Here is a 71,094-nt window from a genome sequence, read left to right on the forward strand (position 1 = left end):
GCCACGGCAAGAGGTTCTTCACCAGACAGGGGGAGACGACTCCAGCGTTGAGCAGGACACTGCGCAGGGGTCACAAGCGAGGGACACAGTTACCCAGGAAGGCCACAGGCCGGGCCTCCAAAATTCACTTGCGCTGATGCAGACACTATTCTTCAGCTCCCGACGGCTTCCCGGGCATGCCGGGAGGGTCCCAGCGGCCATTTCCCTGGGCACAGCCCTGCAGGAGTTGGCCAGATGCATCCCTGGGGCTCTTACCTGGTCAGGAGACGCACCCCCTCAGGGTGAGCCACAGGGACTTCCAGGCGAGCCCACACTCCCCAAATCTCGAGCAGCTGCGTCCATTTCTGCGCCATGCATTTGCCCAGCACCAACTTTATAGCTGAAAGGAAAATCCTGGCAAAAGAAACAAAGTGCAAAATAAACAAACCCAATCAAACAAAACAAGTCCAAAGAGCACCACCGCCAGAAACCCCAAGAACTCTCAAATCGCAGCAGGTTCGGGGAAGACTGATCTGCAGCAGAGCTAAATACCCCTGGAATGATGCTTCACAGCCTTCCAGACTGCAGCTAACGACACTGGCATTTTCTTCATGCCCCAGACCCACCGAAGCAGAAGAAAACCCACGCCTCTAGACTGACTCCACGCTAGGTGTCAACCAAGGCCAACACCTCATACCTCTTCCCACCAGCCTTTGGCCAAGAATGACACCAGTGCCCGCAAGAGTCACTGCTCCAGCGGGGGTCCGTTGAGGGAGTGCAATGCTATTGTGCACACAAGGGTATGCAGGAGGCAAGAGGACGGCCATCCGCAGTATGAGCTGCGTAAGACCTTCCTGCCTGGGAGCTGGAGTTGCTCCACGAAGGAACAGAAGTAAAACCAACCGCGACGACCGCTTTCCACATCTAGGAAGTGGGGCAGGCGAAGCCCTCCCTCAGCCCCACAAAGGCACATGCCTTGGCACGGGGAACTGAAGCCAGCCCCTCCATCTGCCCCTTCGGCTCTTTACCTGCACGGCTTCTCCACATGCAGTTGTTTCCAGCTGGTCATGAGCAAAAGCTGCCTCTCCCCACCCAGCATTTCACTGGCCCACCTGAGCAGGCTGGGAAGGAGGTGGGGAAGCAGTCGCCTGAGCTCCTCCGTGCTCCTCAGGGCAAACACCACCTCGGAGATGGCACGGGTGATCTGCAGAGAAACATGACCAAGAACCACCTGTTCAGGGAAGGCCTTTTCCCACCAGCCTGGTTCCCCCGCCTGCCCAGGGTGGGGGGTCACTGTCCGCACTTGTCACTTCTGCGACAGCCTTGTGGCTCAGGAGTACCAAACTGCCCTGGCTCCCCACACTCCTTGAGGCCGGCCCAGCACAGCGCCCTGCGAATCTCCACGGGCACCCGCAAAGGGCACCTGACTCCCTTGCGCCCAAGCGTGAGTTAGCAAGCAGATGCCGAGCTGCAGAAAGGTGTCTGCCGTTGAACGTACCGTCAGAGTCTCCAGAGCAGTCTGACAGCTGTGCTGCTCACAAGGGGAGGAGTCCGTCCCCAGGCGGTCGTTTCCTGCTCTGTTTAATTTCTCCACTAAGCACCTCAGGATCTGAATCCCAAGGATGCTTCTCCCCAGGCTCCTCCACAGCTCCACCGTGTCACTGCAAGGGAAGAGACGTTCACCCCTGAGCCCGTATCCTTGCGGTCCTGCGGTGCCCTCAAACCTCCTCACCTGCAGTGAGGCTTACAATGCCCCACTCACAGCAGAGACACAAGCACGCAGTCTTGCAACACTCCAGACTGCTTGGGCAGAAAAAAAAGACCTGCTTCTCAACCGGACCCCCCCAGGGCAAGGAAGCTGCAGGGTCCCTGTTTGACTACAGTGGGGAGGTGGGTAGTGCCCGTACCTGTCCATGAGCAGACTCTTCTGGAGGAGACTGCTGATTACAGGCTCCTGGCGAAAGCGGGTGAGGAGAAACACTGCACGGAGCAGGAAGGGCCTGTGGGTGCTCTGCTGCATGTAGCTGTAAAGGGTGTTCAGGATTTTTGGCACCTGAATGGAAGAAGAGGAGAAAGAAGGGCTCCTTTACCCCCTCCTGTGGGGCCCAGGCAGAGTCATTCGGCACATGAGCGATGCCTGCTGCCTCGACACAGAGTCCAGATCCAGCTCGAAACCTCACGCCTTCCACCCTGCCTGACCCTGGCTCACATCTGGAGCCCAGTGTGCTCTTGGCAATCGTGCACCTGCATGCACACACGCACACGCATGCACACGCTCACATGCACAGCCTCGGTCGCTGCATGTGCCCAGGCCCAACCCCATGAGCGGCTGCGTGCCCTGTGTGCACACAGAGGACACGGACCCATTTCACGCTCAGCGCTTGGCTAACTCTCCCCATGTGTCCGTAGCGATGCAAGACCACGACCAAACACGCTCTTTGAGACCCCGCAGATGCCTTGCAGGGCCTCTGCAAGCGCACGTGTCTCCTTCCAGAGGAACCCCGTTCTCCAGGGACGCTTTTCCTTGCCTCTACCCTCCTGAGACTGAGTTAGTCTGCACTGCTTGAGCCACTGGTGGCCCTAGAGCCCAAGCGGAGCGCAGCAGAGCGTGAGCGGAGGAGAACAGGAGCCTTGAAAGGGCAGGCACAGCACGAGGCCAGAGGCTCCCAGGCTACAGATGGGCAGCAACTAGTGGCTAAAGGAAGGGCACCTCACAGGCTGGGTAACACCACAGTCGGGGAAAGCAGTGAGAGCAATGAACAACTATGCAACCTGTGGAAAACCTAGCGTGCCCAGCAAAGCTCAGAGTAGATGGAATTGGGGACCAGTGAAGAAAGAGAAGGGTGAGGTGGGTCCCAGGGCAGGGAGGACTGACAGTGACCCCAGAGGAAGGGGAGGAATGGCAAGGCTGGTGCCTCCCAGTGCCTCACTCATGGGAAGGACCCGGACCAATGGCAGCCTTTGGACAAGAAGTGCCCATAGCCTTGTCACCAGCCGGAGCAGGCGCCAGCAGCGGGTGCTAATGCACGACTCGGACCATCAGGAGCCCCTTGGCTCGGCACACAGGCGGCATTTCTTGAGCCCATGCCAACTGCACAGGGTGCAGTGCAACAGCCAACAGGAGAAAAGACGAAGTCTAATGGAAAAAAAGCTCTCCTTTACCTCCTGGACTATCTCCTCTCTGCATTCCACCAGGAAGATGAACACCCACTTTCTCACTGCTCTTGCACGTGGGGGCATGACATGCAGCAAGCTGTCCAGGATGGCAGTCAGAAAGTCCACAGCCTGTGCTGCAGGGATGCACCTGCAAACAGCCTGGAGAGAAGTCAGGAACAGGAGAGCCCGCATCACAGCTCTGCCCCAGCGATTCGGAAAGGAAAGGCAACTTGACGGGACTGTTAGTTCAGCAGTCATGGAGGGGCCAGTCTCTTGGCCCTCCTGCTGTGCCTACAGTGCTGTTTACATCTGGTGCAGCTAACCGATTTGGAAGTGTCTACCCCCTTGTTGTTTGCTTATATACCAAATTGGTATTCTGACAAGAGCACTCACGCACGCACACGTGTGTGCAAACGCACACATCACGGTGTCTGCTCCAGCGTGCCTTAAAGGACGGTCTTGCCTCAGAGCCTCCTGCTACTTGCTAACAACAGCTGTCCTGGACAGCCCGCTCTGGAGACAGAGACTCTGGAGGGGAGCAGGGAGACGTGCAGGAGCCCAGGAGCTGGGCCCCCACCCCACTGTTTCGGGGCCAGTTACCTTTGTTATTTGGGTACAGGTCTCCGCAAAAGTCTCGGTGTCCGGGCTGTTCAGCTCCTCACAAAGGCACCGGATCTCATCTGCCTGCGGCACCTTCATGCTCTTGGCTGGAACAAACAGCAGGAGAGAAGAGGAGTCACGTCTACAGAAAGCCAACCTCTGGCCCCAGATACCAATAAAGGAGAACGCCCGTGGTGGCAGGGAAGGCCACAGGGAAAGCCAGGGCCCTCCTGAACTTGGGGCAGCGGGATTTCCTGAGCCTGATAAATGGCTGACAAACCCCGGGCTGGAAAGAGCCCTCTTCCTCCTTAAACCTTTTGCTGGGGCTTCAGGGTTTCAGCAGCCTCTGCTCCTAGCAGCTGCGTCCCCTATTCCCACACAGGCCGCCATCGTCTCTGGGAGGCAGGAAACCTCCCTGTGACTTCCTCAGCACAGGCAGACCCTGCTGCCTGAAGAGGAAAGGGTGCAAACTCAACCCTTTGCAGCACGCTCTGGGCCTGCAGCTCAGATCCCTCCTCCCTGCCCAGTTTGCTCTGGGCAGCAAATTGGCTTCCTCTCTTGTGCTCCCCAGGAGATTTCTTCCCTGCCAGGGATGACTTTGGAGACTGCCTGGGTAGCTGCCTGTCTCTCCAGGCTGAAGGCAGGGAGCGAGGGGGAAGGCACCCTCTGAAACGTCGGGGACCTCATCCGAGCGAGTTGTCTGACCACCCTCTGTCTCTCCTGCCTGGACCGTGGAGAGGGACAGACGTGGAGGGGGACAGTCCCCAGCATTGGTGACGACGTCCTGCTCTCAGACAGCAGTGAGGGATGGCCCTGACCACCCAACCTCACGCATGCCCCGGGGAGGTGGGACTCGGCAACACTCTCTCAGGGATCCTTCCTGAGATGGGCAGGGGGGCAGAGGGCTAACAGGGTGGGGGCACAAAACCAGCCCAGCACGTTGCCTCCCCCTTCCCTCCACGGGACCCCGGTGGCGCCAGGCCAGGAAGGGAGGGAGGGAGGATCGGGCTGAGCAAGGCTGGGAAGCGCCTGCTCTCCTCACCTTGCATTTGGAGAAGGTAGCCAAGGCAGACCCATGCCCTCTGGTGGCACGTGTCCAGGCAGTCGCTGGTCAGAGACCCCAGCAGTCCCACCAGGGAGCCGAACTGCTTGTAGGGACATCCTCTCTGCAGGGGACAGCAGCAGGAAAAAGGTTGCAGGCAGTCCCAGCGCCCGCTCGCCTCTACTGCCCAGCCTGCTCCCTGGGCAGCGACCAGGCAGAAGGGCTGCCCCATAATCCCAGGGCCCCCGAAAGCCAGCACCCAGCTGGGCAGGGCTCCTTTCCAGGGCCACGAATGGTGGGAATGGGGCACCAGGGCACGCGGAGGGTCCCTACTCACCGTGAGCTCACATCGCTCCTTGCAAGCGCCCAGCACGTGGGTGCAAACCCGCAGGGCTCTCTCCCGCTCCCATTCTTTGGCTGAGGTGAGCCAGCCCTTCAGGACCTGGGGCAGGGGGCATCTCTCTCGCAACAGGAATCTTTCTCTCCCCGAGATCCCTCTCCCTCTCCCTTCTTCTCTGGCCCCTTCCTGGCGCATCCCCCGCCCCACCAAGCACCGGCCCTGCAGCCTTCACCGCCTCGCGCTATGCAGCCGCCTCTGCCCTGTGTCAGGTCTTGCTTCCCTGCTGGCGTCTCCCTGCTCCGGCCTTCCCCCCAGGGCTGCTCTCGCCCAGCTCAGGGCTGGCTCTTGGCTTTCCCTCCACCAGGGCCCACTTCGCTGCCTGTCCTGAGGCTGCAGTGGCCAGGCACTCCTGACCCCCAGCCCCGGCCAGATGCACAGCCCCAGAGCAAGGAGCCAAAGCCCCATTTGTCTGGAGGAAAGGTATCCACCTCCTATCACCCACTAAGGTCTCGATTCTCTGCCCTGGCAACGCTTTCCCTGTTGCCCCGTGGCTACTCACGTGGAACACTTTGCAAAAGCAGGCAGAGGTCGCCTCAGCCTCCAGAAGGGTTTCTATGAGGTGGCCCAGATCTTCCATGCCTCTCCTGTGCAGAAGCTAAAAGCAGCAAAGGAGAGCTGAGGCTATGCATCATGGGGGCTGCCAGGGCGTGCTGAGGTGGGATCCTGACCCAGAGGTGGGCAGGCACTGGCCGGTGGGTACCTCCATGTTCACAGCTGCCCTCACACTCTTCCTTCCCTTTTTCATCTGCTCCTCGGAAGGATGGGACAAAACACTCTGGCAGCACACTGCCAGCAGGTTGCCATTTTCCTTCCCGCTCAGAGGCGGCCTCAGCTTGCTGGCCAGAGGAAGAAGGGAGACAAAACAGAAAGGGGATTTACGAGCCCTCTCCAGGGTGGTTTAAACCACAACTGAGTCCCTCCTAATCGAGGGCCCCAAATCCAACCCCCCCAGCCCATGCCAGCGAGCACTGCCTTCAGCTCCAGCAATTCCTACCTCCTCCCAGGCAGCAGGCAACCCCCCCACCCCCCCAGGTTAAGGAACCCCTGGGGCTCCCTTCTTCTGGGAGACACCTGGAATGGGGAACACCCTCCCACTCCACAGCCCCAGCAGCTCCTGGCCCCATGCTCAAGCTGGGCTGGGGCACACTGGGAGTGCCCAGAGCCTGGGGAACAGACCTCACCTCAACTCCTCCAGGGCCTGAAACACTCCATACACCAGGGAGTCCCAGGGCTCCCTCTTTATCCAGTCCTGCAAGTCCCAGAGACAAGTGCAGAGTTGGCAGCGGGCAGGGACACGGGACAGCCCTCCCGCCGCCCCGGGGACAGGCTCTGCTGCCAGGCTTGGGCAGACGCTGCCCCATCTCCCCCACGGAACCCCAAAGGCACAAAGGCACTGCAGGAGGGACCCTGCTCCTCAGCCACAGCCACCCAGTACCAGCACCCAAGGGCCCCACCAGCTGCGGACACAGCTCCAGGAGCTCGCGTGAAGCCGAGAGGCCATCATGCCTCTGGGGAAACCAGGCTGACGGCACAGCCCAAAACTCCCCCGTGTGACGGCTCCAGCTACGGACACTCACCAGCAGGGTCCGCATCGCCTCCTGCTTTAAGGAGAGCTCAAAGCTGCCGCAGTCGCCCACAGCCTGGATGGCACAACTGACCTCGGTGATGCTCTGCACCAGGGCGAGCTTGAGCTGCAAGTCCTGAGGCCAAAGAGAGCAAAGCACCCCTTGAACTCTTTGAAGGGCTGAGAGGTGGAAGAGGAGCACGGGCAGGGAGAAGCCACAGAGGGCTTGCATCTGGACACTGAGGACAAACCCCTCCTTGGGAGGTCTTTAGGAAGAGACCGCCCATCTCGGTACACCCCAGCCCCGAGGGGCCGGAGCTGGGGCACCCGGGCATCCCCACCCTACGCGCCCTGTGCTCCTACCCTCTCTTTATCTCTGGAGAGCCTCAGGATGTTGCCCATGATTTCTTTATCCACACAGGTGAGCAGCTGCTCCTTGGGGGCATGCAGCGCAATGCCGCTGTAGGTGCGCATGAGAGCAGCACGAATGGTCCGGGTTCGCTCCATCTTCTGCCGCCGCTGTACCTGTGTCGACAGAGATGCCCTGAGACATCAGCCCCGGGACTCCTGCGGCGGGCTCCTGCGGCAGGCCCTGCCCCGCACCCTCGCCAGCTCTTTGTTTCCCCCAGCACCTCCCAGCAGCTCCCCGAGCTGCGAGTGCTGGAGCTGGGAGTTGTTCCCACCCCGCAGCTTGAGTTCTCTCTCTCGGAGAGGGAGGAGGTGCAGCCAGCATCACACACGCTGCTGGCTGTTATACCACTGACTCGAGAGGCCGGGGAGCTGTCTGGAACCTTTCTGCGGACAGGTACCCGACATAGCCTGTCACGGTCCTGCTCAGAGCCGTGCAGCCTGTGCGGGTCAGTGGCGCAGATGAGCCCGGTCTGCTCACCTCCCCAGGCCAGGCTGCACTGCTCTCTCTGCAGGGCCCTGCCCTGCCCAGAAAGGCTTCCCCACAGCCCCCAGGTGGGGAGCAGAGCCAATGAGACCTCACCAGGCTCCTGCTCCCAGCCCTCAGCTTTGAGGAAGGGGCAGAGTGTCACACTGTGCCCACCCCCTTGTCACCAGCTCCTGCTGAAGTTAAGTCAGGGCAATGTGGCTGCGAGCGAGCAAGCAAGCAAGCAACTGCTGCAGCTGCCCCAGCTGGGTGGCTCTGATCCACCAGGTGCCAAACCCCATCCTCTCCAGAGACCCCTCAGGGGCCCCAAGGCCAGGATGTCCCCTCTGAAACACAGGTCTCGGGTAGCTCTTCCAAGAAGGTTAATCTCAAGGCAGCTGCCACAGGGTGGCTGCTGCAGGTGTAGAAGTGGAAAGAAGGCCAAAAAAGGAAAGCCAACCAGCAAGCCCCTCGTTCCTTTACCTCCCAGCCCGTGGAAGCCTGGCGGGACCAGTCTCTGGTGAAAGCGGCAGAGAACATAGTCACCGTGCCCAAGACCAGGTGGAAGTGGCTCTCGGCAGCGTGGGACACAACAGAAATCATTCCCTGCAACCACGGAGAAACGGGGAGTCGGTTCCAGTCCAGGCATTCAGCCGTGGCCAGCGACCGTGGCCGGGCAGGACGTTGCAGCAAGCCGGAAACAGCAGCAACGGGGAAAGGAAGGAGGTCTGGAGCTGGGCCAGGAGCAGCCCTCCCTCTCCCCCAGGAAAATCCAGGGGCTGCTCAGGACAGGAGCATCACCTCACCTTGGCCTCAGACAGCTCCACAGGGTTTGTCTCCTGGAGGAACCTCAGCACCTGCCCTTGGACGTGTCTGAGGTCCTGACAAGCTGCCAGCACCGTCCCAAGAGCCTTGTACAGGAAAAGCTGAAAGAGAAGAAGCCGAGCCCGAGATGCAGTCATGGCCCGACCCGTCAGGAGAGGGCTGGCCCCAGATGGACCCCACCACCTCCGGGAGCAGGCAGAGCCGGCCACGATGCCAGGCTGTGGCCAGCCGCTGGGGCAGCCCAGGGGAAACGCCTTTTGGGGACGAGGGAAAGGAAAGCAGTGAAATCTGCCTGCGTGGGCAGAGCACCAGCGCCAGCTCCAGCCCCAGTGCCGGGCAGGACACACACCTCCTCCCAGGAGCCGGCAGCAGAGCTGCCCAGCCGCTGGCTCAGCTCCTGGCTCAGGCCTACGGTCCAGGCCTTGTCCTCCACGGGCTCCAGCGACGCTCGCAGAAACTGGTGTGAACGGGAAAGGAAGCGAGTGTTCCCCAGACCTTGGCCAGGGCCCTTTCCACGCTCACGTGTCCCGGGATGCTGCGGGGGAGAGCTGCCGGGAACGGCAGTCTCCTCCCTCACCCCACCCAAGCCTCTTTTCACCAGCTTCCCTCTTCTCCTAACGCCTCATGTGAGACCCCCCGGCAGGCCGGACTTAGAGGAGGAGGCAGCGCTAAGGCGCGTGCCACAGCGTTAGAGGGCATTAGCCATCAGCCGTGGCACGTGTGCAGGCAGCAGCTCCTCTTGAGTGGGCAGGCACCTACTGCCGGGGGAGGCGCAGGGTGCTCAGGAGGTGCCCCCACCTCCTGGTGCCTACACAAGCAGCCCCGAGCTTCCTCCCACAACTTTGCTGCCTCTTCTCACCCCTCGATTTGTGACACCCCCCGCAAGGATGCTATACCTTAAGCACACGGCGCTCCCACTCTGCAGAGGCCAGGGAGCTCTCAGTTCTGCCTAGGAAGCAAGAGGAAGCAAAAGCTCTCGCAGCTATTTAAGCTCACACCAAAGACGAGTCTGGCGCTCTCCTCTGCAGTCCGACCTCCCAAAAGTCCCAGGCCATCAGGCTAGAGAGGGCCTACGCGAAAGCCCTTGCGAGGCCAAAGACACAGGAGGGATCCCAGGGGCGGTCGTCAGAGGCATTGACTCAATCTGGGGAAGGACGCACTGGCCGCAGCAGATTCCCACTGAGCGACTGCAGCTCCCACAACAACTCCAACCACCCAGTCCCAACACACATTTTCTCCCGAACCACCCATTGCCTTTTGCCCATTTCCAGCCCTTCTCCCAGGCTACTGCCGAGGACAGCTGCTGCAAACCTCGCCTGGCCTGGGGACTTGGTCCTCCAAAGCCGAGGGCTGCACCCCCTCCAGGAGCACCAGTCACGTCCCTCTCCCAGACACCATCCTTGGGTGATGCCAACACCTGCCCTCCGAGGGGACATCAACGGCCCCCTCCATCCCCTGGGCCGAACTGATGCCAGGGGACAGCTGCCCCCAGCCTCAGCACCGGCTCCCTGGAAGGGGAAAGGCAGCAGAGCAAGTGCTGGGGAACTGGGGACAATTGCCCTCCGTCGCGCCAGGCAGCTGCGTTTTCCTGCCCCCCTCCCTCCCCTCCAGCCTCTCCCTCCCCACCTGCACTTTACCTTCCAGGTACTGCAGCAGGAGGGGGATCTCGGTCGCCCACGCCGCCCCCAAGCCTCTGTGGATCCTGCCGTGGAGGGCCTGCAGCAGCTGCAAGGCAGCGACTGCGCGTTCGCGGCTCGGGTAAGGAGCTGCCGCCACCACCTAGAGGAGGGCAGGAGAGAAGGGTCGCTCCTGCCGCCAGAGCCACAGCTTCTCCCAGGAGGGAGCTTGGGAGGGAGCTCGGTGCCGCTTGGCTGGCAGCAGGCAGCCGACGGCTTCACCCAGGGTGCTGCCAGCCCTGAGAACGGAGTGGGATCCCTGATGGGCTCGGGCATGCTGCCTCCTCCTTGGGGGCTCCCGGCGCTGGCCTCAACAGCATCTCTACCCCGGGATCTCCCACCACCCCTGGCCAGAAAAGCTCTTTCCCCAGGGCCCCGCTACTCACCAGCAGTCGAGCCAGCAGGGCCTGGGGAGCCGGCAGCCGGGCTGTGGGGAGGCAGAAAGGCTGGGTGAGCCGACGAGCCTCACGCCTCCGATAGCCCCACACAGGGCTGAGGGCTGAGAGCAGCTGCGCTGCAATAGCGCTGGCTGGGGGGCTCCCCAGGGCTGCCCAGCAGGAGATGAAGGCAGCTCCAGCACGGCCAGGAGCGAGCCCCGGCTCACCAGGAGAGCGCTGCGAGCAGGAGAGCCAGGCCTCTGCGCCGGGCAAGGGGCCACGCAGGGCAGAGCCCCTCGTGCCCAGCAGCAGAGCCTGTCTCTGCCCTTTGCTTTTCCTGGGCTCCTGCTCAGGGCTGGTGGGGCGCAGGGAGACGCGGGCTGGCCTGACCCCTGGCCAAACCCAGCAGCAGCACTCGCTGGGGCTCCTACCTTGCTCCTGGGAGTCCATGGCATCCGGCTCCTCCTCCTCCTCCTCGCACCCCGCTCTCTCCCGTCTCTCAACCAGGGCTCGGAGGCAGCGGGAGAGCGGGATCAGCATGCCGCTGTACTGGGCTGGCACCACGTACTGCAGCAGCCTCGGCCACAGGAGCTGCAGAGAAGAACCGGGCAATTCGCCACACTGGCATTTCCGCTCAGCGCGAAGACGAAAAGGACGGTCTGCATTTCACTGAGCCTGGTGCGCTTCAGCGCAGGAGGGGACAGGTTCAGGGCATGGGGGAGCACACGGAAAAATGTCCTGAAGGCAAGAAGCGGCCACAGCAGCAGGACAGAGGGCAACTTACTTTGGTCATCCCTCTCAGAGTGACGTCCAGTGAGCCCACGATGTCCAGGCACAGGGCTCGAATTGCTCCATCCTCTGGGTTTTCCCAGGCAAAAAGGCCTCCTGCCACCTGTAAGACAGAGTTGGCAAACCCCCAATTACCTTCAGCTCCCAACTGATGAGGCTCAGGCACCCCTCACCAGTGCTCTTCTTGCTCCTGTGCCTGCCCCCCTCCCGATGGCCAGACGGACCCAGCTCGAGGACCGGGTCCCAGACCCTGGGAAGGACTGGGAAGCCTGGGAGCAGACAGTGCCGCTGCTTGCCGACTCGGTCCCCTGGGGCCCAAATGCTGCTGTCGTGCCACCAAAGCAGAGGTGAGGAACGTGCCCTTCAGCAAGGCTGTGCTCAGTGCCAGCCCTGGAGGCAGCACACCCAGCCCGACAGATGTGGAGGAGCACCCAGAAGCCCTTTCCTTTGCCCTGCTCCCAAAGCAGAGCCTCCCCGAGCCTCAGAGTGACGCACATGGATCTCCCAGCTAGAGGGAAGGTGCGGCCAGAGGGAATGTCCTCGGCGAGTCAGCGGGAGGCTCGGCCATCCCCAGCTTTCACCTCCTGGGCACCCAGCTGAATGCTGGGAAACGCTCACCACAGGGACTGCCAAACGGCCCGTCCCCTTGCCAGAAGGGATGTGGGCCCCCAGACTGTTACTGGGTGGGCAGGGTGTGCTTTGGAGGGCCAGAGCACGAGAACACCACAGAAAGCTCCTCTAGCCAGGCCCACCTGTCCGCACTGGCTGTGTTTTGCTCACCGTCCATCAGCATTTAAGGACGGAAGATGTCCTGCCCCTACAAGACGCTCCCTTTGCAAGGCGGCTTTGCCGAAGGCGCCCGTGGGCACAGCTCGGCACCACAGTGCTGGGTGGCATGCCGAGGTGTAAACCCACATCATCCACTGACATCTCCACCAACATCGGCACAGACACCCACGAGGAACGGCCATTCGGAAGCGGCTCTGACGGCAGTGCCAGCGCCGATGGCTCTGCAGCATGGAGCTCTCCAAGGCCAAGGCCGCCGGCAGGAGCCCTCAGCACGGTCCAGGCACTGGTCAAAACAACCAGCCCTGGGTGTCCTGCTCTGCCCTTACCAGTGTGCCCGAGGTCCGGCTGAACTCGCTGAAGATGTGCCCCACCACATCCCATGGCCAGCAGCTCTGGGATCCGGAGCTGAGCAGCTCCCTGCTGAACTCCAGAACTGCCCTCCGCACCTGCCAGGGGAGAGTGTGGTTATGACCCTCCTGTTCAAAACCCAAAGAGTTTGCGCCTTTGTGGCTCGCAGAGAGGTGGCAAGGCCACGGCAGAAGCTTTCGCTCCTGGCGTCAGGGCTGGGCTTCAGCACCAGGCTGGACGGGCATTTGCCCCGCAGAGCCCAGAGACCTCCCCGCTCTGCCCTGCCAGCTCTCCCCAGGGAGGAGCCATCAGCCACCACCTGGGCAACGCGCCAGCACTTCCCCAGGCCCTCTGGCTCTGTCCCAAGGGAAAGGGTTTCTCTGCCTCCCCTGGTGGCACCCTCTCTTCCCAAACCAGTTCACCTGGGCACTGGGGTCACTGCACAAGGAGCGCATGGCCTCCACCAGCTGGGGCAGCTTCTCTCTCACCGCAGGTGCTGGAAGAGATACGGAGAGGTGTGCATTGAGGCAGAGCCCCAGTGGCAGAAGGGATCCCCTGAAGCTTCCAATGGGACAGAAGAGCGGGGCCTGACTGGCTTCACGGGAAGCAGCGGCGTAGTCGGAGCAACCCCACTTCCAGAGGCTATTTTACAGGGACCGAAGGCTATGGCAACAGAGAGAACAAGAGAAACAGCACGGGTACGAGCAGCTCCTGTGCAAAGCAGCCCACCTGCCCGCCCACCAGCCTGCCTGTGTTACACGCCCGTGGAGCGCCGTCCCTGGTGTGCCGGCATTTCTAACTGCCGGGGGAGAGCCCTGCTGCGGGGCGTCAGCTCGGCTGGGGGACCCGCTCTTCGCAGCTCCCTTTGGGTGCAGGTGCACCACTTTCGGCCCGTTCCTGCTGTCAGCCCAGCAGCCCCAACCCCTGCCTTGCGTCCCTGGTCTGTGGCACTGACCGTCAGCGCGGGCCAGCGCTCCCAGCAGGCCCAGGGCTGCCACGCGACCGGCCTCACTCCCACCGCTCAGCTGGGAGTGCAGAAACATGCCTGTCTCCTCGGGGCGCATTCGTGCTGCGGGGAAGAAATCGCATTCTGCATCAGCAGGCAGCTGTCCCCAACAGCCAAGGACAGGGAGAGAGCTGCCACGGCACGGCGGGCCATCGCCCAGTCTCCTCTCCTTACCCTGCAGCATGATGCAGCGGGACAGCACTGCCTTCTGGGCCGGGCCAGCCTCCTCGGTCACATCAGGGAGCTGTGGGAGCAAGATCCATTTTAGAGAAAGCGGCATCAGTGCTGAGAGGGACCGAAAAGTAATGGCGCTCTCCGTTCTCCTCTCCCTGGGCACTCTGGGCATGGGACCCACAGCCGAAACCCAGCCCACCCCACGGTGGCCCCGGGCACACACAGAGGTTTGCGGCAGCCCAGGCTGCCCAGGAGCTGAGGCTGAGCAGCGCTGAAAGGCTGCCCTCAGGGTGCTGGCGCTCCAGAGTCCTCCTGCGACTTGGCCGAGAGGGAAATGGCTGTGGGAACCGGGCTGCCGCTCAGGCCCGTTCCAAACAGCCAGGATCAGGCCTCCTGCAGCCTTAAGATGGCACCTGGATCGAAGTCCTGGCATGCTCCAGGCCTGCAGGAAGGTCCCAGTGGAGGAACGCCCTGCTCTGCCCTGCCAGCCGGCGGGTCCTTCCCTTCCGTGGCAATCATGGGTGCAGGCCCCAGGCTTGCGGCAGGGCGCAGGGCTCCCCTTACCTGGCGGCGCACAGCGGTGCTGATGGCAAGAGCCGTGCCCTGCGGCATTGGGGTCTGAACTCCCTCCAGGATCTCCAGGACATAGCTGAGGCTCTACAAGAGAACGGGGGGGAAGAGGAGGCTCAAGCCACCTAAAGGCACTTGGGAATGGAGAAACCCAGCACGTCTGGGATAAGGGGAGCCCCTAACATCAGCTCCCAGGGAAAAGCCTGACGAGCAGAGCAGCATCAAGAGGGTCTCTTTCCTCGGAACGGAGCCCGGGCTTGACAACTCAGTTTCCCACTCATCAGACCTCGCCAGTCGCCGCATGGGACTGGACATGGCCCTGGGCATTCGGGCAAAGCTCTTCCTGCACACAGAGCCCCAGGGAGCTGGCAGTGCCTCCCTTCCTGAGCAGATGAGCCCCAGGGACTCTTGCCTCCCTCCCGCCCTGCCCCGGGTTTCTCCTTTTCTGCCCAAAGAGCCCAAGAAACCTCAGGCCTCCTCTGCTCTTCCTGTTCCTTCTCTAAGGGCTTCCCAGCTCCTCCTGGCACCCCACAGCTCCCCAGTGCCTCTTAGCACTCGCGCAGACCCACCCCAGCAGCCACGCCAGGCCCTGCGCAACATCTCACCTCGGTGAGCCGGGAGTTGTCTCGGACCTCCTGGTATTGCTGCAGGAGCCAGAGGAGCTGCTCCCAGGTCTGCTCTCGGTGCTGCTCCTCATGCAGAAGGACCCCCAGCATGGCAGCCACTGCCCCGAGGACAGCCTGCTTGTCCTGAAGAGGGAAGGGAGAGGCTCCGCTTGGAGGGCTGAAGGTCTGCCTAGTGCTCAGCATCCCCTGAACACCGGTCTGCCCTTCCCACTGGGAGGGGTTTCCCTTTCCCTTCTGCCCTGCAGAAGAAGGGCTTGCTCCAGAGGAGAGAGAGCACTTCCCCACCCTGCTACCCCAGCCCTCCCTGCAGAAAGGCCCCAAGGCTCGGCTGCTTCCCGTCGGGAAGCCCCCTTCCCCTCGGCCCTCTGCTCGCACCCCACTGGGCACAGACGGACCCAGCGCCATGGACATCCCTGCTGCAGCCCCGGGCGTGGAAAGCAGCACTTCTCACCTCTTCCTCCTTGCAGTCCAGCCAATTTGCCACCACATAGCGGAAGACCGGGTAAATGGCTTCACAGAACTGTGCTACCCCCTTGCGAGGGAAGGGGCATTGCTCCCAGCTGCAGAGGTATGTACTGACTCCTTTCGACCATTGCTCCAGGACTGCACCAGGACAAAGGAAAAGGGAGCATGTGAGAGTCTGCAGCAGGGACGGTACCTTGCGTTCACGCCCAAGCCTGCTTTAAGGACGGTCCCAGGCTCAGCAGGGCTTCCCTGGATCTGGATCTGGATCCAAGGGCAATCTGTGCTCTTGAGGTGCCTGGGTTCAAACACCCCACCGTTTCTCTCCTCCTCACACCCATCGCACCTTCTCCTCCTCAACGGCCCCTTCCCCTCCAGCATTTCCAACTGCACACCCTTCCCTTCCCTTTTCCCTTCCCTTCCCTTTTCCCTTCCCTTTTCCCTTCCCTTCCCTCATACTCGCCCTTTCAGAGTAGGGAGTTTAATCCCAGAGGGAAGCGGGGGAACAGAAACCGTGGGAAGGGACCCAGGAGTTTCTCCGTGCAGCGCTGCCGCGTCCCGCCCACAGAAACCTCCTGGCCTTCCCCCGCTCCTCCTACACACTCGCTGCAGTTTGGGATTGCCCCGGGCTCACACCCACCACGCTCCCTCTGAGATCACATGGAGGCATCGAAGGCCGCCCCTGCCCCTAAGACCCCAGCCAAGGAGCCGACACTCACCACTGCAGATGGCATGCAGGACCTCGCCGCTCCCCACCTGGGTCAGCACGGTGCGCAGGGCGAGCAGCGTCATTCCCACAAAGGGGATGCACCGCAGGGCTGCAGAGGAGGCAGGGACAGAGGGACCGAGAGGGTCGGTGAGAGACACGGGAGACTGGGGTCCATCCCTGCCAGGGCTGGGGCTGCTGGGCCACGCAGGACGTGCCGGAGGGTGTGGGACGGGCTGCCTTCCCCGGGGGGAAGCCCTTTGGGGAAACGGGGAGGACGGTGGGGGGCCAAGACCCCGCGGGTTTGTCTCCAACAGGTTCCCACCCTTTGGGAACTGGGATCGGGCTGATAAGGCAGAGCTGCCAACTGGCCCTGGCGCGGAGCAAGGAGGCACGGCAACTCCGTAGCCCCCCAGTTCAACACAGGGCGTTTAGGGAGGGGGAGGATCCCTTCTCCTTGTTATCACAGATCTCTACCCAAGGCCCAGGGTGCCATACCATAGCTGCGGGCCATTTTGCCCAAGGTGAGGAGCACAATCTCATCAGGGACCTTCCTCATGGCCTTCAGGTGGCTCTGGAGCTCGGACATGACAAAGTGGAAGTGGGAGCGGGCCAGAGCTACCAGGACGTCACTAGCGGCCATCTTCACGTCACCTGTCACACCCTGCAAAAGCGTCACAGGTTAAACACTCCGGAGAAAAAGGCTGAGGCACTAGGGCAGGCTGAATGACCCCATCTCCTCTGCAAGACCCCTCGGGACAGCTGTGCTCGGGGCCGAGCGGCTGCTGCCTCTTGTACCCTGGGATAGGCGAGCAGTTCCCTGGCGAGATGAGGGAGGCTTTGCCCCAGAACAGCCCTGTGCTGCTGCCCCCTCTCCCTCTCCATGCAGATGCCAGGATCAAACTGCCACAGACTCAAGACCCCCCTGGGACCTCTCCGTGGGGCTGGTGGGTTGCCACGGCCCTTCCTCAAAGCAGGACAAACAGTGTTGAGCTTGAACCCAGCTGTCGCTCAGTTAGAAACAGCCCCGAGTCCGCTTCTCTGCACAGTTCCCTGCCTCCCTGTGGAGTGACTGCTAGAAGCGACTTATCAGTATGTTCCCCGCACCCCCTTGAGGGAAGGCAAAACCTCCAGGGTGGAATGCAGTGGACACGCAAGGAATTGGTTCCCTAATAATTCTCTGTGCAATGTAACCTGCAACCTTAGATGTTAGCAACACCAAGGCAGTTTGGTGTGCTGACCCTAAGAGAAGTAACATGGAGGGTGGAGTGGAGCGGAGACGCCACGGCCAGTCTCTGTGATGTTATCGCAGGGATAGGGAACTGGAACGATAGGAAGGGTAGGTCCCTGCATTGAATCCACGGAAGCAAGGAGGTAAAATCATGGGGGTTCTGTCGATCTACTGCCCTACTTCTGATTTATCTCCTAAGTGCCCTGTCCTGGGGTACTGACACGCAACATCACGTCCTCTGGGTGAACTTTGCTCATTAGAATACCAAAACACACCTCCATCCCAAAAGCTACCCGCCTCCAAAGTGCAACCACCCCTCACTGAGCCTGCGCTCTGAATTTTTTTCTAGCATGTCCTTTTAAAAGCAAAGCGAGAGAACTTAATACCAATCAAAGTAAAGGCATGCATGACTGGAGTCACTCGAGCTCCACCTAAATAGGAAAATAGTGTAAAAAGGCCCAAAGAAAGGGTGACTATTAGGGAAGATACCGTCGTGGACAAGTTGGGAGGACATCACTGCCTTCTGGGGTCAGTCGACAGGCTGAACCTCTCTTCCCCCCAGAGGGACACCTCTTGGGTGAGATTCGAACACTCGGCTGTACCGAGTGCTTTCCCGGGAAACTTAGAATTCTTTAGAGCTCTTTTCCTTCCATAATTTAATGCGCTTGTAGTCGACTGTATTATTATTTGCACGTGCCTTGCAGACAGTGTATTTATCATCGGCAATCCAAAAGAACCTGTACTCCTGTTGCTTTAATAAACTGTACTATTCATTAAAATCTAGCCGTGATAGTTCATTGAACGCAACCAAGCTCCTTAAGTCTGGCTGTGATAGTTCATTGAACGCCACTAAACTGAAAGTACAGTGCGCTATTTGTGCATCCGTAATCGTGTTAGTTCAACATATTGAACGCGACCGGACTTACAGTGCTGAATTGGGCATCACCCAGAATCTAAGCCTAGCCGCCCCCAGCCCCTCGGACATCTAAAGACAAGCTGGAACGCAAGGGGGGTTATTTTCTGCCCAAAGTCTTTACCCTTTAACACAACACTCCCCTCTCCAAATTCCCTGTCACGACGAGTCCCCAGAGCCTCTCCCTTAGGACCTCTGCTGGGTCTGAACAACCGAGGAACATCTCTGCGCCACTCTGTATTTCCCCCAAAACCAGGGGCAGAGGCAGGCTGCTTGGGTGGCCTTGAAAGAGAACAAGCTCACCTGGGCTGCTCGCATGTCACTCAACGCCTCTGCTATCAGGCGGTTCACAACGCCACTCGTCAAACAGCCGTCGTCTCCCCACAAGACGCTCTCCAGCTCCCGGTACGTCTCCACTCGGTCACCCTGGGGATGGACCACAAAGGGGAGTGATGGGACTTGCTTTGCCCTTGTTCCCAGGGAGCCACGACAGAGACCTGCTGCCCCCCAAATCATCTGCGTGACACGGGCACGAGGGACGAGTTGCAGGCATCGGTCAGGACAGCCACGGGGAACAGCAGGATCTTCCGCGGTGCCTCTGACACGAGCAGAGAGTCAGACAGGGAGATCGACTCCACCGGGGCAAAAGGCCACATGGGAGCCTGGGCGGTCACTCCTGAAAACGGGGGATGGCGGAGGTCAGGGGGAAAGTGCCGGACAAGGAAGGGTGTGACTGTTCACTCAACTCCTGCCTAGATTTTGGCTAACCCAGCTCCTGCTAAGGCCTGGTGTATGCTGGGAGCAGCACCATTAGGTCAAAGCGAGAGCACCGCGTAGGCAGGACGCGTGGCCAGAGAGAGCTAAAGGGCCATGATGCAGCCATTACCAGCTGCGGATGGCTGTCTCCGGCAGCCATTACCTTTTGTCTGGCAGTTTCCTCAGAATCCACTAACGTAAGGAAATGGTATAGACCCAGCCTCCAAGCTGGAGGGTATAAAACATCAGCTTACTCAAAAAGCTTTTGAAGCAGATCCAACAGCAGCTGAACTGCTGAGGCTTTCATGCTTCCCGGTGCGACACAGGGGACGCCCACACCGTGATGGAGGAGGAAGGGTGAGCGCTCTCTCGGTTGGCTCATAGGTTCATAGCAAAAAAATTCTTTTTTTTGCTCATAGGTGCACGATATTAAGAGTTACAGATTATAAGTTATGAAACCTTATGACTTGACTGGTGAAGGAGTGAATTCAGGTGATAGACGAGTCTGGGAGAAGGGAATTGAGCCCCTGTCATGTTTTTTCATTGTATTTCTTACTGAGCTCATGAAATAAAGTTGAAATCACAGCGTATGTTGTCCTGTACATTTGAGAGATCCAAATGGACCGTGGCAAAGGGGAAGGCATGGGAACGAGACCATGCCCCGAGGAGGGGAAGCCGTGAGCACCCTGCGCCTTGGGGCCCAGTGTTGCTCCTCGCACGGGCAGGAGCCCCAGCACTGGGAGCTCCCGGGGAAAGGAGTGGGGAGCAATGGCATTAGTCCAGCTTGAGCAGCAGGATCGGCGCCTGGGGACAAAGCGCCTGCAGGAGGGCAGAGGTGCTGTCAGGTGAGACGCCCCTCTGCCACGGCACCCGGGGAAGCCAGGGGCATGGAGGGGAGCCCTCAACCCCCACCTCACCTCATGGTCTTGCAGTCGCTTTAGCAGAGAAGTCCCGACGGCCACAAAGGTAGTGACGGCCGCAGGGACAGTCCCCGTCACACCGCCTCTGTCCTCAGAACGCGCAGGTCTGGACTGGGAACGCACGCATGAGCAGAGAGCTGCAAGAAAAGAAAGAAATGGCTTTGCTGGCTGCAGGGCTTCGCGCCAGGGAGGGGTGAGGATCTTCCCAGACTGCCCCAGCACTACCAGCCTGTGCTGGGCTGTACTGGCAAGAGGGAAGTCAGTGGGATGAGGGGAGGGAGTCTTCCCCTCACCGCGGCAGTGGGAAGACCACCCTGGGGGACTGGGCCCATCCTGGGCTCCTCAGTGACAGAACGGCAGCGATGCGCTGGAGTGAGTCCAGCACAGGGGCCCTGAGCTGGCCAGGGGACGGACACGGGCTCCGCAAGGAGAGGCCGGCAGGGCTGGGGCTGGGCAGCCCTGACAAGAGCCGGCCAGCCCAAGTCACCTCTGAGCGGTCCCCAGCTGCCTCACGGAGGGCAGGGAGAGGATGGATCCAGGACCCTCTGGGACGTGCCTGGCAGCAGGATGAGAGGTGATGGGACGCAGCCCCCAGCACCCGGCTGGGACAGACACTGCCTCCAGCACGTATCAGACCCCAGCCTCCCACCAGCCCCTCACCTCTGAGCGCTCTCATCCTCCGCATGGGCAGCAGGATCCCACGGATCGACACGCTGCTCCTCCAGGCAAAAGCCATGAGCAACTGGGGCAGCACCAGCCCCAGGAGGAAGATGTAGAGCCCAACCACTGTGACCTCACAGAGGGCTCCGGTGACATGGGGACATGTGCTGGGGACGCAGCAGCACCCTGGGGACCCCCCAGGCCCAGAAATGCAGGATTTTCCATCCCTTGAATTTGCTCATGGTCCTCAAACAGTTTTAGCAAAGACTTGCTCCAGACAGCCCTTCCCAGCTCTGTCCCTGGGAAGACTGGGACTTCTTTTCTCTCTCAGAAGAGAAGACTTTTCCTTCGGCAGGGGACTGATACGGGTGGGGTGTCCCAGGCCCTTGTGCCTGAAGGCAGGAGTCTGGAGAAGAACAAGCAGCAGTGGATGGGGATCAAGTCAGGTGAAAGGCAGAACATTAAAGCAATTAAGTTTACTAAGAGTAAAGAAATGAGTCTTAGGACCATCAAGAAGAAGGAGAAATGTTTGTAGAGCACGCAGATGGAGTAGTGCTCACAGAAAAAAAGTACTATTTGCGAATAAAACAGGATAAGAGAAGGAGAAAAGTACACAAGCAAAGGGGTCTGGAACCAAGTAAGTTGCAGAGAACCAGCTTCTTGGGCTTTATACACTTGTGTTAGACCTACCTCTTCCTGCCACATCTTATTAAAGAGAATATATTTATTTTGCTTTTCCGTTCAGCATTTGTTGTTGATTTTCTTTTCTTGTTACAGACAAACCATTGTATATTTTGCTAATGAAATATATTTCAAGTTGTATAGTTGAATCCCAGCCTATTAATCAACAATGTAGAAAGCTATCTTTTGACTGCCAAATAGAGCACAAACTGCTTGAAGTGTTTTATTTTAATGCTCTATAAGTAGTGGCTAATACTTCAGCTATATAAAATGAGCTATTGATATTTCAGTGCATTCCTATTTGGAGTGCAGAAAGCTTCGGATTTTTTCATTTGTATGTAATTAGGCTCTAAATTTTAATTATTTGCTCTACAAAGAAGGTAGAGAGTAGAGATACAAACATAAACTTTCTCCTGTATCCTTGTCATTTAATTACCATCATTTCACAGTCTAAAATACAAAGCTTTTCTCAACCACCTAATGAATGAGGTTCTTGTGTAATTGAATGCAGGGATATGACTGAAGAGCAGTAACTTCTGTGTCATTTAAAAATATTAGTGGAAAACAAAGTATGTGAGCTTTACGGAATAGGCAACACTAGTGAGCAGTATATTTAGAATATCTTTCCTCTCAGGACCAGGAAAAACAAAAAAAATGTTTTTACTCAGTAGATATGACATATGCTTATATCTGTAACACTTACTTGTTCACCCTACTGAATAAAGCTGTAAAAGTGCTTTTCTAGGTTTTCAAAGTTTTTGAAGTGCTTAATTCCAGCACCGGTAGAAGAGAGTAAAAAAGATTCCATCCTTCTTTGTGCACTATGATTTTGATTGATCACTTGCCAGTAAATTAACACTATACAAACCAGTGGACAGTAAAGGAATTGCATACATGGCGTTGAATGTACACTTTGAAAATGGTATTTTTCTTCTCCCCAACATTCTGAATGCTAATATATAGAAAATAAAATCTTAGCCTAAAGCTCCAGCCTCAGGCTGTGTCTTCAGAGACAATGATTACAATCTCTCTGTAAACTGAAAAATTTCAAATACAATTTTGAAGAAGAACAGAGAGACAGGAGAAGCTCAGTTTAAAGCTTCAAAGAATTTCTTGTTCAGTTAACTTACTTTTAACATATTTATTACTTTGGGGAGGAATTCATCTGCTGGATTTCAAATTTTCAAGCAGGATTTCCTACCTTTCTACATGATTTCCATTTTTTTCTCTCTACTAAGGGATTAAAACAAACCACTGCGGGGGTTTTTCCAATGGATTTTAGACTTAACTTTATTGCAAACAAATGTTACCAGTTATCCTCTCTATCCAGCTGGTTGGTTTTCTTCTTCTAGATTCCTAATATGCAGTCTCACAAACAAAAAAACCAAGATCCTTACTTGCTCCGCCCTAACTCTTACTATATGCTGCTGGTGCATCTGAATGAAAATATTTCACTGTATGAAAAACATATTTTTGACAAGCCAACAGCAATTTTTAAAAAAATTATAAATTCTCAGAATAGTAATTTATCCCACAGTTTGGATTTAAAAAATTGAAAAAGATCTCATCTGATGAGGTATTCATTTTAAGCTCACAACTCATGTATCAAATCAGTTTTCATAAATCTGAAAAAAAAAAAAATCATCTCTTTGCTGAAAAAAAAATGATAGACTTCAGCTAAAAGAGTTTTTCAGAAAGTCATGTGTGTCTGTAAAGAGATGCTTACAATAAAAGTGCCTCTTAGCTACAGTGGTCTTGTGTACTTAAGCACATCTACTTTGATTTGCAGCCAATATCCTGATATCAAACCAACTGTCCTTCTATGTTTTTCTTCTACTAAACTGTTGTTTGTTTTTTTTGATGACTGTAAGTAGTAGTGCACGTGACAGAGCTGATAAGGAATCCAAATTTCTGCCAGCCTGTGTCTACATCCTGTTTAAATAACCCCCTGTTAACTCCTATGGAAGCTGACGCAGCTGCAAGGAAGATACTATATAGTTCATTATGCCTTAAAAGACCTCGTCTGACTTGATCAGCTCATCCTAGTAGTACTTCTGGTAGTACTTCTGAAAAATAGCTTTATGGATAAGGACTTCAAAGTCAAGTTCTCAGGAACGTTTTTATTTCAGGAACCTTAACGAAGCATCACAGCTACAGCAGTTTGCATGTTTCTGTTCTATCATTTCATTTTCCCATACTTGATGACTGACCACTTGAACAACCACAGTGCATTTAAAATTCATAAATGTATGTTAACATAATACTAGGGATGAAGTTCTTTTGCATGACATTGAGGGCAGAAGACAGGAGCAGAAAAGGGCTTCACAGTTACAAGAAGAACAAGATTTGGATTAGAAGCAACTCAAGCAGCCTGTTAACTCTTGAAGCACAATTTTTGTGAATTTCCCTTGTCATCACTTCAGAAACACTCTCTAAATTATGAGCACGTGCATGGTTTTGCATTCCCACTTTCTATTACCCATTGATATCAGAAGCTGAATTAAGTCTGACACTTTAACACTAATGGAAGGGATTACCCCATTGCATTTTGTCTAATCTTAATTTTCTTCTGTTTAACTTCAGAGTTAGCTATTCATTTTGCTTTGGTATTATTGTTTCTGGTTTTTGTTGTCTTGTTTACCACTTCCTTTAACTTTGAATTCCCCCTAGGGGTTGATTAGCAATGTGCAATTTAATGGGGAAAATGACTACTTCCTTGCCTTGCAAGATTTAGAAATGGCAATTATAAAAAGTTCCCATTCCAGCTTTTGCTCTGAAACCAAGTCTTTGAAACAAAACTCATACTGCCTATCTTCAGCAATATTGTTTTGTGAGCTCTTCAGCAAGCCATTTCTTATAAAATTCACAGTAAGGACGACAGTTTTTGCTTTGTGTCCATACAGGGACACAAATTTGCTTTTCAACTCTCAAAAATTCCACATCTTTACAGATTTTAGACTAATTTCAGGCTGCCTGACTGCCACAGTTTGTGTGCTGCCTGATTTGTTACGTTTGCTGCCAAATCCCCTGTTCAACTACGCTTATACGTCCCAGTAGCATTCTTCATGAGGACACATTGCAGGAGACGAGAAACTTTATTCCTTGCATTACCTCAATTACACATGTCCATCCTTAGGTTCTTTACAATCATATAGTATCTGCAGATATACTGATGATCTGCGTACTGGTATATGCAATGTACATTGTTTCTTTTTATAGCATTAATGATACTCAGCTTATCAGATGGAGAACATTTTCCTACTATGATGACATTTTTTAGTGCATCATAATACTTGTGTGTATCTTCCCACTCTCTTCTAAATATCTCTATGTTTTTTGTTTGAATTTCCTGGTATTTTCACATTTCCTTGAGCTTGTTTGCAGTCATGGTTTGAGACTCTCGAGTTTTAAAAAAACATGAGATCTTGTAATATCTTTCAGGCTCTTGAACAGGAGCCGGATCTCAGGGAGCAGGAATGGATGGACTCTCCAAGGAGATGTGGAAGGTTCATCTGCAATAGTTTGGGAACTCCAATAGGACCCAAAGGGATACTGTAAGGATAGTAAGGATTCTAACATTGTATGTTCACTCTCGAGATCTCCATATGACCTAAATGGACCTAAATTTCAAAACAACTTCTACTATATGAAAATGTTAATACGAGAATGCTCTCAGGGAAGGATCTCCAGTCAGTGAATGTACTGTTGAGATAAAGAACACCATCTGGACTAAAGAGCAACCTGTGAGAGATACTAGGCCACTAGATAGTCTCAACTAACTAAACGGACAAGAGTAATGTCCTGTATGTATCACACAGCTACCACACTCAAAAAGCCCCACAGATAGACTGTATCACTTCCAGATAAATCCCTGATGCTTTTGAGATTGACACTGGTCTAGAGAAGGAAAAGAGTAAATAAAATGGGCTAGGGACTAATCTCTGGTTCGCAGGTTGGCAACACAGCAGTTTCTACTCACTTGCCAGAATTTTTTTTGTCCTCAAAATAGTGCAGTAACATCTAAAGTGCCTATTGGGAACAGATCCTAGCATATGCTGTTGACTCAAGCCACTCCTGAGAACTGTCTGGGAGATTACTAGGTTGGAGCAGATCAAAACTATGCCAGAGTATGCTAGCAATAAAAACGCATGGATGACTTCTCAGCAGTGCTCGAGCCCTTGCCATTCACTGTTTCCCTCACTTGTAAATACACAAGCTAGGTGACCAAGACTAATGCACTGAAGTTGTCTTACTGAAAACAGCAGTACCAAAACTGTCACTGCTTTTCTAACATACAGCATGATTTCTGTATGCCTGCTATGATGCATGTGCTTATACAAGACTCAGCAGGACTCAGTTGCAGTATCGAAGTCAGACTGAGGAGTCTTTAGAAAAGTATTTCTTGGCACAAATTTCACCTCTTTTTGTATAAGCACTAGCTGGGGTCCCGATTTTCACATGTCAAGACAAGTGCTACTTTTCATATGAAGATTTAAGTCATACAGCCTTATGCAGATCTGGCAAGAAACTATAAATGTAAAGACACAAGAACTGATGAAGCTGAGGTTGACAGGGAACATCCTAGCTAGAATATTATCCAGGGAACTGCTGAAGCTGCCGATCTCTGTCATCTTTTCAAAGTCACATGTAGCACAAAAGAGGGCCTTCTTCAGAAATTAATGGCTCCATAGATAAAACAATGGATTAGATCAGTTTCTCAGGAACTCTTTAAGTTCTCTGTCCTCTGCTCTGATAGGTGTTGATTCAAGATCTCTCTGTACTCAGAAGCTCTACAGTTGGATATCCTGGCAGGAGCAGTGGGGGACAGCAGCCAGGCAGACCAACACCTACTCCTTGTTCTCTCCGTTAAGTCAATAAACCTGAAGGAGCATAAAAGTGACTCCTCTGAGAGCAAAACCAGAATGGGATGAAGGGGCCTGAGATTTTTAGAACTGGTCTCCCATATATCAGAACGATGTAGCAGGAAACACTTTCTTTTGATCCCAATTCACAGTTCCTTCATAGCCAGAAGAAATTTCATTACAGGAATTTTCAAACCACTAAACTGGCAAAAAGGCATACAAGCCTTTTTATTCCTTCTTCTCCTTTTATACTTGTTCCATAAAACCATTTCCCACTCTCCAGCTCACGATCTCTCTAAGCAGGAAAGTCCTATCTGCCACACACTTGTCATAACCTAGGTAGGATATGACAAAGTTTCAAATACATCAGTATTTATAAAATTAGAAATGTCAAACTGCAGAAAAGAAAAATAAAAAGGAAAAAAAGGGTGGTGGGGTAAAAATCAGTTTCTACCTTGACTGTTAGGCTCTTAAGCTGCCAGTATTTAACATTAATGTTTCTACTTCAGGCTCATGATTGCTACAGTTCTGCCATTTGTGGATATCAGTGTGAGATTATCTGCCTTTCACCAGCTCAGGCAATCCACTTCTTGATGGATATGATTTTATTTTACCTTTTAATGTTTAAAATGGTGAGAATCCAGCCCTCCAAGCTATCATTACGCTTCTCTTGATTTAAATACAAGAAGTTAGCTCCACTGGTACATTCATCCACAGGAACGTTAGCACTTCCAACTTCATAGACAACCATAAATTATTTCTGTCAACAGCAAATTACTAAACATAGTACAACACTCTATGAAAGACAAAAAGAATGCACACAATCAGCATTTCCCTTTATGACTATGAAAAGCTCTAACAGCAGATAAGCCTGAACTAAACATCAATCAAATCTGGACCCCAAACAGGGTACGGCTTATGATATGTCACACATCTGGACTCGACTATCGAAAGCAATCATGCACTTAGGAAATTTGAGGCTGTTATGCAGAGGTTTAACTAGAGTCTTGGCAACTCAATTTGGGACATGAAAGGTATTTGCACTACAGTACCAGGTGCAGTAAAGGAAACTGGTCTTGCAGTTCGATTCCAACACCGCGTCCGCAAACAAAACAAGGCAGCTACGTGTGAGGAACATGGATGGAAATCTCACCTGCCATCCTGAAGTTACGCTGTGGCATTTCGTCACTTCTTGTCACTTTCCTCGGGCTTGGTAAAGCCTTTGCAGAGTCTGAAGCAAAGGCCCATAGCTTCTTCCCGTTTGTAACAGTGGATGCCTGGGTTTCGGCAGGTTGGTTTGCTGTGGGGCACCACTTGTACCCTCGATTTGCCTTCACACATGCGTCCTTGTACTAAAAAAGGAAAATTGCCAGTCATGACGTTATACTATCCACAGGGCAATAGAGTGCACTGCTTGTAAGAGCATTTAATACAGCAAATAATCCTTAAATATCTTGATTTTTTTGACAGTTTAGTCACGTGCTTAGAGTCTGACCGCCAACACAATCTAACAAGAAGAACTATTAAGATAAGTAGAGATGCATTTAAAAAAGTGGGGGTTCTCTTTCCTCTCCTGAGGGTTTATCACCCAGAGCAGGCTGAAGTTCTGATCCTGCAAACTGCTCCCCAGTGCTTGAATGCTCACTCTGGGAAACAAATTCTTTGGCAGGTCCAATCTTTGTTTACTTTCTAGTTTGAATGAAATGAAAGCAGACGTTTAGCAATAAATGCAGCATGATGCTCCTTACCTCATACTCCTTTTCCTCTAATAGATCTGTACCTTAGACTAGTTGAGGATATTCTTTCCCAAAGCAGGCACTGAAAACCACTTAACCGTTTAACTGTGAAACACGTTACCACATCAGGTGTGTGCCGTTGGTGGAGCGGAGACTCCCCGGCCACCCAGCGCTGTTTTGCCTGCTTGTTACTTGCTACAATAAACCTTGATTGGATTATCCCCGGGCTGGCGTACAAATTTTCATCATAACTTATAACAATTTGGTGCCGTGACTCGGATAAGGTTAACTTGGTTTGGAATCTAAACTCTGGGGAGGCGCCCCATCCTTGGATGGCCCCGGAGTGGACGATATCCTTTCCAAGACCCTTACCTCCGAACTCTAAATTTGGCAAGCAGGCAAAAGAACACTGCAGTACCCCATAATTTTCGTGCACGAGGATCCGGACGAAGACTCCAGGTTAAGTGAGTATTGAAAGCGTTTCCCGTTCAGTCGGGGTGGGTTTCCCAAAGTGTGCATAAACGAGACGCTCCCGAGAGGAGCGAAGTGAGTGCGGACCCTCTTGTAGTGCGGTTCTCATTTCCCACGAGGGCATGAGCCACGAACGAGGGGCACGTGTGTGTGTGTGAGAGAGAGGCACTTCGGAAGATGGGGCAGAAGAAAAGCAAGCCTTCTGACTCCATGGTGGGTTCCCCGGGGTGTAGGTCGCCTGGGAAGAGGGATGACTCCATAGGGAATCCTAAGGTCAGTCTCCCTATGATACCGCCAGATAGTCCTTTAGGGTAATGATTGCCCATTGGGATGACTGGCTGCCCAGACAGGGCAAAAGCAGAGAGAAAATGATATATTAATGCATACAGGGGTGGGGTGGTAAACAAATTAGAGGAGATCAGGTATTTCGGCCTGTTTTGGGGACGTTTGACGATTGGATATGTCAAGCCTTAAACATATATGTAAATTCTAAGGAACCCTTGAGTTTAGAAGAGAGTGAATATGCTCATTTATGGATAAAATTAGATACCCAAATCCATGTATTTGCTCTAAGTGAAAAGAACCATAAAAAAAAAACAAAAAAAACCTAAAAACCCCGAAGAACTTCCCACACCTCCTCCCCCTTATGTTCCCCCTACACTCGCACCTGACCCAACCCCCCCCTTCCTCCTCTTCCCCGACAGCCCCAGCCCCAGACTTAGACCCTCCGAGTTCCCCTGAGGAGAACAGGGGAATAACGAGGAGTCAGACCAGAAAGAAAAGCAGTTAGAAGAAAGATTATACCCCTTGAGAGAAATAGCTATAGGGGGTCCACAGCCTGGCATGGGATTTGTGTCAGTACCTTTGAATTCTGGAGATGTAAGGGAATTCAAGAAGGAGACGGGGAACCTTTTAGAAGGCCCCTTGGGAGTATCCGAAAGGTTGGACCAGTTTTTGGGTCCTAATATATATATACCTGGGAAGAGTTACAGGCAATTTTAAGTATACTATTCACAACAGAGGAAAGGGAAATGATTCGAAGAGCAGGAATGAGAGTTTGGGATCAGCAGCACCAACACGGTCCAGGCGCAGATATTAAATGGCCACTACAGCGGCCAAACTGGGATAACCAAAATGCAGATAAAAGAACTCATATGGCAGATCTGCGCATTATAATTGTTCAAGGCATTAAGGAATCTGTTCCTCGAGGACAGAATATTAATAAAGCATTTAGTGAACACCAGAAGAAAGATGAGACCCCCACTAAATGCTTAAAGAAGATTAGGGGGGTCAGGGGATCTATTTGCTGGGGACCCCTAAGAAAACAGAGCCCTTGATAAAATTAAAATTACGTCCCCAGCATCAAGAAGTAGAGTTCCTTGTGGACTCTGGGGCAGAGAGATCTAGTGTCCAGTTAGTGCCCCGAAGATGCACACTGTCCTCGGAGAAATTACAAGTAATAGGAGCAAAAAGGGAACCGTTTCAGGTACCACTAATAAAGGGAGTAAAAATAGAAGCTCCATCTCGACTTGGAATAGGATCCTTTTTGTTGGTACCTGAAGCAGAATCTAATTTACTGGGAAGAGATTTAATGATTGAATTGGAAATTAATTTGGAAATAAAAACCAAAGAAATAGCAGTAAAATTGTGTGTCTTGACAACGGAGGATGAAGCTAAAATTAACCCCGAAGTGTGGTACACTCCAGAGTCAGTAGGACGATTAAACATTGCTCCATTTGAAGTCACTATTAAGAACACGGAAATTCCAATTAGAGTCAAACAATATCCCATGGCACAAGAAGGTAGACATGGATTACAGCCTGTAATCGAAAGGTTGTTACAGCAGGGATTATTAGAACCTTGCATGTCACCACACAATACCCCCATTCTGCCCATAGAGAAGTCAGATGGCTCCTATCGCTTAGTTCAAGATTTAAGGGAAGTAAACAAAAGAACTGTTACCAGGTTTCCAGTCGTAGCTAATCCGTATACGTTGTTGAGCCAACTTTCCCCGGAATTGAAGTGGTACAGTGTTATAGACTTGAAAGATGCCTTCTGGGCTTGCCCCTTGAAGGAGGAATGTAGAAATTATTTTGCCTTTGAATGGGAAGATCCAGAAACCCACCGGAAACAACAATTAAGGTGGACTGTACTTCCACAAGGATTTACAGAATCACCAAATTTGTTTGGGCAAGCTCTGGAGCAAGTACTAGAAACTTTTGAATCAACCTCAGAGGTAACTTTAGTGCAGTATGTAGATGATCTGTTGTTAGCTGGGGAAGATCAAGAGACTGTTAGAAATGAGAGCATTAGATTATTGAACTTTTTAAGCCTGAAGGGGTTCAAGGTTTCAAAGTCTAAATTACACTTTACTGAAGAGGAAGTAAAATACTTAGGACACTGGCTGAGTAAGGGAACTAAGAAATTAGATCCTGAACGAGTGAATGGTATCTTATCCCTCCAGGCACCAACAAGCAAGAGACAGATAAGGCAGTTGTTAGGACTTTTAGGGTACTGTAGACAAGGGATTGAAAATTACAGCAACAAAGTGAAGTTTTTGTATCAGAAATTAGTAGGAGTAAGATTAATAAAACGGACTCAGAAGGATGAACAGAGTCTAGAAAGCCTCAAAGCTGACCTTGTAAATGCTCCGGTATTAAGTTTACCCGATACTAAACGACCGTTTTATTTGTTTGTGAATGCAGAAGGAGGAACAGCCTTTGGGGCATTAACCCAAGAATGGGCTGGAAGAAAGAAACCTGTAGGTTATTTTTCCAAATTATTAGATCCAGTTAGTAGGGGATGGCCTACTTGCCTACAAGCTATAGTAGAAGAAACATTTGACTAAATTAATCATTGAAACTAAAATGAACCGGATAAAATGTTTACCATTAGCACTATTAAATGTAAGGACGCAACCCAGAGCAAACACTGGGATCTCTCCTTTTGAAATGTTATAGGGGATGCCCTATGACCTAGAAATGCCGATTGAACACCCAAAGATAGAAGAAAAATTCTTACAGGAGTATATCATTAAACTCATGAAGAGACGGCAAGAACTAATAAAGAAGGGACTGATAGTGCAGAGGCCACCATTAGATATTGCAATACACAAAATTATGCCTGGAGATAAGGTATTGATCAAAACTTGGAAAGAATCATCTCTAACTCCCTGTTGGGAGGGACCGTTTCTTGTTCTGCTTACTACAGATCCTGCAGTCCGGACTGCCAAAAGAGCATGGACTCGTGCAAGCAGAATCAAAAGACCAATGCAGAATTCTCACTGGGAGGCGACCAGAGACCCTGACAGCTTGAAAATTAAGTTCCGAAGAAAAGCGGATGAGTGAGACTATCTTTTGTAAAGATCCTCACTGTATATGTTATCCCTTTGTATGTTACAGGTGTAAACTCTGTAGAGAAAAGTGGTGGACACATGGCTCCTATGGGTATTCCCCTCTAGTGGTATTTGCCACAAATGTTATTATTACAAACGGGAATTAACTGAGCAAGCATTACGTGTGGGAGTATCAACCGGGAAAATTACAAAGGACTCCAAAGAGTGGTGGGATATTTTTGCTAAAGGCATAAACCCTGAGAGGTGTTGTCTTTACGCCAACGAGCCGTGTTCAACGAAGGCTGAAATACTGCCAATATCTTGCAGATGAACAGTGGTCAGAGTGGGGTGGGGAGCTTGGAAAGTGAAGGATAAAAACTGGGACGCATATAAGTCAAAGCGAATCAAATATAAAGGAGGTTCCCCTGAAGAATACGACTGCTGCCGAGAAGATGGTACACCTCACTGCTCTAAGCAACAGAGTAGGCAGAGAAGAAGGCAGAGACGTACTGCTGTTCGGATTAAAGTTGATGAACCACCTCCAGAGAAGGCTCACGGAGCCTCTTGACTTATTACTCCCAAACAAAACGTCCTCAGAGCTTCCCCGAAGTCTCCCATCTCTCACCAGGGGTAAAGACAAAAACCAAAATGATTATCAACAACCTCGGAATACCTGTCGCAAGGGTAAGGGTACACCACTTTTCTTGAACTTAAGATTAAGCATTTGGATGATAAGACTGTTACTAATGCTGATAGGGATAACCCAGGGTAAAGGGAACCCCCACCAACCTTATAAATGGACGCTCTATAGGTGGGAGGATCAAATGATATTACAGCAAGTAATTGCTACCGGGGCCCCAAGTTTTAATCAATCTTTATGTCAACTCGTACCCAGAGACCCATGTCTACATAACTTAGGCTTTTAGTTTTGTCCTAGTTCTCATAATGTTAATATTAACCTTTGCACCTTGTATATTGAATAGAATTACTGGATTGATAAAAAATCAATTAGAAGCTGTACACCTAATGTTGATAAGAAGACACTATAAGCACCTAGAAGAAGACGAAATTGTTAAAGAAACTCCCCTTCTCTCCCTAGCTCGAGAAGCTCTTGCCCAGTTTGAGGAACAAAATAAGAAAAACAAAAAGGGGGAATTGTAATAAACTTTGCATAACCAATTTGTTCATCAAACCTGTTGATTGTTAAAATATATTGATCTCTACAACTTAGTAACTAAGCTGCTTTTAACCGTAATAACCACAGTAACAAGTGCAGAAACTAGATATTGAGCTAAGTAAGCAGGATGAGCCAGTCTTGATTACCTTATCATATAGCTCCTCAAGAGCAGTTTTCTGAGAAAATAAGGAACTGGTCCCAGAAACCGGCCAAGGCCGATTCCGTGGCTTGGATAGATAAACTTGAGGGAGTGTCCCCTTGGAACTAATCGTAATACCTCTCGGAACTAATTGTAATACCTCTTGGAATTAATTTTAATGCAAAGCGGGAATAGGTCATGCATATGTATAGGCGTACCTGCAACTCCCATACATATGTAACACTTAACTGTTTAACTGTCAAACACGTGACCACATCAGGTGTGTGCCGTTGGTGGAGCGGAGACTCCCCGGCCACCCAGCGCTGTTTTGCCTGCTTGTTGCTTGCTACAATAAGCCTGGATTGGTTTATCCCCGGGCTGGCATACAAATTTTCGTCGTAACTTATAACAAAGACGCAGCGTGCCTTGTGGCAGGATCACCATCGCAAGTGTATCGCTTGCATTCATCTCCATCTTAATCTGCCGGCTGGCACTTGCTCCCTCCAGGCTGTAGCCGGGATAAAAGCGATGCAGTTTACAAGAAGCACAGCACCGTGTGAGCCCGCTGTGTATTTATAAAAACGGCTACAAATACTAAAGCTCTGCAGGGACCGCTGACCCACACAGAGGCTGTGTTTTCTGAAGAGGGAGTCTGTGTGAAACCCACAAACCCAGGACTGCGACCCCCCTCACCCTGCCCCTTCTCTCCTTCCCTCAGCCGGGCCCGGCTCCCACACCCCCACGCCCGCCCAAGGGCCTCGCTCGCCTCACGGGCAGCCCCAGCCCTCACCTCAGCCGGGCCGCAGCTGGAGCAGAGACTGCAGAGACCAACATGGCCGCCCGGCAGCCCCGTGCCCCAGGACTACAGCTCCCAGCATGCCCCGGGAACCACCAGGGCCCCCGGCAGCCCCGTGCCCCAGGACTACAGCTCCCAGCATGCCCCGGGGCGCTCCTTCCTGCTGCCTGACCCTGCAGGGACACCGTCCCCGGCCCGGCCCCGGCCCCCGCAGGCCTCATGGCCGCCTGCCTGGGGGAGGACGAGGGCGAGGGCGAGGGCGAGGATGAGGACAAGGAGGAGGGGAAGGACAAAGGGGCAGGACGATGAAGCCCCGTGGGGCAGGAACCTGTGAGTCAGGTTCCCTTCTGCACTCAGCATGAAAGGCCTTGTGAGATATTGTCCTGACACAAAGAACCCCAAACATTCATGAAATGCAAATCAGACCCATACCCCCAATCCCACATGTAATGAGGTAAGAGAGATTTTACAATAGCCAATATATTTTCAGCCTGTATCTCAAGATAAGATGATAGCTTTTTCACAGACTTTGAGCAATACAAAAACCAGGACTAAAACACCCTACCAAACACCACAAGATCCAAGATAGAAATCACAATTTTTGCTGGGTAACATCAGCACCACCTTTTTTCTTTCCTTCTTGAAAGACTTCCATTCCTCTACCGATTTTATTATTTTCCCGTGAAACAAAAGTGTTCTAGATGCTTGTCTTATAAAAAGGCTTTAGTGAATAACTCTAGTTTTAAAGATTACAACCAAATGATCTTTTTCTTCTTTCCTGCTGAGATTCCTGACTTTTGTAAGACTCTGGATTTCACCTCTACTGCAGGAGAACAATAAAAAACTTCTTGCTTACGAATTTTTAAAATGTGAAATGCAAGTACAAGATGAATAGAATTTTGAACACACACTATTACACTATGAGCGATTACCCACAAAAAGTAGGGAACACATACAAATGCTTAGGCGTTTAAGATGATTGCTACCCCTGTCTCACAAAGCCGTTTTTTTCCTGCTGCTTTATTCCACATTCCCTTGGTTGTAAGTTAGTTCGGTGCATCCTTCTTTTCACTGTAGCTGTTTTCTTCCTTCAGAAATGAAGGGAAAAAACCTATGTATGTTCTTTCTGTTTATCCATCGGTAACATACCTATAGCTCCTCTGCTAATTTTTTTTAAACTTTTTTTGCCTTGAATTCACTTAAAGTGTATATTCCATATAAACCCCATTTTCCCTTTATAAACTATAAATAACTGCTATATCAAATCTTGTTGACTGGGTATATGGATTTCTGATATTTTGGTTTATGAAACAAAAGCAGCCACCTGAAAACTTCACAGTGTTTCATGTCTAATTGCCTGAGTTATTTAACTGTCACCTCACTTCACTTGCTTCAGGAATGATACGTGAGGATGTACTTACTGATTAAAATGACAATTAAGGTAGGTTACCATCACATATCTGTACGAAACTTTGAACATGCTGTGTTTCTCAGCTTTTACAAATGCTGCTATATTTACATGCAACATAGCTGAAATTTGACCATGAAAAATGTATCCCTCACACATAACAATACAAAGTGTTGAGTGAGGCACATTAAAACAAAGATGTGTTCACCTAATTCTAACGTCTTTATAGTTTAAAAATCACCTACTAAAAAGCTATGAATGTTTTGCCTGTGAATACAAGAATTAGCTGCTTTTTTTTCCTCCAAAGAAAGCAACAGGCCTGCCTGCCAGTTTCCCGGCAATTGCAGTTGGTATTTGAACAAGCTTTCTCCTTCTGAATACAAAAGAACAATTAACTTGAAATCTAGAAGTGAGACTAGAGTAAGGGGGTATATACCCACTACAATCTATTGCAAAGCCATCTGCAAGGTTCCACATGAGATGATTGTTTTGTACAGAACAAAAAATAAATAAACAAAAAAGCACACGCAGCATTCACTTCACCTCCAGACTTCTAAGTGAAAAGATGTATGTAACCTGGGATGCAGTGAACTATCTAAGGGAAATCGGGCCTGATAATCAACCTCTTTCATGTTTGTCTTACAAAAGCAAGGCTTATCTTTCTATTTGTTTGACAGACCCCAATTAGAATGAGTCCCGATTTTAACATGAGTTCTGCACAACAAAACTCCAGGTAGTTGGGTGTTTGTATTGCAATTCTCACTCCAGATCAGCCCTCTTCTATTTATTGAGGAGCAGGTGCTGAGAGAGAAAGCAAAATGTATTGCCTTGTTTGGAACAACAACATCATCCTTAACAATGATGTACCTTCATGAGTAAATTGACTCATGTGGGTAACTTCTAACTTGGCTGCATAATTATGCAAGCAACTTCATGGGATTAGTGGCATAAGTAAGTGCTCACTAGAGTAACAAAAAGGGCTTCATACATTAACATTGTTTTTCTTTCCCTTCAATGTAAGGCTCCTGTAACTTGTAATGCAACACAACAGCAAGCAAACATCAAGAAAAAAAACCAAAACAAACAGAAAACCCCAAATATGGGCTAACTTAACAGAGCATGCAGGCAGTAAAACTTCTTACTCAGAATCATCCTGGCAAGACGGCCATTCTGTAGGATGAGCTAGCATGAACTGTCCAAAGAGTAACCGCAGTGTGCACTGTTGCTATCCTAGCAGGAACTCTGCTGCACACAGTGAATTTTTCCTGCTGGAAAATGTCAGTTGTATCCCAAAACATGGTGTTTTCGTTTTGTTTTTTTCCTTCATGGATGTGTAAGTACTTTACCAAAAAAACCTGTACTCAGTAGTTTATCGTATTTAGTTCACATCCCACATTTCTCATGTCGTTAGAGCTTATGGGACTGTTATTTACTCACAAAAGCCTACTGAAGTGATGTTAACCTGTACACTGTAGTGCATTGCTTCTACTTCTGAAGACAAAGTCCAAATAAAAGGCAGGAATGCCCTTCATTGCAGAGGAAAAAATACAGCTGCCACAGTGATTCCTTCTGTTGCTCCTGATGCTGTATATATTAACATCAACATCTGCTGACATTGGCAAAGAGCAACATGGAACTAGACTTACCATCAAGAAATCATGTTTTTGTGTGATAAATAGGCAGCAGCAGCTGTTTTTACAGCTGGGAGATTTCATCTAACTGCGGGACCAGACACAGTCACTTCTTGGACATTCCAGATTGTCTTGAACAGTGCTAGAATGAACAGAGAACAGAAAGAAATGCTGAAATTGCAACTTTTCTTATGGTAAATTGCAGTATTATTGGCATTCTTCTGAGTCTTCTTCCACGTGCTGCCCAATTCTTTTTTTGTGTGCTGTACTATGAGAATGTCTTCAAGGCACCTTGATAAAGGACATGCTCAGGACTACACTTCTCTCAGATTCTGTGCTTGACTGCTTCCTCTGTGTTCCCGACCAGTTAAGTTCTCAAGGTTATACCCCAGCTTCATCCCACTGGCCCAGAATAGGAGAACCACAAATTACAGTAACTTTTCTGGGTATGACGGGAACAGGCAGCCCCACGCTCACCGTGCAGCTCATCTCCACACATTTTCTTGACACGCTTTTCTGACTGCAGCACCATGAGCGCTTGGAAAGCCTCTCCTGCTTGTTTTGCCTGCCAACAAACCACTTCAAAGACTTCAGCCCTCTGTTGTCTGCTCACATGCTACCCCACGGGATGGCCACGTGCTTGTACCTGTAATGCACTCACAGAAGAGGATCGAGAGGGCTGTGAAAGTGGTACCAGCTGCAGGTGAAATGACTTACGTAAGGGATTTTTCTATTTGGAGAAGATCATAAAACAATAATATTTTGGGCTACCAATAAAAAGACAGTTTTGTGATAAAATAGGAAGTTTTAGGCTCCCTTCCTCCCTCCAAACAGTGAGCAGCAGCCTCTAGACAGGAGCATGGAATAGTCCTGACCAGAGTCAGCATTGCATCACATGGACCTGGTCTAAAATAGCTCTAACAAAATCCCAGCCTCAGAGGAGAAAGCAGCAGCAGCAGCAAAGATAAATCCTGTGATTATAACCAGAGTGAGGTTGTAAAGTCAGTATCTCTCTTCAGGAAAGTGACCATTAAGACTATGGCTTCAGTTTCTGTCCTGGGGCCTTTTCAAGCTGGTTAGGTCATTGTTTTAGAAGTTTGAGGTTTATTCAGGAAGAGATCAATTCACGAATGGATCATATATTTTAGCTGATCAAGAGAATAAGTGGCACATGGCTATGTCTGTTAGTGTGTGAGCCCATGTCCGTAGAAGCCCCGTCGACAGCTTCACCAAGATTACCTTCTCACAAGGCCATTCTTCAATGACCTTCAGACGGTTCAAAATACACAGCCTATCTTAATGCCACTATCCAGGAGAGGATGTTTGTCCCAGCTAGTGTTGCATGGTCTGAGAGCTGTCTTTCTCAGGGACGAATCGTCTAGGGTGAAAGTGGTTTTCGTCTTAATGAGGGCAGAGCAAAAGTGTGATGCTGCACAGACTCTCCCTCTCGTGGGGAGGGAGGTCCATATTGGTGTCTGGGTCCAGACCATGACATTCCCTTTCTCTTGCAGTGTGAAGTGTTGAGGCACACAGAGCAATGCAGAAAGCACAAAACACCAAGTTACCGTTACCAAGTTGGAAACTGTATCTGCACCCTATCAGCATGGTCATCTTCTTTCTCACTGTCCCATGCCAAGAGAGAGCCTCCCCAATTTGACCACTGCTTTGGCTAGAGAAAACCCACACAATTCTAATCCTCATCGCAGTGGCACAGGGAGATGTGCATGAAGGGCGGGAATGGGAAGGGTGCTACATAGACAAGCAAGGGGAATCCAGGGATAGCCACACACTTGTGACTAAGACACAGTGGCTTAGGGAAATGCACAGTTCTGGGGCATGAAGGTCCTAGCAAGAAAGACTGCAGAAGTCCCAAGCCCTTCCCCTCTGCTCTGTCGAGCCCTGGGCTCCCCAGTGCCAGGCAGAGACGGCCACATTGGAAAGAACTCTCCCCCCAGTGCCCCTCCCACTTTCCGTTGGGCTTAGAATGTTGGTCGTTGGGCTCAGAATGTTGGTCGTTGGGCTTAGAATGTTGGTCGCTGGGCTCGGAATGTTGGTCAGTTGGAGCCCACGGCCGCCAGAGACAGCAGCACGGAGCTGTGCTGGCACGCAGGAGCGCTGGGAGGAGGCAGGATCTGACCGAGCGGCACCGAACCGGCACCGGCACCTCGCCTCCCATCCCCGCTGTCGCCGACTGGCCCGCGTCCTCGGTCCACGGCGAGGGTCCTCCTCTCCCGGGCAGGATGGGCCAGGCCAACTGCTGCTGCGGCTCCAGGTGAGCTCTCCCTGTGCCTCGGGGGCACGGCCGGGACCCGCGGTGGCAGCGGCCTTTCTCATGCCCGCCGCTCTCTGCTCTGCAGGGAGGCTCTCGCCGACGCCGAGGCGGTGCTGAGCGCAGACGTGCGGCTGACCCGGGGCCGCAAGAGGAGCGAGAGACGCCTTCTCCTCCTCCAGGAGGAACTGGTGATCGCCAAGTTGCAGTAAGACCCTCAGAGCCCAGCTGCCTTTCCCCCAGCCCTGGCCCTGGCCCCAGCCCCGGGACACCCCGGCCCCAGCCCCAGGCCCCGGCCCCTTGGTGCTGGATGCGCCCATCGATGTCTGTCCCAAGGGCAGGTGGGGGACAGGGCTCGGCCCGGGGGGACCCCGAGGAGGACACCCCCAGCTCACCGCCTGCCTCTCCTCTCTGCTCTCTGCAGACGCGGCACCAGCCTGCGCCCACAGCTCCGCCTGGCCCTGGACCAGCTGTGGGTGCTGAGCAGCAGAAAGGAGGCAGCAGGGGAGGAAAAAGAGGAGGAGGAAGGCGGCGACGAGGACATCCTCATCCTCGTCTGGCCCACCGGCTCATGCGTTGTCGCCTTTGGGTGAGTCGTGGTGCCACATCCCGTGGCTGGGTGGGAGAGGTTCCCAACCGTGCCCAGAAGAGAAGGGCAAAAGTCCTGCTCTGGCAGGACACAGGGACCCAGGGCTTGGGCAGAGTCCCTGTCCTGCCCCACGGGGCTTCTTCGTCCTGCCCCTCTGTCCTTCCCCACGGCGCAGGGCTACACACAAACACGCCTCTGCCCACGGGCTTTGAAGCAGCGGGGCCTGACGCTGGTTCTCCTCTCTTTCTGCAGCTCCCAGGCGCTGAAGGAGCTGTGGGTGGGCACGCTGCTGGGGTAAGCCAAAGGGGGATGCTCCAGGCGCAGCCTGATGGGAGAACACAGCTCCCCAGCTGGGGAGAGGTGCCCTCGCAGCTGCCAGGAGCTCTCGGGGAGAGCTGCCTGACAGGAGAGAAGGGGCAGCTCGGGGCTCAGCCAGCTCTCTCCCTGTCCCTTCCCGGTCCACAGGACACCAGAAGGAGCAAAGCAAGCCCGGGTGACCCATCTCCCCTCCCTCAAACCCCTGGAGAAGCAGCTGAGCCGCCGCCACGCCGTGAGTGTCTCCCCAATCTGGGCTCTGTCCCCGAGCCCTGGTCCTCCAGCCGAGCAAGCGGCAGAGGCATCGCTGCTCACCTTCCTCCGCTCCTTCTCTCTTGCCCAGTGGAGGACATTCAGCGCCGGGAGCCTGGAGAGGCTGATCGAGGGCCAGGCAGAGGTGAGAACGGCTGCCTTTCGCCCACCTCTGGCTGTGCCGGCATGTGCGGCAAGTGGGGAGAGGTTGTGGGGAGGGTCTCATGGTGCCACTCGGGGAGTGGAGAGGGTTGGGGAGCCACCAGGAATGCCAGCACATCCTCACTGGTGGCACTGGGGGGAATCCTGCCATGCAGGGCAGAGAGCCCCACAGGGCACAGGGTCCCAGCTCTGCTGCGCTCAGGCTGCTGGTGCCGGGCGGCAGCTCGCCGGCGGCCCTTTCTGCTGCGGGGATGCTCTCTAAGCGCAATCTCATTTTTGCAGGATCATCCCAAGCAAGGGCCACCGACAGCCCCATCTGGGAACAAGGGAGGCGGACTTTGCCGCTCACCAGGTGAGTTTTGGAAAGGAAGGCAACCTCCTGCAAATGGTTGAGCTGTGCTCACTTGTCCCTTGAGTGTCGCCATGCAGGTGCGGCACCCCAAGGCAGGACATCACCTGGACGAGCACAGACACCCGCTGGGCAGCGGCCGCTGGACGTGGTTCTGCGGGGACACGGAGCCTCTGCTGCTGCCCACGGCTTGGAGGAGGGCAGGGCGAGGGCTGGGACAGGCTGTCCCGGTGGCACGCCGGCTCTCAGGAGCCTGCGAGATGGAGCCGCTGAGCTGGAGCCGCGGTTCCAGCTGCTGGCTCCCTGCTCGTCCTCACTGCTCAGCACCGCGCTGCAGGCAGGGCAGGCTCCGGGAGCAGCGGCCTGGCAGTCTCCATTGACGGGATCTTGCTCTGTTTTCCTTTGCAGCAGGAGGAAACAGCAGGAGGAGCAGGAGGAGGATGGGGCTGCCCTGGCCCTTTGCTCTGCGGAGGACCCCGGCCGCTGCCCAGGCGCCAGGGCAGGCGGGCTCCGGCTGTGGCAGGGCGCTTTTTGGACAGCCCCTGGCAGCCCTCTGCGGGGAGGACGGCTCCCTGCCCCGGCCCATCCAGGTAAGCCAGCCTGGGCAGGGGGTCCCCAGCCCTCCCTCCCGCTGCTCCAGAGGGGACGTGGCTGTCCCCAGGAGCTCTGGGGATGGGGGATTGGGCTCTTCACCCCCAGACCATGCTTTGGGGGGCAAGGAGCAGGATGTGGGGCAGCGCTTTGGTCACTGCTGTTGGAAGGCAGCTTCTCAGCCAAGCAACTGTCCGCCTGCCCCTCCTGCAGGAGCTGCTGGCTGTCCTGCACCGGGAAGGACCATCGACGGAAGGGATATTCCGAAGAGCTGCCAGCGGAACGGAATTTCGGGAGCTGCGAGAGGCCATGGACCACGGCGCCGACGTCGACCTGGGCAGCCAGCCTGCGCTGCTGCTGGCCGTCATCTTGAAGGTGAGCGCTTCTGACCTGCAGCTGGAAGAGCTCCTGGCTGGCCTGGAGTGTTCAGAGGCTCACCTGGAGCCCCTGGCATTGCAGGACTTCCTCCGAAGCATCCCCGCCAAGCTCCTCGTGACAGACCTCTACGAGGACTGGATGGCAGCGATGCAGAAGAGCGGCAAGGAGGAGAAGATTGAAGAGCTGAAAGCGTAAGTGTGGGCAGCAGCCTGCCTGTTGAGGAGGGACTGGTAGAGGCCTGGGACTTGCCTGGAAAGGGACGGTCTCCTTAAAAAGCTGTGTCTTCTGACAGCTTGCTTTTGCTGCGGTGGGCTTAGATTTCGGGGGAAAGGGCATGGACAGGGAGCCTTCCCTGGCCTGGGCTTGGGGGAAATCAGGATCTAGGAAGGAACGCCGTGCTTCCTTCCTGAGGCACAGGAGCACTGACCACTGGCTGAGAGCACCTGGAAATCTGTGCAACTCACCCACTGGCTCCCACCTGCCTTGGGCAAGCTTCGGGGATGGCTGTGGGCAACATCTGCTCTATTAACGTTGAGTTCCTGTTCCCTCAGGGTGGCCGAGAAGTTGCCTGGAGCCAACCTCCTCCTCCTCAAGCAGCTGCTGGCCCTCCTCCAGCACATCGGCCACAACGCCTCCACCAGCAGAATGACCGCCAGCAACCTGGCCATCTGCCTTGGGCCAAACCTCCTGAGTCCACCTAATGAGGACCTGCTCCCGCTCCAGGCCATGCTGGCGGTGACTGAGAAGGTACGCTGGATCGAGCAGCCGGCTGCAGCCTTGCCGGCCCATCAGAATTTGGCTGCTCAGAGGTCCCTGGTTTCCTCCTCTCCCCAACAAATGCTGGTGGGGTGGCTGCCTGCAAGAGCAGCCCCACAGCAACAGCCGTCTGCGCAGAGGCAAGGGTCAGCAGTGGGAAAGGCTGTGTGATACGTTTTTAGGCACCTGGGTTGAGACCAAGGCTTTGATGTGTGCAGGTGAACGTGCTGCTGCTGTTTATGATTGAAAACTTCAGTGACATCTTTGGGGAGGAGATGGATGGCCGCTCCTGTCCGTCAGCCAGGGAGTCACCAGCACCCACGGACGGAGCCACAGGTATGAGGAGGAACTGAGGGCTGTCACATGGTGGGGACTTGTGTTCCTGTTCCCTACTGTGCTCCTGGTGGACACCTGTGCAAATGGAGGGAGCTGCGAGCACTCAAGACTTGACAGCAGTGCTTTCCTATTGTTAGGCTTCCCACGTGACCAGAGTGATGGTATTCATACAGTAAACATCACTGCTGACGTTCAGCATCTGCCCTTCTACGTGCACTTGCATCAGGGAGATGCTTTGCGAATGCTGCTCCTACCTCAGCATCATTTCTAGCAGGGCTGGGCATTGAGTTCTGTCTTTTAAGCCCTGCTTCTCCCATCACCTCTGTTTGGACACTGTCTATCGGGGCAGGAACACTTTGCTCTGCAAGATGAGCTGAAGCTCTGAGTTCAGAAACCTGCTGACAGAGATGTCCTTTTGCAAATCGTTTCCATTCAATGGAGGAGACGTGACAGAAAACAGGGCATCAGAGGGCCAAGAAGACAGCTGGTGTAAGGCTTTGGCTGGGTTTTGCTTTACCTGTTGTCCACTTCCAAGAAGTTACATTGCTGCACGTGCTTTTGCTTTCCAGAGCTGCCTTTGGAAGACCAAAGTGGCCCTGCAGGTGAAGCAGACGCAGAGGACCAGTCAAAAGCCTTCCTGGACACACCACCGTCTCTGCTTGTCCTCCCCAAAGAAGCAGGTGTAGATATGGCAGTGGAATCGGAAACAGGAGAGGTATGTCAGGTCGACAAACGCTGTGACGTTTCTCATGTATGAGAGTAGTTTCTGACAGGTCCAAGTAGCTGCTGTGCCTCTTCCAGGCATTAGATCCCTTGGGGGGTGGTGGGCGTTTTTTTCACTCTAGAACGATACATAAGAAAAACCAGAAAGGTTGTTTCAAATCTGCATTAGGCATGTACTTAATCAAACTAAATACCTACTAGAAGACAAATACAAAAAGGCAGATTTCAAAAGAAAAGGCTCCCACCTCAGAAGTTGGTATTGCTGCCAAATGAATAGCAGCAGAACTACGTCTCGGGAGGGCAGAAGAAACCCCAGCAGAAAGAAATTGGCAAGCCTTTTCTTGCTCTCCTTTCCCAGCATTTCTCTGAGCTCTATCCTACCCTCAGAGGCCCCTCAGTCTGTGGTGCCCCAACCTGCAAGGAGCAGCCCGTCAGCTCCTTCTGCACATCAGGATGCCAGGGCTCGAATGTGCGGTGGCTGCTGCAGCCCCTGTGAGCCCCGAGCGGGATTGCAGGCTCCCAGCTGAATGGCCCTCACAAATTAACTGTGTCATACACCCGTGTGAAAACTGTGTTTGTAAGCAAGCTTTGAAGAAAGGACGCCATTCTTGCTACAGTCTAAAATACTCTGAAAGGGACAGCAAGGTCGTCAGTCTGCAGCTCTGAAAATTAAGGCTAAGTGCCGTGCAGGTTTGCCATCGCACTTTGTGAGACAATCCTGTTTGTTAGAATTTGCTCAGCTGAGCAGCCATGGGTGTAGTTGTCAACTTCAGAGGAGTTTGGCTAAGATCCTACTTCATCAGAGCTTCATGAAGTCTATTTTGGGACAGGGGACTGTGCAAAATGTGGATAATGCAAACCAACCAAAGGGATCTTATTTTAAGAGCTAAGTTAGCAATTTGGAAAAAAGTACCTTACTACTCCAGGCGTCTTGCTACCTGTTAAGTTCAACATTTCTGGTTCAGGTGCCTGTACCTTTGCCTGCAATAACCCCAGAGAGCACAGCAGAATTCCTGGTATGTCCAGAAGAACTGAAAAGTGTTTCAGAGGAAGAAAGGTAAAATGAGCTTTCTTTGGTTAAAGTAAGAACTGACTCCAGTGGATCGTGGCTTTACCTATCTAATCGCACTGTGGAATATAAAGGCTTGCAGGGTCTTCCAAGGAAAATGAAAACCGAAGAAACAGAAAGAGAAAACAGGCCTGTGGAGAGGAGAGTGAAAGCATACCAGAAGAGAAAAGGAGGAGGAGAGAAAAAGAGCTTTTGGTTATCAACAACTGAAAAAATCCAGGAAGGTCAAGAATCCTAGGTGTTTGTTTGACCCTTCTGTCCATCTTTCAAAACTCTGAAGACTGGTCTAAGTATATGAACTATTTCTATGATACACAAAGATGGCCCCAGAAAGGAAGCATGCACCTGCCTTCTGGAAAAAAAGTATGTCAGGAGGAGAATGCCGTTCCCAATTTTGCAGTTTTTGTTTTGTATTTATTGAAGTTCTGTTTGCTCAAGGGTAAGCGCACACCCTGGCAAGGTCATGAAAGTCCCAATTCTGAGCTATTTAACCTGCTACCTAAATAAAGACGCAAATGAAGTCTCACTTTTTTGTCTGTGTCAGTTGGCAATCCTCACACTGCCTTGTATTATCTGAATCCCAAATACACAGCAAGGATTTGTTCCAAGTCACTTTAGACTCTAAGATATTGGCACTTTTTTAAAAGGCCAAATTTCACCTGAGGTAAGTTAGAAGGGAAAAAAAATTCAAAAAAGAGAAGACAAATACATCTGGTCACTATACAGAAGGGCTCTAGTCTGGTGCCTTCACATTTTTTTCCATGCACAGCCCACTAGATAGCAAAGCCGTCTGGGATGTCTTAGGTGCAAACTGGTAAAACCAGACAGCTCAGCATGGTGTTTTGCAGAAAGAGTGACTGAAGTCCTGGAAGCAACACAATACCAGGCAGCTATGTTGCTCTGCCCAAGGGAGCGTGTTTTGCCTGCAAACTTGGGTTGCTTGGAAGGGACAAGGAGGGATGATGCTGTGCAGAGTTTGGAAATAACTATATCGTAGCTATCCAGGGGCTCCCTGTCGAGCCCTGTTGCGTAGCAAAGGGGCTCTGTAAACCTCTGTAAACTTACAGGTCTCTAAACAGGCTATTACCCACGTTGGTAAGGCGCCAAAGCAATCTCATAGTCAATGCCAGTGCTAGTTCTCTCCTCTGGGCTATAAACAATTCCTTCACAACTGTATTTCCTGAAGAAAGGGGAGCAAAATCATGCCTATTCTTGCCTTTATGGTTTTGTCAGTGCTTTCTGACTCTATCATTGTAGGTGCTGATATTCTGTTACTGATTGGATTTCCTGGCTGAGCCACTGGGCCTCCTGGGATCCTGCAGTTGATGTCCACAACAAAATTATATTTTTTATTCTTATGACTGTGTCTGCCGTATGATATTCTGGAATAGGTAGATTTTGTTTTGTGATGAATCCTAGTGGAGGAGTTTGGGATCATCCATCGTCCCAGAATCCCTCCTGGCAGGCATCAGGGATGTGTTCAGAGGCTTTATGAGTAAAACTAAAGCACTGAATCACAGAGAATAGTTGAGGTTGGAAGGCACCTCTGGAGCTCACCTAGTCCAAACCCCCTGCTCAAGCAGGACCACCTAGAGCTGCTTGCCCAGGACCATGTCCAGATGTTTTCTGAATATCTCCAGGGAGGGAGACTCCACAACCTCTCTGGGCACCCTGTAAAAAAAAGTGTTTCCTAATGGTCAGAGGGAACCTCCTGTGTTTCAGTTTGTGCATCTTGCCCCATCACTGGGCACCAACAGAAAGAGTTTGGCTCTGTCTTCTTTACACCCTCCTTTCAGGTATTTACACACATGGATAAGCTCCACCCTGAGCCTTCTCTTCTCCGGGCTAAACAGTCCCAGCCCTCTCAGCCTTTCTTCACACGAGAGATGCTCCAGTCTCTTCATCATCTCAGTGGCCCTTAGGAGGTGATCCTTTCATACTAAGAAGCTTTCTCGGCCTCCTCTACCCTCCAGGGCTTTCACCCTTTAAATCCTCAAAATATTTGAATATTCAAAAGAGGCTTTTAAATCGCCTGGAAATTATCTCTAACTAAAGGAGAGTGTCAACAACAAATCAAAAAGCTAGACAAGCAGATGACTCAAATGGGTACAAAATGTTCTCTCTGGTCTATCTTTTTACTGCATTAAGAACAAACTTGCAAATTTAAACCCCTCATGACTGAGGCAATATTCCTGTTTCAGATTTTTTTTTACTCAAAGCATTTACAAATTCCTCAAGGATATTACATGTAAGTCTAGAAAGGTAGGCATCATGCTACTATTTCACTACTTGATGGTAATAAATATAAGACATCATATTTTCCAGGGATGTAAGCTTATTTGTATTAGTAAGAAAAGGGAGAAATTCAATGTATTTTCTCCCTGGTACCTCCACTAACATTCCTGCATCTTTCCAAATAACTCCATACCAGTATGCTATATAGGAGAATCACTGATGGGGACTTTGTCATGTCAAGGTACAGGGGTTGGTTTTTTTCTGCTGACTGTATCTCAGCACCCTCAGGAGACAAAGGACTGCATCACGTAAGCCTGAACCAAACACGATACTGAAACATCTATCTTGTGACTCAAATGGGAACACAGTGGCATATTTTGACTATTCTTAATTTACAAGAGGGTATCATTTTTACACACTAAAGATATCAAAGAGAGAATACAGAATGCAATAACAGGAAAGAAATAACAGGAAGAAACTAATAATGATAGTAATAATAATAACAATAATAGGATTGGAATATACAAAACAAGTGATGCACAATGCCATCGCTCACCACTTGCTGACTGATGCCCAGTTAGTTCCTGAGCTGTGATCCACCCCCAGCCAATTCCCCCCAGTTTATATACTGGGCATGACGTCACGTGGTAGGGAATACCCCCTCGGCCAGTTGGGGTCAGCAGTCCCAGCTGTGTCCCCTCCCAACTTCTTGTCCCCCTCCAGCCTTCTTGCTGGCTGGCCAGGAGAAAGAGAAAAATCTTTGACTCAGTCTAAACACTACTTAGCAACAACTAACAACATAAGTGTGTTATCAACATTATTCTCATACTAAATCCAAAACGTAACACTATACACCGGGGGGTATACGCTGGGGGGGTGCCCTGGGCTTTCCGGGGGGGGAAGTGGCAGAGTGTCGGGTTCTGAGTGGTGAGCAGTTGCACTGTGCGTCACTCCTCTTGTATATTTTTTTATCAGTACTGTTGTTGTTGTTGTAACTTTTCTTTTTGTGTTGTCCCAGTAAATTGTCCTTATCTCAACCCACAAGGTTCCATTTTGGGGGGGCCACCACCCCAGCCCACTCCCCATTTGTATACTGGGCATGATATCACATAGTATGGAATAGCTCCTTGGTTAGTTCAGGTTAGCTGTCCTGGCTGTGCCCCATCCAGGTTCCTGTGAAAATTAACTCTATCCCAGCTGAACCCAGGACAAAGATCATATGCGCCTGTATTTTTTTATGATTCAGCACTCCTCAGAGCTGAAATTAATCTCCTACTGCACAGCATTAAACCACCCAAAACAGCAGAAGGTGCGGTATTGCACGTCAGAATACTGCTAAAACTACGATTCAGAGGATGGCCTTAAGCAAGTCTGACTTGGAGAGATTCTACGTACTCCAACATGCTACTGTGATAAAATTTAACACATATGAATACTTTGGGGTTTGTTTGGGTTTGCGGTTGTTTTGTTTTGTTTTAAATAAAAACAACAAGCAGCATCATGTTGGCAAAATCAACTCCTCATGGACTGTTCTGGATGGTTTGCTATTTATGCTGCATCAGTCCTTTGCCTTAACTCACATGTTATTATTCACATACTAAGACTACAGTGCAATAAAACATGCGAAAAATACTATGAACAACTTTAAAATAATTTCAAGCTACAGCTAAAAGAATCTGCAGGAGATGATGACAATTACCCAAACCCCTCCAAATATTATGGGACAATAGAGAAAATACATTTCTTCTGGGAAACTAACATAACATGCAAGGAAGAAATACAGCAACAAATATGGATAATATAAATACTTTAAAAGAAAAGCTATTAACCCTCCCCTGTAATTATTACTTAGAAGAAGAAAATGCTAATTTAAAACTGAAGAAAAAAACATGTTTCTGTAGCATTTACAGTGAACACACATTGCCAGTATAGATATAATTTGAGAAATTTATTTCATGGTATTAAGATTAAAGTAGGTTTATATTATCATATATTATTATTATTTTCAGAATATTTTCAGCAAACTTCTCGTACTCTAGCAATAAGCAGGGATTTCTTAAAATTAACAGCAAAATTTAAAATATTCATGATTTCAACTTTGATTCTGGGCACAGGCTTATAGAACGTTTTAATAACTACCATAAAACAACTATTGTTTGGTTTATACAGTGTAATCCATTACTTAGCAACATTTATCACATCTTCATCTAACAACTTTCTTTCCTACATAGAAAAACTAGTGAACTGTGGCCACTTCAATTTTATAAATTGGAACACAGCCAGAGTGCCGCAGTTCTGAAAGTTACATTATGGAAAGTGATAATCACTGAATGGTAAAGCTTCTGGTAAGAAAATTGTATTAAAAATACATAATCCACTGGATTATGAAATTTTCATATGGTTATCACATTTAGGGCTCCAAATTTTCAGGAAAGAGGAGGAAGAGAAAAAAAGAAAAAGCATACTTTTATTTGGAAATGACAACTTTTTCTTTGGGTCAGATTTGAGTAAGAATTTTTTCTTATGACAGAATCATATTATGAAAATAGGTATAAATACGTAATTTTTTGCCTTGGATTAGAAAATGTCTAAGAGATAAAACTTTTTTTCTTTTTTTTTTTTTTTAATTATAAAAATGAGGATCTGGATAGTGATATGAAGCTGGAGCCTGAAGTTTAAGTGCATTCCTGCAGCCCACAAAGGAGAAGAGAGAAAATGCTGAATCTTGGATTAGGCAATGGTTTGTCCAAAAGGCAATGGATCAGGGAAATAATAGTAATAATTTTGGTGACCATCATAACATGACAATTAACCTGCATGATTTTTTTATGATGGAGGTTGAGTTTATGCACTATTAGAGGACATAAAACCATACACCATATTTTTACAGTTGGGTAAACAAAAGAAGTTTAATCCTCCAAAAACTTAGAAGGACGTAGAAGAGGACAGAGACTGAGCCTGACTCTCTTCAACTGAGCCAACAGTTGCTATTAGGGCACTCATTAAAAATATGGAAGATTCATTCTGGCACCACATCAAATGTTACAAAGATGTAAATCTGTCTCTCAAACACTGTGCTGTTTTTCCATGAAAACATTTGAATGTTATCAGATCTGAAGTGGACTCAGATGTCCAAACCTCCCTATTTCTTGCAAAATGGAATTTCTGGGTTTTGGCTATTACTACTGATTGCACGAATTCCATTGACAATTTTGACAGAACTGACAGTCTTGAGAAACATTTCTATTGTGTACAAAGAGCATCTTCAAAGGGAAAATTACTCCACCAGACACGATTAATTTGCTTTAACATTATTCTCATACACTCTACTTTGTTTTTAACAAGAAAGCACAAGATACTTGATTCTGTTGTTAGAAGTAGCAGTAATTTCATTTCAAAACAAAGATCAATGTATTTAAATTTCTGCACAATTCATTCTAAACTAAGAATATTTATCTTGGCAAAATTGCCTCATAAAGAAAGGCACACTGTAATTTAACTGCCTCGGATCAAATGAAGCTAGTGACAACACCATTCTTATTATAGTATGTTCCCATTTTATCTTAATCTGTTTCTAAGTAGGGACGAATTTATTAACCTCATCCAAATATTTCTCACTTCCAAGACATGACCATGCCTTAGTGTCAATTGAGAATGAAGCCAAATTTCCGTACTTTTACCAAAGCTTTTAAAGCATCATGCCATAGCATATGTGCAGGTGCAGATTTGATACAGAATCCCATTTGCCACAGTTTTCTTAAACATAATCCTTAGTATTCAAGAGCTGCAAAAGTTGGATCATTCTCTAGTAGATTGTTTTTAATTCCTTGGCACAGCAGTGCAAAATATTGTGAATTTAAATACATTTCTATAGAGACATTCAGGTCATGTCAATTTTAATCACCACAGTTTCTAGTTACTATTAAAATCTCTATTATATCTGTATTTTTCTTCTTATTGGTATTTCAAGCTAAAAGCAATTTATACTTCATTATTCTTAGACTCCTCAGGGCATATTTGGAAGATGTAGCATTCCATATAAATGTTTTACATGCATCATACAAAAATTTAAGTAAAGCATCTAATTTCACACTGAGTCACTGAATATAGGGTACAGGCATTTGACAACAGGGTCTTTACTTCCAGGTTACGAGTTTGAATTCAACGTGGGGCAGAAAAGATAAAGATATCACCAGGTGCTAAACTGTCCATGACTTGTATTAAATGAAGTTCACAGCTTTTAGAGTCAGTGGGGACTATTACGATTCTCAGGTCTGGCTCCAGATCCAGCACTGGCCACAAAGCTTTACAGAGTAATTTCTGCATAAAACCTACAAATTGTATGAGGTAAAAAAATTCATTTGGAAAGGCATTCTTCTTGGTTTACACTTCATCTGATGAAAAATGTACTCCACTGCAATGTCCCCTTCACTATCAAAAACGTGTCAGTGCCCATTTAGGTAACAGAATGTTACAAAACACATTAAAAAAAAGAAGAAAGCCTTTCAGCAGAGATAGCAACGTAATGGAATGTACTTGCCCTACGCAGATGGAGTAGTGCTCACAGAAAAAAAGTACTATTTGCGAATAAAACAGGATAAGAGAAGGAGAAAAGTACACAAGCAAAGGGGTCTGGAACCAAGTAAGTTGCAGAGAACCAGCTTCTTGGGCTTTATACACTTGTGGTAGACCTACCTCTTCCTGCCACATCTTATTAAAGAGAATATATTTATTTTGCTTTTCCGTTCAGCATTTGTTGTTGATTTTCTTTTCTTGTTACAGACAAACCATTGTATATTTTGCTAATGAAATATATTTCAAGTTGTATAGTTGAATCCCAGCCTATTAATCAACAATGTAGAAAGCTATCTTTTGACTGCCAAATAGAGCACAAACTGCTCGAAGTGTTTTATTTTAATGCTCTATAAGTAGTGGCTAATACTTCAGCTATATAAAATGAGCTATTGATATTTCAGTGCATTCCTATTTGGAGTGCAGAAAGCTTCGGATTTTTTCATTTGTATGTAATTAGGCTCTAAATTTTAATTATTTGCTCTACAAAGAAGGTAGAGAGTAGAGATACAAACATAAACTTTCTCCTGTATCCTTGTCATTTAATTACCATCATTTCACAGTCTAAAATACAAAGCTTTTCTCAACCACCTAATGAATGAAGTTCTTGTGTAATTGAATGCAGGGATATGACTGAAGAGCAGTAACTTCTGTGTCATTTAAAAATATTAGTGGAAAACAAAGTATGTGAGCTTTACGGAATAGGCAACACTAGTGAGCAGTATATTTAGAATATCTTTCCTCTCAGGACCAGGAAAAACAAAAAAAATGTTCTTACTCAGTAGATATGACATATGCTTATATCTGTAACACTTACTTGTTCACCCTACTGAATAAAGCTGTAAAAGTGCTTTTCTAGGTTTTCAAAGTTTTTGAAGTGCTTAATTCCAGCACCGGTAGAAGAGAGTAAAAAAGATTCCATCCTTCTTTGTGCACTATGATTTTGATTGATCACTTGCCAGTAAATTAACACTATACAAACCAGTGGACAGTAAAGGAATTGCATACATGGCGTTGAATGTACACTTTGAAAATGGTATTTTTCTTCTCCCCAACATTCTGAATGCTAATATATAGAAAATAAAATCTTAGCCTAAAGCTCCAGCCTCAGGCTGTGTCTTCAGAGACAATGATTACAATCTCTCTGTAAACTGAAAAATTTCAAATACAATTTTGAAGAAGAACAGAGAGACAGGAGAAGCTCAGTTTAAAGCTTCAAAGAATTTCTTGTTCAGTTAACTTACTTTTAACATATTTATTACTTTGGGGAGGAATTCATCTGCTGGATTTCAAATTTTCAAGCAGGATTTCCTACCTTTCTACATGATTTCCATTTTTTTCTCTCTACTAAGGGATTAAAACAAACCACTGCGGGGGTTTTTCCAATGGATTTTAGACTTAACTTTATTGCAAACAAATGTTACCAGTTATCCTCTCTATCCAGCTGGTTGGTTTTCTTCTTCTAGATTCCTAATATGCAGTCTCACAAACAAAAAAACCAAGATCCTTACTTGCTCCGCCCTAACTCTTACTATATGCTGCTGGTGCATCTGAATGAAAATATTTCACTGTATGAAAAACATATTTTTGACAAGCCAACAGCAATTTTTAAAAAAATTATAAATTCTCAGAATAGTAATTTATCCCACAGTTTGGATTTAAAAAATTGAAAAAGATCTCATCTGATGAGGTATTCATTTTAAGCTCACAACTCATGTATCAAATCAGTTTTCATAAATCTGAAAAAAAAAAAAATCATCTCTTTGCTGAAAAAAAAATGATAGACTTCAGCTAAAAGAGTTTTTCAGAAAGTCATGTGTGTCTGTAAAGAGATGCTTACAATAAAAGTGCCTCTTAGCTACAGTGGTCTTGTGTACTTAAGCACATCTCCTTTGATTTGCAGCCAATATCCTGATATCAAACCAACTGTCCTTCTATGTTTTTCTTCTACTAAACTGTTGTTTGTTTTTTTTGATGACTGTAAGTAGTAGTGCACGTGACAGAGCTGATAAGGAATCCAAATTTCTGCCAGCCTGTGTCTACATCCTGTTTAAATAACCCCCTGTTAACTCCTATGGAAGCTGACGCAGCTGCAAGGAAGATACTATATAGTTCATTATGCCTTAAAAGACCTCGTCTGACTTGATCAGCTCATCCTAGTAGTACTTCTGGTAGTACTTCTGAAAAATAGCTTTATGGATAAGGACTTCAAAGTCAAGTTCTCAGGAACGTTTTTATTTCAGGAACCTTAACGAAGCATCACAGCTACAGCAGTTTGCATGTTTCTGTTCTATCATTTCATTTTCCCATACTTGATGACTGACCACTTGAACAACCACAGTGCATTTAAAATTCATAAATGTATGTTAACATAATACTAGGGATGAAGTTCTTTTGCATGACATTGAGGGCAGAAGACAGGAGCAGAAAAGGGCTTCACAGTTACAAGAAGAACAAGATTTGGATTAGAAGCAACTCAAGCAGCCTGTTAACTCTTGAAGCACAATTTTTGTGAATTTCCCTTGTCATCACTTCAGAAACACTCTCTAAATTATGAGCACGTGCATGGTTTTGCATTCCCACTTTCTATTACCCATTGATATCAGAAGCTGAATTAAGTCTGACACTTTAACACTAATGGAAGGGATTACCCCATTGCATTTTGTCTAATCTTAATTTTCTTCTGTTTAACTTCAGAGTTAGCTATTCATTTTGCTTTGGTATTATTGTTTCTGGTTTTTGTTGTCTTGTTTACCACTTCCTTTAACTTTGAATTCCCCCTAGGGGTTGATTAGCAATGTGCAATTTAATGGGGAAAATGACTACTTCCTTGCCTTGCAAGATTTAGAAATGGCAATTATAAAAAGTTCCCATTCCAGCTTTTGCTCTGAAACCAAGTCTTTGAAACAAAACTCATACTGCCTATCTTCAGCAATATTGTTTTGTGAGCTCTTCAGCAAGCCATTTCTTATAAAATTCACAGTAAGGACGACAGTTTTTGCTTTGTGTCCATACAGGGACACAAATTTGCTTTTCAACTCTCAAAAATTCCACATCTTTACAGATTTTAGACTAATTTCAGGCTGCCTGACTGCCACAGTTTGTGTGCTGCCTGATTTGTTACGTTTGCTGCCAAATCCCCTGTTCAACTACGCTTATACGTCCCAGTAGCATTCTTCATGAGGACACATTGCAGGAGACGAGAAACTTTATTCCTTGCATTACCTCAATTACACATGTCCATCCTTAGGTTCTTTACAATCATATAGTATCTGCAGATATACTGATGATCTGCGTACTGGTATATGCAATGTACATTGTTTCTTTTTATAGCATTAATGATACTCAGCTTATCAGATGGAGAACATTTTCCTACTATGATGACATTTTTTAGTGCATCATAATACTTGTGTGTATCTTCCCACTCTCTTCTAAATATCTCTATGTTTTTTGTTTGAATTTCCTGGTATTTTCACATTTCCTTGAGCTTGTTTGCAGTCATGGTTTGAGACTCTCGAGTTTTAAAAAAACATGAGATCTTGTAATATCTTTCAGGCTCTTGAACAGGAGCCGGATCTCAGGGAGCAGGAATGGATGGACTCTCCAAGGAGATGTGGAAGGTTCATCTGCAATAGTTTGGGAACTCCAATAGGACCCAAAGGGATACTGTAAGGATAGTAAGGATTCTAACATTGTATGTTCACTCTCGAGATCTCCATATGACCTAAATGGACCTAAATTTCAAAACAACTTCTACTATATGAAAATGTTAATACGAGAATGCTCTCAGGGAAGGATCTCCAGTCAGTGAATGTACTGTTGAGATAAAGAACACCATCTGGACTAAAGAGCAACCTGTGAGAGATACTAGGCCACTAGATAGTCTCAACTAACTAAACGGACAAGAGTAATGTCCTGTATGTATCACACAGCTACCACACTCAAAAAGCCCCACAGATAGACTGTATCACTTCCAGATAAATCCCTGATGCTTTTGAGATTGACACTGGTCTAGAGAAGGAAAAGAGTAAATAAAATGGGCTAGGGACTAATCTCTGGTTCGCAGGTTGGCAACACAGCAGTTTCTACTCACTTGCCAGAATTTTTTTTGTCCTCAAAATAGTGCAGTAACATCTAAAGTGCCTATTGGGAACAGATCCTAGCATATGCTGTTGACTCAAGCCACTCCTGAGAACTGTCTGGGAGATTACTAGGTTGGAGCAGATCAAAACTATGCCAGAGTATGCTAGCAATAAAAACGCATGGATGACTTCTCAGCAGTGCTCGAGCCCTTGCCATTCACTGTTTCCCTCACTTGTAAATACACAAGCTAGGTGACCAAGACTAATGCACTGAAGTTGTCTTACTGAAAACAGCAGTACCAAAACTGTCACTGCTTTTCTAACATACAGCATGATTTCTGTATGCCTGCTATGATGCATGTGCTTATACAAGACTCAGCAGGACTCAGTTGCAGTATCGAAGTCAGACTGAGGAGTCTTTAGAAAAGTATTTCTTGGCACAAATTTCACCTCTTTTTGTATAAGCACTAGCTGGGGTCCCGATTTTCACATGTCAAGACAAGTGCTACTTTTCATATGAAGATTTAAGTCATACAGCCTTATGCAGATCTGGCAAGAAACTATAAATGTAAAGACACAAGAACTGATGAAGCTGAGGTTGACAGGGAACATCCTAGCTAGAATATTATCCAGGGAACTGCTGAAGCTGCCGATCTCTGTCATCTTTTCAAAGTCACATGTAGCACAAAAGAGGGCCTTCTTCAGAAATTAATGGCTCCATAGATAAAACAATGGATTAGATCAGTTTCTCAGGAACTCTTTAAGTTCTCTGTCCTCTGCTCTGATAGGTGTTGATTCAAGATCTCTCTGTACTCAGAAGCTCTACAGTTGGATATCCTGGCAGGAGCAGTGGGGGACAGCAGCCAGGCAGACCAACACCTACTCCTTGTTCTCTCCGTTAAGTCAATAAACCTGAAGGAGCATAAAAGTGACTCCTCTGAGAGCAAAACCAGAATGGGATGAAGGGGCCTGAGATTTTTAGAACTGGTCTCCCATATATCAGAACGATGTAGCAGGAAACACTTTCTTTTGATCCCAATTCACAGTTCCTTCATAGCCAGAAGAAATTTCATTACAGGAATTTTCAAACCACTAAACTGGCAAAAAGGCATACAAGCCTTTTTATTCCTTCTTCTCCTTTTATACTTGTTCCATAAAACCATTTCCCACTCTCCAGCTCACGATCTCTCTAAGCAGGAAAGTCCTATCTGCCACACACTTGTCATAACCTAGGTAGGATATGACAAAGTTTCAAATACATCAGTATTTATAAAATTAGAAATGTCAAACTGCAGAAAAGAAAAATAAAAAGGAAAAAAAGGGTGGTGGGGTAAAAATCAGTTTCTACCTTGACTGTTAGGCTCTTAAGCTGCCAGTATTTAACATTAATGTTTCTACTTCAGGCTCATGATTGCTACAGTTCTGCCATTTGTGGATATCAGTGTGAGATTATCTGCCTTTCACCAGCTCAGGCAATCCACTTCTTGATGGATATGATTTTATTTTACCTTTTAATGTTTAAAATGGTGAGAATCCAGCCCTCCAAGCTATCATTACGCTTCTCTTGATTTAAATACAAGAAGTTAGCTCCACTGGTACATTCATCCACAGGAACGTTAGCACTTCCAACTTCATAGACAACCATAAATTATTTCTGTCAACAGCAAATTACTAAACATAGTACAACACTCTATGAAAGACAAAAAGAATGCACACAATCAGCATTTCCCTTTATGACTATGAAAAGCTCTAACAGCAGATAAGCCTGAACTAAACATCAATCAAATCTGGACCCCAAACAGGGTACGGCTTATGATATGTCACACATCTGGACTCGACTATCGAAAGCAATCATGCACTTAGGAAATTTGAGGCTGTTATGCAGAGGTTTAACTAGAGTCTTGGCAACTCAATTTGGGACATGAAAGGTATTTGCACTACAGTACCAGGTGCAGTAAAGGAAACTGGTCTTGCAGTTCGATTCCAACACCGCGTCCGCAAACAAAACAAGGCAGCTACGTGTGAGGAACATGGATGGAAATCTCACCTGCCATCCTGAAGTTACGCTGTGGCATTTCGTCACTTCTTGTCACTTTCCTCGGGCTTGGTAAAGCCTTTGCAGAGTCTGAAGCAAAGGCCCATAGCTTCTTCCCGTTTGTAACAGTGGATGCCTGGGTTTCGGCAGGTTGGTTTGCTGTGGGGCACCACTTGTACCCTCGATTTGCCTTCACACATGCGTCCTTGTACTAAAAAAGGAAAATTGCCAGTCATGACGTTATACTATCCACAGGGCAATAGAGTGCACTGCTTGTAAGAGCATTTAATACAGCAAATAATCCTTAAATATCTTGATTTTTTTGACAGTTTAGTCACGTGCTTAGAGTCTGACCGCCAACACAATCTAACAAGAAGAACTATTAAGATAAGTAGAGATGCATTTAAAAAAGTGGGGGTTCTCTTTCCTCTCCTGAGGGTTTATCACCCAGAGCAGGCTGAAGTTCTGATCCTGCAAACTGCTCCCCAGTGCTTGAATGCTCACTCTGGGAAACAAATTCTTTGGCAGGTCCAATCTTTGTTTACTTTCTAGTTTGAATGAAATGAAAGCAGACGTTTAGCAATAAATGCAGCATGATGCTCCTTACCTCATACTCCTTTTCCTCTAATAGATCTGTACCTTAGACTAGTTGAGGATATTCTTTCCCAAAGCAGGCACTGAAAACCACTTAACCGTTTAACTGTGAAACACGTTACCACATCAGGTGTGTGCCGTTGGTGGAGCGGAGACTCCCCGGCCACCCAGCGCTGTTTTGCCTGCTTGTTACTTGCTACAATAAACCTTGATTGGATTATCCCCGGGCTGGCGTACAAATTTTCATCGTAACTTATAACAATTTGGTGCCGTGACTCGGATAAGGTTAACTTGGTTTGGAATCTAAACTCTGGGGAGGCGCCCCATCCTTGGATGGCCCCGGAGTGGACGATATCCTTTCCAAGACCCTTACCTCCGAACTCTAAATTTGGCAAGCAGGCAAAAGAACACTGCAGTACCCCATAATTTTCGTGCACGAGGATCCGGACGAAGACTCCAGGTTAAGTGAGTATTGAAAGCGTTTCCCGTTCAGTCGGGGTGGGTTTCCCAAAGTGTGCATAAACGAGACGCTCCCGAGAGGAGCGAAGTGAGTGCGGACCCTCTTGTAGTGCGGTTCTCATTTCCCACGAGGGCATGAGCCACGAACGAGGGGCACGTGTGTGTGTGTGAGAGAGAGGCACTTCGGAAGATGGGGCAGAAGAAAAGCAAGCCTTCTGACTCCATGGTGGGTTCCCCGGGGTGTAGGTCGCCTGGGAAGAGGGATGACTCCATAGGGAATCCTAAGGTCAGTCTCCCTATGATACCGCCAGATAGTCCTTTAGGGTAATGATTGCCCATTGGGATGACTGGCTGCCCAGACAGGGCAAAAGCAGAGAGAAAATGATATATTAATGCATACAGGGGTGGGGTGGTAAACAAATTAGAGGAGATCAGGTATTTCGGCCTGTTTTGGGGACGTTTGACGATTGGATATGTCAAGCCTTAAACATATATGTAAATTCTAAGGAACCCTTGAGTTTAGAAGAGAGTGAATATGCTCATTTATGGATAAAATTAGATACCCAAATCCATGTATTTGCTCTAAGTGAAAAGAACCATAAAAAAAAAACAAAAAAAACCTAAAAACCCCGAAGAACTTCCCACACCTCCTCCCCCTTATGTTCCCCCTACACTCGCACCTGACCCAACCCCCCCCTTCCTCCTCTTCCCCGACAGCCCCAGCCCCAGACTTAGACCCTCCGAGTTCCCCTGAGGAGAACAGGGGAATAACGAGGAGTCAGACCAGAAAGAAAAGCAGTTAGAAGAAAGATTATACCCCTTGAGAGAAATAGCTATAGGGGGTCCACAGCCTGGCATGGGATTTGTGTCAGTACCTTTGAATTCTGGAGATGTAAGGGAATTCAAGAAGGAGACGGGGAACCTTTTAGAAGGCCCCTTGGGAGTATCCGAAAGGTTGGACCAGTTTTTGGGTCCTAATATATATATACCTGGGAAGAGTTACAGGCAATTTTAAGTATACTATTCACAACAGAGGAAAGGGAAATGATTCGAAGAGCAGGAATGAGAGTTTGGGATCAGCAGCACCAACACGGTCCAGGCGCAGATATTAAATGGCCACTACAGCGGCCAAACTGGGATAACCAAAATGCAGATAAAAGAACTCATATGGCAGATCTGCGCATTATAATTGTTCAAGGCATTAAGGAATCTGTTCCTCGAGGACAGAATATTAATAAAGCATTTAGTGAACACCAGAAGAAAGATGAGACCCCCACTAAATGCTTAAAGAAGATTAGGGGGGTCAGGGGATCTATTTGCTGGGGACCCCTAAGAAAACAGAGCCCTTGATAAAATTAAAATTACGTCCCCAGCATCAAGAAGTAGAGTTCCTTGTGGACTCTGGGGCAGAGAGATCTAGTGTCCAGTTAGTGCCCCGAAGATGCACACTGTCCTCGGAGAAATTACAAGTAATAGGAGCAAAAAGGGAACCGTTTCAGGTACCACTAATAAAGGGAGTAAAAATAGAAGCTCCATCTCGACTTGGAATAGGATCCTTTTTGTTGGTACCTGAAGCAGAATCTAATTTACTGGGAAGAGATTTAATGATTGAATTGGAAATTAATTTGGAAATAAAAACCAAAGAAATAGCAGTAAAATTGTGTGTCTTGACAACGGAGGATGAAGCTAAAATTAACCCCGAAGTGTGGTACACTCCAGAGTCAGTAGGACGATTAAACATTGCTCCATTTGAAGTCACTATTAAGAACACGGAAATTCCAATTAGAGTCAAACAATATCCCATGGCACAAGAAGGTAGACATGGATTACAGCCTGTAATCGAAAGGTTGTTACAGCAGGGATTATTAGAACCTTGCATGTCACCACACAATACCCCCATTCTGCCCATAGAGAAGTCAGATGGCTCCTATCGCTTAGTTCAAGATTTAAGGGAAGTAAACAAAAGAACTGTTACCAGGTTTCCAGTCGTAGCTAATCCGTATACGTTGTTGAGCCAACTTTCCCCGGAATTGAAGTGGTACAGTGTTATAGACTTGAAAGATGCCTTCTGGGCTTGCCCCTTGAAGGAGGAATGTAGAAATTATTTTGCCTTTGAATGGGAAGATCCAGAAACCCACCGGAAACAACAATTAAGGTGGACTGTACTTCCACAAGGATTTACAGAATCACCAAATTTGTTTGGGCAAGCTCTGGAGCAAGTACTAGAAACTTTTGAATCAACCTCAGAGGTAACTTTAGTGCAGTATGTAGATGATCTGTTGTTAGCTGGGGAAGATCAAGAGACTGTTAGAAATGAGAGCATTAGATTATTGAACTTTTTAAGCCTGAAGGGGTTCAAGGTTTCAAAGTCTAAATTACAGTTTACTGAAGAGGAAGTAAAATACTTAGGACACTGGCTGAGTAAGGGAACTAAGAAATTAGATCCTGAACGAGTGAATGGTATCTTATCCCTCCAGGCACCAACAAGCAAGAGACAGATAAGGCAGTTGTTAGGACTTTTAGGGTACTGTAGACAAGGGATTGAAAATTACAGCAACAAAGTGAAGTTTTTGTATCAGAAATTAGTAGGAGTAAGATTAATAAAACGGACTCAGAAGGATGAACAGAGTCTAGAAAGCCTCAAAGCTGACCTTGTAAATGCTCCGGTATTAAGTTTACCCGATACTAAACGACCGTTTTATTTGTTTGTGAATGCAGAAGGAGGAACAGCCTTTGGGGCATTAACCCAAGAATGGGCTGGAAGAAAGAAACCTGTAGGTTATTTTTCCAAATTATTAGATCCAGTTAGTAGGGGATGGCCTACTTGCCTACAAGCTATAGTAGAAGAAACATTTGACTAAATTAATCATTGAAACTAAAATGAACCGGATAAAATGTTTACCATTAGCACTATTAAATGTAAGGACGCAACCCAGAGCAAACACTGGGATCTCTCCTTTTGAAATGTTATAGGGGATGCCCTATGACCTAGAAATGCCGATTGAACACCCAAAGATAGAAGAAAAATTCTTACAGGAGTATATCATTAAACTCATGAAGAGACGGCAAGAACTAATAAAGAAGGGACTGATAGTGCAGAGGCCACCATTAGATATTGCAATACACAAAATTATGCCTGGAGATAAGGTATTGATCAAAACTTGGAAAGAATCATCTCTAACTCCCTGTTGGGAGGGACCGTTTCTTGTTCTGCTTACTACAGATCCTGCAGTCCGGACTGCCAAAAGAGCATGGACTCGTGCAAGCAGAATCAAAAGACCAATGCAGAATTCTCACTGGGAGGCGACCAGAGACCCTGACAGCTTGAAAATTAAGTTCCGAAGAAAAGCGGATGAGTGAGACTATCTTTTGTAAAGATCCTCACTGTATATGTTATCCCTTTGTATGTTACAGGTGTAAACTCTGTAGAGAAAAGTGGTGGACACATGGCTCCTATGGGTATTCCCCTCTAGTGGTATTTGCCACAAATGTTATTATTACAAACGGGAATTAACTGAGCAAGCATTACGTGTGGGAGTATCAACCGGGAAAATTACAAAGGACTCCAAAGAGTGGTGGGATATTTTTGCTAAAGGCATAAACCCTGAGAGGTGTTGTCTTTACGCCAACGAGCCGTGTTCAACGAAGGCTGAAATACTGCCAATATCTTGCAGATGAACAGTGGTCAGAGTGGGGTGGGGAGCTTGGAAAGTGAAGGATAAAAACTGGGACGCATATAAGTCAAAGCGAATCAAATATAAAGGAGGTTCCCCTGAAGAATACGACTGCTGCCGAGAAGATGGTACACCTCACTGCTCTAAGCAACAGAGTAGGCAGAGAAGAAGGCAGAGACGTACTGCTGTTCGGATTAAAGTTGATGAACCACCTCCAGAGAAGGCTCACGGAGCCTCTTGACTTATTACTCCCAAACAAAACGTCCTCAGAGCTTCCCCGAAGTCTCCCATCTCTCACCAGGGGTAAAGACAAAAACCAAAATGATTATCAACAACCTCGGAATACCTGTCGCAAGGGTAAGGGTACACCACTTTTCTTGAACTTAAGATTAAGCATTTGGATGATAAGACTGTTACTAATGCTGATAGGGATAACCCAGGGTAAAGGGAACCCCCACCAACCTTATAAATGGACGCTCTATAGGTGGGAGGATCAAATGATATTACAGCAAGTAATTGCTACCGGGGCCCCAAGTTTTAATCAATCTTTATGTCAACTCGTACCCAGAGACCCATGTCTACATAACTTAGGCTTTTAGTTTTGTCCTAGTTCTCATAATGTTAATATTAACCTTTGCACCTTGTATATTGAATAGAATTACTGGATTGATAAAAAATCAATTAGAAGCTGTACACCTAATGTTGATAAGAAGACACTATAAGCACCTAGAAGAAGACGAAATTGTTAAAGAAACTCCCCTTCTCTCCCTAGCTCGAGAAGCTCTTGCCCAGTTTGAGGAACAAAATAAGAAAAACAAAAAGGGGGAATTGTAATAAACTTTGCATAACCAATTTGTTCATCAAACCTGTTGATTGTTAAAATATATTGATCTCTACAACTTAGTAACTAAGCTGCTTTTAACCGTAATAACCACAGTAACAAGTGCAGAAACTAGATATTGAGCTAAGTAAGCAGGATGAGCCAGTCTTGATTACCTTATCATATAGCTCCTCAAGAGCAGTTTTCTGAGAAAATAAGGAACTGGTCCCAGAAACCGGCCAAGGCCGATTCCGTGGCTTGGATAGATAAACTTGAGGGAGTGTCCCCTTGGAACTAATCGTAATACCTCTCGGAACTAATTGTAATACCTCTTGGAATTAATTTTAATGCAAAGCGGGAATAGGTCATGCATATGTATAGGCGTACCTGCAACTCCCATACATATGTAACACTTAACTGTTTAACTGTCAAACACGTGACCACATCAGGTGTGTGCCGTTGGTGGAGCGGAGACTCCCCGGCCACCCAGCGCTGTTTTGCCTGCTTGTTGCTTGCTACAATAAGCCTGGATTGGTTTATCCCCGGGCTGGCATACAAATTTTCGTCGTAACTTATAACAAAGACGCAGCGTGCCTTGTGGCAGGATCACCATCGCAAGTGTATCGCTTGCATTCATCTCCATCTTAATCTGCCGGCTGGCACTTGCTCCCTCCAGGCTGTAGCCGGGATAAAAGCGATGCAGTTTACAAGAAGCACAGCACCGTGTGAGCCCGCTGTGTATTTATAAAAACGGCTACAAATACTAAAGCTCTGCAGGGACCGCTGACCCACACAGAGGCTGTGTTTTCTGAAGAGGGAGTCTGTGTGAAACCCACAAACCCAGGACTGCGACCCCCCTCACCCTGCCCCTTCTCTCCTTCCCTCAGCCGGGCCCGGCTCCCACACCCCCACGCCCGCCCAAGGGCCTCGCTCGCCTCACGGGCAGCCCCAGCCCTCACCTCAGCCGGGCCGCAGCTGGAGCAGAGACTGCAGAGACCAACATGGCCGCCCGGCAGCCCCGTGCCCCAGGACTACAGCTCCCAGCATGCCCCGGGAACCACCAGGGCCCCCGGCAGCCCCGTGCCCCAGGACTACAGCTCCCAGCATGCCCCGGGGCGCTCCTTCCTGCTGCCTGACCCTGCAGGGACACCGTCCCCGGCCCGGCCCCGGCCCCCGCAGGCCTCATGGCCGCCTGCCTGGGGGAGGACGAGGGCGAGGGCGAGGGCGAGGATGAGGACAAGGAGGAGGGGAAGGACAAAGGGGCAGGACGATGAAGCCCCGTGGGGCAGGAACCTGTGAGTCAGGTTCCCTTCTGCACTCAGCATGAAAGGCCTTGTGAGATATTGTCCTGACACAAAGAACCCCAAACATTCATGAAATGCAAATCAGACCCATACCCCCAATCCCACATGTAATGAGGTAAGAGAGATTTTACAATAGCCAATATATTTTCAGCCTGTATCTCAAGATAAGATGATAGCTTTTTCACAGACTTTGAGCAATACAAAAACCAGGACTAAAACACCCTACCAAACACCACAAGATCCAAGATAGAAATCACAATTTTTGCTGGGTAACATCAGCACCACCTTTTTTCTTTCCTTCTTGAAAGACTTCCATTCCTCTACCGATTTTATTATTTTCCCGTGAAACAAAAGTGTTCTAGATGCTTGTCTTATAAAAAGGCTTTAGTGAATAACTCTAGTTTTAAAGATTACAACCAAATGATCTTTTTCTTCTTTCCTGCTGAGATTCCTGACTTTTGTAAGACTCTGGATTTCACCTCTACTGCAGGAGAACAATAAAAAACTTCTTGCTTACGAATTTTTAAAATGTGAAATGCAAGTACAAGATGAATAGAATTTTGAACACACACTATTACACTATGAGCGATTACCCACAAAAAGTAGGGAACACATACAAATGCTTAGGCGTTTAAGATGATTGCTACCCCTGTCTCACAAAGCCGTTTTTTTCCTGCTGCTTTATTCCACATTCCCTTGGTTGTAAGTTAGTTCGGTGCATCCTTCTTTTCACTGTAGCTGTTTTCTTCCTTCAGAAATGAAGGGAAAAAACCTATGTATGTTCTTTCTGTTTATCCATCGGTAACATACCTATAGCTCCTCTGCTAATTTTTTTTAAACTTTTTTTGCCTTGAATTCACTTAAAGTGTATATTCCATATAAACCCCATTTTCCCTTTATAAACTATAAATAACTGCTATATCAAATCTTGTTGACTGGGTATATGGATTTCTGATATTTTGGTTTATGAAACAAAAGCAGCCACCTGAAAACTTCACAGTGTTTCATGTCTAATTGCCTGAGTTATTTAACTGTCACCTCACTTCACTTGCTTCAGGAATGATACGTGAGGATGTACTTACTGATTAAAATGACAATTAAGGTAGGTTACCATCACATATCTGTACGAAACTTTGAACATGCTGTGTTTCTCAGCTTTTACAAATGCTGCTATATTTACATGCAACATAGCTGAAATTTGACCATGAAAAATGTATCCCTCACACATAACAATACAAAGTGTTGAGTGAGGCACATTAAAACAAAGATGTGTTCACCTAATTCTAACGTCTTTATAGTTTAAAAATCACCTACTAAAAAGCTATGAATGTTTTGCCTGTGAATACAAGAATTAGCTGCTTTTTTTTCCTCCAAAGAAAGCAACAGGCCTGCCTGCCAGTTTCCCGGCAATTGCAGTTGGTATTTGAACAAGCTTTCTCCTTCTGAATACAAAAGAACAATTAACTTGAAATCTAGAAGTGAGACTAGAGTAAGGGGGTATATACCCACTACAATCTATTGCAAAGCCATCTGCAAGGTTCCACATGAGATGATTGTTTTGTACAGAACAAAAAATAAATAAACAAAAAAGCACACGCAGCATTCACTTCACCTCCAGACTTCTAAGTGAAAAGATGTATGTAACCTGGGATGCAGTGAACTATATAAGGGAAATCGGGCCTGATAATCAACCTCTTTCATGTTTGTCTTACAAAAGCAAGGCTTATCTTTCTATTTGTTTGACAGACCCCAATTAGAATGAGTCCCGATTTTAACATGAGTTCTGCACAACAAAACTCCAGGTAGTTGGGTGTTTGTATTGCAATTCTCACTCCAGATCAGCCCTCTTCTATTTATTGAGGAGCAGGTGCTGAGAGAGAAAGCAAACTGTCTTGCCTTGTTTGGAACAACAACATCATCCTTAGCAATGATGTACCTTCATGAGTAAATTGACTCATGTGGGTAACTTCTAACTTGGCTGCATAATTATGCAAGCAACTTCATGGGATTAGTGGCATAAGTAAGTGCTCACTAGAGTAACAAAAAGGGCTTCATACATTAACATTGTTTTTCTTTCCCTTCAATGTAAGGCTCCTGTAACTTGTAATGCAACACAACAGCAAGCAAACATCAAGAAAAAAAACCAAAACAAACAGAAAACCCCAAATATGGGCTAACTTAACAGAGCATGCAGGCAGTAAAACTTCTTACTCAGAATCATCCTGGCAAGATGGCCATTCTGTAGGATGAGCTAGCATGAACTGTCCAAAGAGTAACCGCAGTGTGCACTGTTGCTATCCTAGCAGGAACTCTGCTGCACACAGTGAATTTTTCCTGCTGGAAAATGTCAGTTGTATCCCAAAACATGGTGTTTTCATTTTGTTTTTTTCCTTCATGGATGTGTAAGTACTTTACCAAAAAAACCTGTACTCAGTAGTTTATCGTATTTAGTTCACATCCCACATTTCTCATGTTGTTAGAGCTTATGGGACTGTTATTTACTCACAAAAGCCTACTGAAGTGATGTTAACCTGTACACTGTAGTGCATTGCTTCTACTTCTGAAGACAAAGTCCAAATAAAAGGCAGGAATGCCCTTCATTGCAGAGGAAAAAATACAGCTGCCACAGTGATTCCTTCTGTTGCTCCTGATGCTGTATATATTAACATCAACATCTGCTGACATTAGCAAAGAGCAACATGGAACTAGACTTACCATCAAGAAATCATGTTTTTGTGTGATAAATAGGCAGCAGCAGCTGTTTTTACAGCTGGGAGATTTCATCTAACTGTGGGACCAGACACAGTCACTTCTTGGACATTCCAGATTGTCTTGAACAGTGCTAGAATGAACAGAGAACAGAAAGAAATGCTGAAATTGCAACTTTTCTTATGGTAAATTGCAGTATTATTGGCATTCTTCTGAGTCTTCTTCCACGTGCTGCCCAATTCTTTTTTTGTGTGCTGTACTATGAGAATGTCTTCAAGGCACCTTGATAAAGGACATGCTCAGGACTACACTTCTCTCAGATTCTGTGCTTGACTGCTTCCTCTGTGTTCCCGACCAGTTAAGTTCTCAAGGTTATACCCCAGCTTCATCCCACTGGCCCAGAATAGGAGAACCACAAATTACAGTAACTTTTCTGGGTATGACGGGAACAGGCAGCCCCATGCTCACCGTGCAGCTCATCTCCACACATTTTCTTGACACGCTTTTCTGACTGCAGCACCATGAGTGCTTGGAAAGCCTCTCCTGCTTGTTTTGCCTGCCAACAAACCACTTCAAAGACTTCAGCCCTCTGTTGTCTGCTCACATGCTACCCCACGGGATGGCCACGTGCTTGTACCTGTAATGCACTCACAGAAGAGGATCGAGAGGGCTGTGAAAGTGGTACCAGCTGCAGGTGAAATGACTTACGTAAGGGATTTTTCTATTTGGAGAAGATCATAAAACAATAATATTTTGGGCTACCAATAAAAAGACAGTTTTGTGATAAAATAGGAAGTTTTAGGCTCCCTTCCTCCCTCCAAACAGTGAGCAACAGCCTCTAGACAGGAGCATGGAATAGTCCTGACCAGAGTCAGCATTGCATCACATGGACCTGGTCTAAAATAGCTCTAACAAAATCCCAGCCTCAGAGGAGAAAGCAGCAGCAGCAGCAAAGATAAATCCTGTGATTATAACCAGAGTGAGGTTGTAAAGTCAGTATCTCTCTTCAGGAAAGTGACCATTAAGACTATGGCTTCAGTTTCTGTCCTGGGGCCTTTTCAAGCTGGTTAGGTCATTGTTTTAGAAGTTTGAGGTTTATTCAGGAAGAGATCAATTCACGAATGGATCACATATTTTAGCTGATCAAGAGAATAAATGGCACATGGCTATGTCTGTTAGTGTGTGAGCCCATGTCCGTAGAAGCCCCGTCGACAGCTTCACCAAGATTACCTTCTCACAAGGCCATTCTTCAATGACCTTCAGACGGTTCAAAATACACAGCCTATCTTAATGCCACTATCCAGGAGAGGATGTTTGTCCCAGCTAGTGTTGCATGGTCTGAGAGCTGTCTTTCTCAGGGACGAATCGTCTAGGGTGAAAGTGTTTTTCGTCTTAATGAGGGCAGAGCAAAAGTGTGATGCTGCACAGACTCTCCCTCTCGTGGGGAGGGAGGTCCATATTGGTGTCTGGGTCCAGACCATGACATTCCCTTTCTCTTGCAGTGTGAAGTGTTGAGGCACACAGAGCAATGCAGAAAGCACAAAACACCAAGTTACCGTTACCAAGTTGGAAACTGTATCTGCACCCTATCAGCATGGTCATCTTCTTTCTCACTGTCCCATGCCAAGAGAGAGCCTCCCCAATTTGACCACTGCTTTGGCTAGAGAAAACCCACACAATTCTAATCCTCATCGCAGTGGCACAGGGAGATGTGCATGAAGGGCGGGAATGGGAAGGGTGCTACATAGACAAGCAAGGGGAATCCAGGGATAGCCACACACTTGTGACTAAGACACAGTGGCTTAGGGAAATGCACAGTTCTGGGGCATGAAGGTCCTAGCAAGAAAGACTGCAGAAGTCCCAAGCCCTTCCCCTCTGCTCTGTCGAGCCCTGGGCTCCCCAGTGCCAGGCAGAGACGGCCACATTGGAAAGAACTCTCCCCCCAGTGCCCCTCCCACTTTCCGTTGGGCTTAGAATGTTGGTCGTTGGGCTTAGAATGTTGGTCGTTGGGCTTAGAATGTTGGTCGCTGGGCTCGGAATGTTGGTCAGTTGGAGCCCACGGCCGCCAGAGACAGCAGCACGGAGCTGTGCTGGCACGCAGGAGCGCTGGGAGGAGGCAGGATCTGACCGAGCGGCACCGAACCGGCACCGGCACCTCGCCTCCCATCCCCGCTGTCGCCGACTGGCCCGCGTCCTCGGTCCACGGCAAGGGTCCTCCTCTCCCGGGCAGGATGGGCCAGGCCAACTGCTGCTGCGGCTCCAGGTGAGCTCTCCCTGTGCCTCGGGGGCACGGCCGGGACCCGCGGTGGCAGCGGCCTTTCTCATGCCCGCCGCTCTCTGCTCTGCAGGGAGGCTCTCGCCGACGCCGAGGCGGTGCTGAGCGCGGACGTGCGGCTGACCCGGGGCCGCAAGAGGAGCGAGAGACGCCTTCTCCTCCTCCAGGAGGAACTGGTGATCGCCAAGTTGCAGTAAGACCCTCAGAGCCCAGCTGCCTTTCCCCCAGCCCTAGCCCTGGCCCTGGCCCCAGCCCCGGGACACCCCGGCCCCAGCCCCAGGCCCCGGCCCCTTGGTGCTGGATGCGCCCATCGATGTCTGTCCCAAGGGCAGGTGGGGGACAGGGCTCGGCCCGGGGGGACCCCGAGGAGGACACCCCCAGCTCACCGCCTGCCTCTCCTCTCTGCTCTCTGCAGACGCGGCACCAGCCTGCGCCCACAGCTCCGCCTGGCCCTGGACCAGCTGTGGGTGCTGAGCGGCAGAAAGGAGGCAGCAGGGGAGGAAAAAGAGGAGGAGGAAGGCGGCGACGAGGACATCCTCATCCTCGTCTGGCCCACCGGCTCATGCGTTGTCGCCTTTGGGTGAGTCGTGGTGCCACATCCCATGGCTGGGTGGGAGAGGTTCCCAACCGTGCCCAGAAGAGAAGGGCAAAAGTCCTGCTCTGGCAGGACACAGGGAGCCAGGGCTTGGGCAGAGTCCCTGTCCTGCCCCACGGGGCTTCTTCGTCCTGCCCCTCTGTCCTTCCCCACGGCACAGGGCTACACAGAAACACGCCTCTGCCCACGGGCTTTGAAGCAGCGGGGCCTGACGCTGGTTCTCCTCTCTTTCTGCAGCTCCCAGGCGCTGAAGGAGCTGTGGGTGGGCACGCTGCTGGGGTAAGCCAAAGGGGGATGCTCCAGGCGCAGCCTGATGGGAGAACACAGCTCCCCAGCTGGGGAGAGGTGCCCTCGCAGCTGCCAGGAGCTCTCGGGGAGAGCTGCCTGACAGGAGAGAAGGGGCAGCTCGGGGCTCAGCCAGCTCTCTCCCTGTCCCTTCCCGGTCCACAGGACACCAGAAGGAGCAAAGCAAGCCCGGGTGACCCATCTCCCCTCCCTCAAACCCCTGGAGAAGCAGCTGAGCCGCCGCCACGCCGTGAGTGTCTCCCCAATCTGGGCTCTGTCCCCGAGCCCTGGTCCTCCAGCCGAGCAAGCGGCAGAGGCATCGCTGCTCACCTTCCTCCGCTCCTTCTCTCTTGCCCAGTGGAGGACATTCAGCGCCGGGAGCCTGGAGAGGCTGATCGAGGGCCAGGCAGAGGTGAGAACGGCTGCCTTTCGCCCACCTCTGGCTGTGCCGGCATGTGCGGCAAGTGGGGAGAGGTTGTGGGGAGGGTCTCATGGTGCCACTCGGGGAGTGGAGAGGGTTGGGGAGCCACCAGGAATGCCAGCACATCCTCACTGGTGGCACTGGGGGGAATCCTGCCATGCAGGGCAGAGAGCCCCACAGGGCACAGGGTCCCAGCTCTGCTGCGCTCAGGCTGCTGGTGCCGGGCGGCAGCTCGCCGGCGGCCCTTTCTGCTGCGGGGATGCTCTCTAAGCGCAATCTCATTTTTGCAGGATCATCCCAAGCAAGGGCCACCGACAGCCCCATCTGGGAACAAGGGAGGCGGACTTTGCCGCTCACCAGGTGAGTTTTGGAAAGGAAGGCAACCTCCTGCGAATGGTTGAGCTGTGCTCACTTGTCCCTTGAGTGTCGCCATGCAGGTGCGGCACCCCAAGGCAGGACATCACCTGGACGAGCACAGACACCCGCTGGGCAGCGGCCGCTGGACGTGGTTCTGCGGGGACACGGAGCCTCTGCTGCTGCCCACGGCTTGGAGGAGGGCAGGGCGAG

At 49.2% G+C, this 71,094-nt stretch overlaps 1 protein-coding gene across 1 annotated transcript; it reads right to left on the reverse strand.

Moving 5' to 3' along the window:
• Window positions 1–251: 251 nt before the first annotated feature.
• Window positions 252–27,230, reverse strand: LOC142044560 (maestro heat-like repeat-containing protein family member 2B). Its single transcript, XM_075057148.1, has 33 exons — window positions 26,601–27,230; window positions 20,444–20,849; window positions 19,781–19,920; window positions 18,411–18,533; window positions 16,462–16,627; window positions 15,977–16,075; window positions 15,247–15,398; window positions 14,775–14,918; window positions 14,164–14,256; window positions 13,600–13,669; window positions 13,375–13,488; window positions 12,842–12,915; window positions 12,398–12,517; window positions 11,278–11,385; window positions 10,398–11,084; window positions 10,078–10,219; window positions 9,337–9,389; window positions 8,790–8,897; window positions 8,422–8,541; window positions 8,099–8,221; window positions 7,105–7,266; window positions 6,755–6,877; window positions 6,359–6,426; window positions 5,878–6,013; window positions 5,677–5,772; window positions 5,115–5,219; window positions 4,778–4,901; window positions 3,736–3,842; window positions 3,142–3,294; window positions 1,887–2,032; window positions 1,478–1,640; window positions 1,008–1,183; window positions 252–393 (listed from the first exon to the last, which is right to left on the reverse strand). Exons 2-33 carry the CDS (start codon window positions 20,517–20,519, stop codon window positions 252–254), a joined length of 4,413 nt encoding a protein of 1,470 aa, XP_074913249.1. The 5' UTR covers window positions 20,520–20,849; window positions 26,601–27,230.
• Between the last annotated feature and the right edge of the window lie 43,864 nt (window positions 27,231–71,094).

This window comes from Buteo buteo, chromosome 24, assembly GCF_964188355.1.
Source record: "Buteo buteo chromosome 24, bButBut1.hap1.1, whole genome shotgun sequence".
Classification (NCBI taxonomy): Eukaryota; Metazoa; Chordata; class Aves; order Accipitriformes; family Accipitridae; genus Buteo; species Buteo buteo.

What these genes read in the sequence shown, in the direction of transcription:
- LOC142044560 (XM_075057148.1), bottom strand. Translation starts at nt 20,519, where the DNA reads ATGGCTTTTGCCTGGAGGAGCAGCGTGTCGATCCGTGGGATCCTGCTG. An exon ending in GAGGATGAGAGCGCTCAGAG is followed by an intron (nt 19,921 to 20,443) that starts GTGAGGGGCTGG and finishes CTTTTCTTGCAG; the next exon opens with CTCTCTGCTCATGCGTGCGT. An exon ending in GGGAGCGCCGTGTGCTTAAG is followed by an intron (nt 8,898 to 9,336) that starts GTATAGCATCCT and finishes CGTTCACACCAG; the next exon opens with TTTCTGCGAGCGTCGCTGGA.